At 42.2% G+C, this 72,089-nt stretch overlaps 1 pseudogene; it reads left to right on the forward strand.

The window, feature by feature from the left end:
- Positions 1-6,695: 6,695 nt before the first annotated feature.
- Positions 6,696-28,561, forward strand: LOC112543754 (uncharacterized; annotated as a pseudogene).
- The last annotated feature ends 43,528 nt before the right edge of the window (positions 28,562-72,089 follow it).

Genomic DNA, 72,089 nt, shown 5'->3' on the forward strand with positions numbered 1-72,089 from the left:
TTTCTCTTAGTGAAAAAAACTTACCAAGAGGAGACACAGTAATAAGTAATAAGAATTCAAAAATAAATCTTGAATAGGAAAAAATATATATTGTGGGGTGTATCTGTCCAGTTAGAGAGCTACAGTAGATGGAAATTTTGGCCTCATTCTGTCCAAAATTTACTAACTTTCTGAAAGTTAAGAAGAATTTATTTCCTTTCAATAATATGTTTTAAAATCTGCACATCCTCTTGTATTCCCAGCACACAGCTCATGAGCACAGAACTGCAGAAAATTCATGTTATGGCAAAAATAATGTTCTGTGTGAATTTTGATGATGATGAGAGGTGTCAGGTTGACAATCATAGAGACTGAAGCTCTCTGATTATTGACATAACATGTACAGCTCAGTGAGTGGCAGCACAAGATCCCCTTAGACTCTACTAACATGCCTCCACCTTGAAGGCAGCTCTTTCTAAAGTTGAGCGCATAGGTCACTCTGCTTGCCCAGGACTCCCAAGATCTCTCTATTGAGATTGCCAACATAATGCCACCACAGCTCTGTTTCTCATGACACAGACACCTGTGTTAGGCTTCAAGCAATACTTGTGATTTCTAGAAATTTCTCTATTACAAGAATTTATACAGTGGTCATATAACATATAGGCACACTTTGCATCATTCATATCACAAGCGGCTACATTCATTCTATTCTCTCCTAGGTAGACCACTGTTTAAGAGGCTCTTACAGGACATCTACTAGTTTACTAAGATGTTCGGAAGGTGGGTGGAGGTCTATAAAATGGGTAACAGACTAAGGACTGTAAGGCTTTTGCCACAAACCAGATATAAAATGAAAACGAAGATCACACAGGTGGTATACTTATTATTCTTATGTGCTTTTGGAAAATTTACCCAAGTGATTTAGCAGCTTCAGTCACATTTTCAAAATGTAGCAGGAAACATGGCATCTGTGTCCCATTAAGTTTCAGTAAAATCACCACTCAAGCTTCACCAACAAGCTGCAGCCAGAGCCACACTGTCTACAGAGCAAACTCTACTGCCATAAGTCTGTGAACCAGGGATGAAAGGCTCATTCCCAGAGGCAGTGTGGACATACACCAACTGTCTTAATCTCTTGTGAACATTACAAGTGAAGTCAAAATGCTACAAATGAGCTTACATTATTATAAAAGGTGGGTGGTAATGATCATTAAAATGCCAAACTTTTTATTATATAGTATTAACATCTAGAGGCCTCAACCTGGTTGGGGCCCCACTGTGCTGGGCATTTTACAAACACAGTAAAATACAATCCCTGCCCTAAGAACTTACAATTTAAGAAAAAAAAATTCCCCAGGCAGAAGATTTGGGTAACATTTGTTCAGAATACAAGGTTATATTGCTAACACATTCAATATAGCCAAAGCAATATTTTCTCTCCAATGGCCAAAGTTTAAACTTTGATGCAGTGACTTTTCTGATCTGATCAGTAATCCTCTTTTTCATTCAGATTTTGGTATTTCAGGATGCAGAAACATTTCTGAACTCAACACTGTTTGCCATTAAGCAAACTTTGTATTAGCAGCAAAAGCTGCCCCATCTCTCTGAGTTGGAGAGGTCCTCTAGGTAGCCAAGCCAGGGTGATCTCATGCACAGAAAGGACAAGTGTGAATTCAAGATGAATTCTCATGTTCTATGTGTTACTGAATCCTTCTTTGTGGATGTTCAGCTTGGCAGAAAGTAGGAAAGAAGCAGATCTGTCATTGTGGGAATCATGCAATCTTCCTTCTCATTGATATGATTGCACATAAAGGCCAAACTAGGCTCACCCAGTCGTTGGAACTATTTTTCTCAAGACTGGCTCCTTTGGCTGTTCTTTTGTAGGGTAAAAGGAATATTCCTCCATTCTAACCTCTCTGTGTTTTTTGGCAGTGGGCTTTTGTTTGGGCTCTAGATTCAGCTCTGACACAAAATTACATGCTGGTATGTTAACTACACATTAGTGCATCATATTACTGAATGCATTGAATAACTTGTTGCTAATATAGGATGAAATTTGCTGTGTGTAGAGGCCCTGCACAGGGGCCCCTGCCAAATAAAACCCCTTAACCTGGGGATTAAATGCAGGGGAGGGGGGAGGATTAAGACACTTAGGGCTTGTGCAAGGTTGGATGAATTTTACTACTATTGCAGAAAGCCATTCAACATTTGCTCAAAGTAAAGGATCCTATTCTAAGTTTAAGACAGACAATATTTTAAACTACCCAAGAAGTGGTAATATTTCTTTTCCCTGGCTATACACTGAAAACCCAGTTTTCAAAGAAGAAAATGCACTCTATCAAAATTCCAAATCACAGAAAATTGTCTTTGTCTATTATCCCATTGATTTCTTGAGCAAGAAAGATTGACATGAGTGTACTGAAGGAGATTTTTCAATCTTCTACCAGTTTGCTTACATGATTACAAAATATTTCCAATTCTTATGTCAATTTGGTTAAAAACGGTTTGCTGTTCAAGTCATTTTAATAGAAACATATTTTAAAAACACTCTTTTAATTAAAAAAATATTCTCCAGATATAACATAACAATTGTGCTATACAAGACTATCTATCCAATGTTATTGTAGTCATTTGGCCCCAGAAGAGTAAAGAAGGTAGCTGAGGTACAAGCTTTCTGAAGAAGAGCTTTGTCAAAAACTTGTTTCTCTCACCAATAGAATTTGATCCAAAAAAAGTTATTACCTCACCCACTTTATATTACTAATTTTTAATTTTTCATGTTAACATTGTTGATAATGAATGTGTATCCTAAACAGCCCAACTCCAAAAAACCCTGCAAAGTTGTAGTAAAAGAGGAACTAGCTGTTCAAACCCATTTCTCAAGGACTAGGCTGCACGTACTACATGAGTCAGGGAATTTGCTAATTGCCTAAGTAAGGTATACTGGTGGTTGTTACTGAGTGGAATAAAGTTGAAGTATGCTAACCAATAACGCTGCAACACGAAACTAAGCTTACAAATCAAGACATGCCAAGTTAGATAAGAAAGTTAAAGAAAGTATAAAAAGGATGCTTAGCCAACGCCTGGGGTCAGCTTTGCTTTGAGCACTGAGCTCCTTGGCCAAACATTGTTTGCAACCAATAAAATTGAGTTGGACCCAGCCTAAAAGTGTGACTCTCTTCTGTGGGCAAATTAGACTAGCCTCCAGGGGACGAACCTTGCAATTTATGCAACAAATTTGGCGACCACGAAGGGACTTCCCTTGGACTACTCCGGAGTCGGACGACAAGACCGTCGTAGGTGACCGTGAAGTGCGCACCGGACTGTTTGAGTCCGTCACGGCACTGAAAGCGTGAGTCGGGACATCCGGAAAGTTAAAGGAGTCTCTATTGAACAAGTCAACTAGGCTGTGAGGTCCGAAGAGAAGGCGCTGGGGCGTAGACGGAGTGAGTATACCTATTCCCTGTGTTTTTGGTAGTGTTAGTCCTTCGAGGACTGTCCTTAGAGGACTCTTGCATTCAGACTAGGTCTGAACATTGAAGAAACACGGTATTGTCCTTCAAGGACTCTTGCGTTCAGAAACACGGTATTGTGGAGTCGGGTCGCACCCAAATGGTAGAAACCTCTGTAAGCCCCATAGGGAACACCATGAATCCGTGGACTGTGTGGGGAAATTATGGGGAATTAGAACAACCCCAGGGATTGCTTTTGTTTTTAGTAGGAGTACTTCTGTTTTTGATATTAATGATTTGTTGGAAACCTAAATTGTGAAACCAAAAGTTTATGTGAGGAATGACTGTCGCTGACCAGGTCTGAGACTTAAGCTGACTCCAGCCACCCCAAGAATCCTGCAAGGGGATACCCGATGACCAGGATATCTTGATTGCCAGGGGGGTCAGCCGAACCTTGTGACCCAGCGAGTCTCCAAGCCCCCTGTTTGTCTATATGGGTATGTCTACACTACAAAGTTAGTTCGAACTAACAGACGTTAGTTCGAACTAACTTTAATAGGCGCTACACTAGCGCTCCGCTAGTTCGAATTTGAATCGAACTAGCGGAGCGCTTAGTTCGAACTAGGTAAACCTCATTTTACGAGGATTAAGCCTAGTTTGAACTAGCTAGTTCGAATTAAGGGGTGTGTAGCCCCTTAATTCGAACTAGTGGGAGGCTAGCCCTCCCCAGGTTTCCCTGGTGGCCACTCTGGCCAACACCAGGGAAACTCTATGCCTCCCTCCCGGCCCCGGACCCCTTAAAGGGGCACGGGCTGGCTACGGTGCCCGTGCCAGGTGCAAGCCTGCCAGCACCCAGCCAGCAGACCCTGCACCTGGCACGGCACAGAGCCACCCACCCGATGTCCCCCAGCCCACCCCCTCTTCCTGGGACCAGGCTGGCGGCTCCCGGGAGCTTGCCCTGGACCGCAAGAGGCAGGCACCTTCCTGGGCTAGTGCGGACATCGTGGACCTTGTCCACGATCTCCGCACTAGGCACAGGAAAGTGGCCGTCTAGGGCAGGAGAGCTGCCAGCCTGGCCACCCAGGAGCAGGTGTGCATGAAAATCAAAGGGGTCCACTGAGACCCCCGACCCTGAGCCCTGAGCTTACAATGGCCGTCCTGGGTCAGACCAAAGGTCCATCTAGCCCAGTAGCCTGTCTGCCAACAGTGGCCAACCCTAGGGACCCTGGAGGGGATGGACCGAAGACAGTGACCAAGCCATTTGTCTCGTGCCATCCCTCTCCAGCCTTCCACAAACTTTGGGCAGGGACAGCACTCCTACCCCCTGGCTAAGACTACTCCATGGACCCAACCTCCATGACTTGATCTCACTTCCCTTTAAACTCTGTTCTAGTTCCAGCCTTCACAGCCTCCTGCAGCAAGGAGTTCCACAGGTTAACTATTTGCTTTGTCAAGGACAACTTTCTCTTACTAGTTTGAAGCCTGCTACCCATTCCTTTCCTTTGGTGTCCTCTAGTCCTTCTTTATGGGAACTCATGAAGAACTTTTCTGAATGCACCCTCTCCACCCAACCCCTGCTTTTAGAGACCTCTATCCTGTCCCCCCTCAGTCTCCTCTTTTCTAAGCTGAACAGTCCCAGTCTCTGTAGCCTTTCTTCATCTGGGACCTGTTCCCAACCCCTGATCATTTTAGTTGCCCTCCCCTCTCCCAGCCTCTCTCTTCCCCTCTCCCACCTCCTTTTCCCAGTCTCCCCCAGTTTTGTTCAATAAAAACAGAGTCAATGTTGGAAGAAACGTTATCTTTATTTTGTACATCAATAATAAGGGGGGCTAGGGAAGGGTAAGTGGAAGGAGGTGAGGGAGGAATGGGGTACGAGCCCCCGATGGGGAGGACTGGGCTGGCTCTGTGGGCTTCTGGGGGTGGAAGCTCTCCTGCAGCCCCCCAATTGCCCCCTCTCCGCAGATGGCAGCCTGCGGCAAGTGCAGCCGGGCTGATGGCCGAGTGGTGTGATGTGCCCAGTGTGGGTACTCCGGGCACTCCAAGCCAGAACTTCTTTGCAAGCGGGGCACCCCTTAGAACTGTGTGTCCGGGGTGGGGGTCGGGACCCTTTAAGCGCAGCCCGCGGCTAGCCTGAGACAGCATCTCCATGCTCTAAGTCCTCCTCTGATGCCCTGCCGGCACTGCTTCCGGCCATCCTTAAGCCCTGTTCAGAGTCCACTCAATGTGGACTTGCTAGTTCTAATTAGCAAAACGCTAATTCGAACTAATTTTTAGTTCTAGACATGTTAGTTCGAATTAGCTTAGTTCGAATTAACTAATTCGAACTAAGTTAGTTCGAACTAGTGCTGTAGTGTAGACGTACCCTATTTGTTGCTGTCTAATAGACCTGTCTTAAGTGTCACAGTTCCACAAGGGCACACCGGTGTCTCTAGTGAGGCAGCCATGCGCTGGACCCTCTGAGTTCAGACGCTAAAAGCTGGCGTGGTGTCATTCCATTGACACACGGAGCCATGGTAAAAGCTTGTTGCGTGTGTGTGTGTGTGCGTAATAAATACATAGATATGGGTTCGGGAAGTTCCCGGATAGAAAACTCCACAACCCCATTGGGATGCATGTTACGGAATTTTAGTAAATTTAAAGTGACTATAGAGTAAAAATGGCAAAAGATGATTTAATTAAATTTTGTCAACACGAATGGCCAACTTTTCTATTTTAGAGTAGAATGGCCAGACACCGGGTCTTTTGATAAGAAATTAGTATCCTTAATATATGAAGTTGTGACTCGGGATAGACACTAGGATCAGTTCCCATATATTGATTATTGGTTATTCCACGCCCAGGATCGACCAAAATAGCTGCTGAAGTGTAGAATGGGAATGTGTAAAGTAATGGCTGCAAAAGCAAGAACGCTGGGAGGCAAAAGTAACTCGGGCCCCAAAGTTTTAAATGACTCAAGGCAGACAGAGGAGAGCCCCAGTAATAAGGCAGCATGAGGGGGGAGGAAATAATAATGACAACTTGTTAGTACTAACTCCACAATCCTCTCCCGCGCATTTCCCTCCTCTGTATGATCAGCAAGATGCAGAAAAAAAAAACCCCTCAGTTAAGAAAAGTAGAAAGCATGTGATAGTGGAAGGAATTGAGGGAAGAAGAAGCAGGCTACCCATATGTAGACCCCTCCTCACGAAGATTGGAAATAATACGCTGGAGCATGCCTTTGTTGTTTCATCTGCATGCCCAGTTGCCTTACTAGGGCGAGATATGCTAACTAAGCTGCAGGCTGAAATTTTCTTCCGTGGTGATCAGATTGTAGTGCAGCTGCCAGTGAAACAGAGCTCAAATTACCAGATAGCCCTCTGTGCAGCTGAGACGCTGTTAGAGGCAAAAGGGACTGAGGTCTTAGAAGGCATCAATCCATGTATATGGGCAGATGAGACCCCTGCCCGAGCAAAGTTTGTGACTCCAGTAAGAATTCCTCTCATTGAAGGAGAAGGCCCTGTGCGTGTAAAGCAATATCCCCTGAAGAAAGCCAGCCGGATAGGCTTAAAGCCATTAATCGAACAATTCAAAAGATATGGCTGATTAGTAGAAGGCTCCTCTCCTTTCAACACCCCTATCTTAGGGGTGCCCAAACCAGACGGCATCTCATATCGACTCATGCAGGACTTAAGGGCAGTAAATAAGAAAGTTCTTGTAGATCACCCTATGGTCCCTAACCCGCATACAATCTTGACACAAGTTCCAGCAGAGGCAAGGGTGTTCACAGTGTTAGATTTGAAAGATGCTTTCTTTTCAATACCCTTACATAAAGATAGTTGGAAGTTATTTGCTTTTGAATGGGAAGATCCGGACACCCATCACAAAACCCAGCTACTATGGACTGTTTTGCCCCATATCTTTGGGACGACATTACAAAAGGACTTAGAGGATTGGAAAAAACAACACCCTGAGGTAGCTCTGCTCCAGTATGTTGATGATTTGTTGATTGCCAGTCCTGATATGCAAAAGGGAGAAAGGGCAACGGAGTCTCTGTTGAATGCCCTAGGAAAGAAGGGATATAAAGTTTCACAAAAGAAAGCCCAAATATGTCAGCCAAAGGTCACTTTCTTAGACTATGAGATTGAAAAGGGAGTACGGGATTTAAGCAGAGATCGAATCCAAGCAATACAGGACATGCCTATCCCAACCACTCCAAAATAACTATGAGCTTTCCTAGGCTTAACTGGATTCTGTAGAATGTGGATTCCTGACTATGGGGGTAAAGCCAAACCTTTGTATGAATCTCTCACTAAGGCTGTGTCCAGACTCAGGGTTTTTTTCGAAAAAAGTAGCCTTTTTTCGAAAAAACTTCACCTGCGTCTAGACTGCAGCCGCGTTCTTTCGAAATTAAATTGAAAAAATGCGGCTTTTCTTTCGACGGTGGTAAACCTAATTCCACGAGGAAGAACGCCTTCTTTCGAAAGTGCTCTTTTGAAAGAAGGCGTTCTTGAAAGCAAACAGGCTTTTTAGAAAGAGAGCATCCAGACTCACTGGGTGCTTTCTTTCGAAAAAGCGGCTTGCTTTTTCGAAATTCCGCGTGCAGTCTAGATGCTCTCTTTCGAAAGAGGCTCTTTCAAAAGTATCTTTCGAAAGAGCCTCTTTCGAAAGAGGCTTGCAGTCTAGACATAGCCTAAGGAAGGTCGCACAAATTGGAAATGGACTAAAGAACATCAACATGCTTTCAAATTACTAAAAACTGCTTTAATGCAGCCCCCGGCCTTGATGATCCCCAATGGGCATAAGCCCTATAGACTCTATGTGCATGAGAATAAAGGTATAGCTTCAGGGGTCCTTACCCAGCCAGTAGGACTCACTTGGAAACCGGTAGGCTACTATTCAAAAGTATTAGACCCGGTGGCAAAGGGGTGGCAAAGGGGTGGCAGGCGTGCCTAAGAGCTGTTGCAGCTACTGCTACCATTGTAGAAGAAGCCCAAAAGATCGTAATGGGAACTGATATGGAAATACATACCCCGCACGGGGTACCCCAAATTCTTGGAGGAGAAGGGGGGAAGTTTTTGAACCCATCCAGACAGTCTAGGTATGAAATTTTCCTATTGTCTAATCCCGGGCTTACTTTCAAACACACCACTGCTCTAAACCCAGCCACCTTGTTGCCCGAACCGGGACCACCATGTCATGATTGTTTGGAAGTGCTATCTCAAACCGTGCTGATTCGGCCAGATCTGAAGGACGATCCACTTGAAAATCCAGAGGAAGAATTTTTTGTAGACGGCTCCAGCAGTATGATAAAGGGAACTAGGCACACGGGCTGCGCAGTGGTAACCTTAACAGAGACAGTGTGGAAAGAAAAGCTTCCTGCAAGTTGGTCAGTACAAGCAGCAGAACTAACAGCCCTTACCCGTGCCCTAGAAATGGGAAGAGACAAAAGGGTGAACATCTTCACTGACTCTCGCTATGCCTTCGCCACCGTGCATGCCCACGGATTACTATGGAAGGAGCGTGGTTTCATTACAGCTGCAGGGCAGAAAATAGCAAACGGACCACAAATTGTAAAGCTGTTGGAAGCTCTCAGACTGCCTAGAGAAGTAGCGGTGGTCCATGTGAAGGCACACGGAAGAGCTGCTGATGAACGCCAGAAGAAGGGAAATGCAAAGGCAGATGCAGCCGCCAAAGAAGCAGCACTAATGGGAGGTGATGTAGGATTTCAGGGCTCCGCACACAAAGTTACGTTCTCCCTTGAAGACTGCATAGTACATTACTCCCCCATAGACGATGCTGTAGCAAAGGAGAACAACACAGTAAAGAATAAGAATGGCTGGTGGATAGCGCCGGGAGGAAAAGTTATGGTACCGCGACCCTTGCTGATAGAAGTGCTCCTACATCTACATGCCTCCACCCACATAGGGGGCATGGCAATGGGAGACTTGCTAGTGCGGCAGGTGGTAGCACCAGGATTGTACCTAGATGCACAGCGAATAGCGGCGCAGTGTCCAACCTGTCAGAAGGTAAACCCTAAGCCACCACGACCCCCCGCTCCCATGGGAGGAAGACAATGGGCTTATTACCCTGGCCAAGCATGGCAGATTGACTTTGCTGAACTTCCGAAGTCCGGACGATACCAATATTTACTGGTGTTAGTGGATCAGCTAACAGGATGGGGGAGGCATATCCCACCAGGACAGCTACAGCATCGACAGTAGCACGTATCCTACTGCAGGACCTGATACCACGATTTTTGCTGCCAGAGTCAATTGAGTCAGATCAAGGTAGTCATTTTGTAGGGAAGGTAGTGCAGGAAGTAGCCAAAGCTTTAGACATTAAGTGGAAACTCCATACACCATGGAGACCACAGAGTTCAGGTCAGGTGGAGCGCATGAATAGAACCTTAAAAACAATGTTAACCAAGATCTGTATTGAAACACATTTAAAATGGCCACAGGTGCTCCCACTGGCTTTAACTCGCATCCGTAGTATGCTACGTAGAGGGATAAAATTGTCCCCCTTTGAATTATGTTTGGAATGCCTCCCAGAGTCTTGCCAGCAGGGTGGAGAGAACAAATAACTGTTGATTTAGGGAAAACTGAACTCAGGGAACATGTTATTGCCTTGCAGTCTGTTTTGTCATCTCTCCACAGGTTTGCCGTACCATTCCAAAGCTTGCCATTGAACACTCCAATTCATGCCTTCCAGCCAGGGGATCAAGTGCTAGTCCAGAAATGGAAAAAGGATCCACTAACGGAAAAGTGGGAGGGACCTTACTAAGTACTGCTAACAACCCATACGGCGGTGAAACTAGCAGGTAGAGATAAGTGGTCTCATTGTTCGCGAATCAAGAAATATTTGTCAAAGAAGCAAGACAACAACTCCCAGGAAGTGGTCACTCCGGAGGCTGGCCACTCCTCAGAACAAGAAGCTGACCATTGGATCAGCACACTGGGGGAAGGGTTAAAGCTGACAATTAGTAAAAAGAAACATGAACCTTAAATAAGCCCTAATATACCGGGCCGCCGCCCTCATTCAAACCCTAGACTGCACCTCAGGACAAGAGTCCGAAAACAGTGTCTTGTTCCTAGCTGAAAATATAGCAAAGTATTTTAATCTGTCCCATTGCTGGGTATGTGTGCAGGCTAGGGATCAGGGCCATCTCGGGCCATGGATACCCCAACCATTAAATTTGACCACCATGATAGATCTAGCATACAGAGTACATCTAAGTAATACTAGCTGGAAAGATGACCAGCTAGCCCGCGAAACTCCGTCATGGAAAGTTCAAACCCAGATAGGCGAATGGTGCTTCACAAGAAATAAATCATCCAGTGCCACACATTTTGTAGGAAACAGCACTTGCAAGAATTACTTTTAGATAGAGGGGCCTGGCATAATTATCATACTCCAAACCGCAGGTACTGTCTCCTGTACAGAGATTTCTTCTCTTTCTTCAACTATGGGAGATCTGGGTCTCCCATACATTGCACTCCTCTGCCCATGCCAGGGAACCCAAACCACCCCTACTACTGTGTTGCCTTAAACAATACCGGCAGAAAAACCTGTTTTCTAAATGGCACCCAAACAACGGGGGCAGAACTACCCTTCTGCCCCTTCTACGGGTTTTACAGTAAATTTGCAGATGGTAGTAGAAGCGGTCCATGGCCCGCAATAACAGGCCACTACTGGGTGTGTGGGACATATGCATATACTCAGTTGCCTGCAAATTGGACAGGTGTATGTTATCTTGCTATTCTCCGACCTCCCTTTAGTTTACTCCCCAAGAAAGCTCACCTCTTGCATCGCATGTATAAGCGAATCAAGAGGTCTCTTACCGCCTCTGATCTATCCCCTACCCAACGATGGGGGAAAAACGAATGGCCGGCAGAAAGAATTATAAAATATTATGGACCCGCCATTTGGGAACCCAACGTAGTCGGACAGGAACCCACTTACTTAACCAACAGGATAATCCGACTCCAGGCGGTGGTAGAGATATTTGCAAATCGCACGGCTGAGGGTTTAGAGTTAGTAGCTGACCAGAACCGAATGGGTCTCGATTATCTATTAGCAGCTGAGGGGGGGCTGTGTCAAAAATTTAATTGGACCGATTGTTGCTTACAGATAGATGATAATGGCAAGGTAATTAAAGAATTAGCAACAGATATTCGGCATGTGGCCCATGTGCCAGTCCAAACCTGGAAGGGCTGGAATTGGGCTGGAAGCTGGCTAACTTCCTGGTTACCAAATTTTAGAGGAGTTAAAGAAGTTTTTTTTAGTGGTTTGCTTTGTTATAATAATATTATGCTTATTGCCTTGTATAATACCCTGTATAACCGCTCTTGTACGCCGAACTGTACTATCTGTTGTAAATCGCGAAATGATTGTACACTATCAACGATTGGCGAGAGAAGAAACAGACAGAGTATAGTTGAAAGAAAGCATCGTGAGGGGGGATTTGTAGTAAAAGAGGAACTAGCTGTTCAAACCCATTTCTCAAGGACTAGGCTGCACGTACTACATGAGTCAGGGAATTTGCTAATTGCCTAAGTAAGCTATACTGGTGGTTGTTACTGAGTGGAATAAAGTTGAAGTATGCTAACCAATAACGCTGCAACATGAAGCTAAGCTAACAAATCAAGACATGCCAAGTTAGATAAGAAAGTTAAAGAAAGTATAAAAAGGATGCTTAGCCAACGCCCGGGGTCAGCTTTGCTTTGAGCACTGAGCTCCTTGGCCGAACATTGTTTGCAACCAATAAAACTGAGTTGGACCCAGCCTAAAAGTGTGACTCTCTTCTGTGGGCAAATAAGACTAGCCTCCAGGAGACGAACCTTGCAATTTATGCAACAAAGTGATGGTCAATTTAATATGTAATCAGTATATAGCATTAATCCTTCCACTAATCTGGAGCTCCCATCACTCTATTTCTGAGAAAGCATTTCAGCCATCATAAGTACTCATTCCTATTGGATATTGCCTACAAGTTTTCCTGTGATTGAGAAGGTCTCCTTTTTTAAGTGGACATGTTCGTTAGATACCAGCCTAAAACCACCAATGCATTTTGCATAAGCTACTGAATAGCATCTTATAAAACAACTTCAAATGACTATTGAATGGATTTAAACCTAATGTAAAGGTCCATGTCTAATTATGAAAACTAAGTTACCCACTACCCTGAAGTTTACCCTTCACCATACCAAATAAAACTCTGTAATTAAAAAGGTTTAGCTTCAGGAGCACTGGTGAGAGTAAGATTGTGATATACTTCACACATAATAATGTGATTTTTTAAATTCAGAAGCTGAGTAAGCAACAGTCTTTAGGAATTTGCTGAAAGTAAAAAGAGTCTAGGAAGAAATATGCTGTCTGTCTGAAATCACACTTACAAGTAAAAACTGCTTTTTACTTTAATAAAACTCCACTGTATTCTCAAAATGTGACACAGACAAAAGGCCCAAGCCTTATATACTGGGCACCATTAAAATCAGTATTTAGCAAGTCACCACACTGTACTAATTGAGAGATTATAGTGTTTTCCTAAAATTTTGAAATGAAAATAATTGTGATAACTGTTGATAAATGTTGACCTTTTTAATAGTGACTGATGAACACGTAGGTAGACTGTTAATGTTCATTCATAAATGGGACTCATATTCCTTTGTCAGGCATTCTAGTTAAAGATATATAGTGGGTGTCAGTTAAGCCTTTCTCCCTCTTTGCACATCATGCGTATATGTAAAATGGTGTAAAGGAGTTTAGTCACTATAACTTACATGATAAGGAGCTAGAAGAAGGCATAAGTTAAAAAAAACCTACTTTAATTTAGAGTGTAAAGGGATGTGTAACTTCTCACGCACATTGACAAATGGCTAAGAGTTTCATAATCCAAGGGAGTCTAAATTTTGTAACATAAACATTGTAGGAACTTTGAAAAGCTCATCTTAGGTATTACCATGAGTCCAAAGACATCTGAATGAGCAGTCATAGTGGTCACCATTACAAAGTCAATAGTTACCCACAGTTGTCATGGTTATATTTGATCCTCTTAATTTATTGAATGGAATACTGACTGGTATTTTTTTTTATTGGTAATGTTGATAGACACATCTGTTACTACCTCATAATAACCTTATTGCACTATAATCCCCATAAGTCTATGTGACAGCTACAGTCTATTGATCAGTGTAAGAATTTTTTGTTATTATTATTCCCTGGTCTTCTATGGTATGTCTACACTACAAAGTTAATTCGAACTAACAGACGTTAGTTCGAATTAACTTTGATAGGCGCTACACTAGCGCTCCGCTAGTTTGAACTTAATTCGAACTAGCGGAGCGCTTAGTTCGGACTAGGTAAACCTCATTCTACGAGGACTAAGCCTAGTTCGAATTTACTAGTTCAAATTAAGGGGTGTGTACGGGCTGGCTACGATGACCGTGCCAGGTGCAAGCCTGCCGGCACCAAGCTAGCAGACCCTGCACCTGGCACGGCTTGAGCCAGCCACCCAATGCCCCCCAGCCCTACCCCTCTTCCCGGGACCAGGCTCGTGGCTCCCGGGAGCTTGCCCGGGACCGCAAGAGGCGGGCACCCGCCTGGGCTAGTGCGGACATCGTGGACCTCATCCACGACCTCCGCACTAGGCACAGGAAAGTGGCCGGCTAGGGCAGGAGAGCTGCTAGCCTGGCCACCCAGGAGCAGATGTGCATCAAAATTAAGGTGGTCCACTGAGACCCCCGACCCTGAGCCCTGAGCTTACAATGGCCGTACTGGGTCAGACGAAAGTCCATCTAGCCCAGTAGCCTGTCTGCCGACAGCGGCCAACCCTAGGGACCCTGGAGGGGATGGACCGAAGACAGTGACCAAGCCATTTGTCTCGTGCCATCCCTCTCCAGCCTTCCACAAACTTTGGGCAGGGACAGCACTCCTACCCCCTGGCTAATACCACTCAATGGAGCCAACCTCCATAACTTTATCTCACTTCTCTTTAAACTCTGTTCTAGATCTAGCCTTCACAGCCTCCTGCAGCAAGGAGTTCCACAAGTTGACTCTTTGCTTTGTGAAGAAGAACTTTCTGTTACTAGTTTGAAGCCTGCTACCCATTCCTTTCCTTTGGTGTCCTCTAGTCCTTCTATTATGGGAACTAATGAAGAACTTTTCTTGATGCACCCTCTCCAGCCCACTCATGCTTTTATAGACCTCTATCCTATCCCCCCTCAGTCTCCTCTTTTCTAAACTGAAATGTCCCAGTCTCTTTAGCCTCTCTTCATATGGGATCTGTTCCAAACCTCTGATCATTTTAGTTGCCCTCCCCTCTCCCACTCTCTCTCTTCCCCTCTCCCACCTCCTTTTCCCAGTCTCCCCCAGTTTTGTTCAATAAAGAGACATTCTATTTTTGACCACACGTTTTCTTTATTTTGCACATCAGGAAGGGGGGCTAGGGAAGGGTAAGTGGAAGGAGGTGAGGGAGGAATGGGGTACGAGCCCCCGATGGGGAGGACTGGGCTGGCTCTGTGGGCTTCTGGGGGTGGAAGCTCTCCTGCAGCCCCCCAATTGCCCCCTCTCCCCAGATGGCAGCCTGCGGCAAGTGCAGCTGGTCTGATGGCCGAGTGGTGTGATGTGCCCAGTGTGGGCACTCAGAGCACTCCAAGCCAGGACTGCTTTGCAAGCGGGGCACCCTTGAGAACTGTCTGTCCGGGGTGGGGGTCAGATCCCTTTAAGCACAGCCCTCAGCTAGCCTGAGGCAGCAGCTCCAAGCTCTAAGTCCTCATCTAATGCCCTGCCGGCACTGCTTCTGGCCATCCTTAACCCTGGTTCAGGGTCCACTTAATGTGGACATGCTAGTTCAAATTAGTAAAACGCTAATTCGAACTAGTATTTTAGTCTGGATGCATTAGTTCGAATTAGCTTAGTTCGAATTAACTAATTCGAACTAAGTTAGTTCGAATTAGCGCTGTACTGTAGACATACCCCTAGAGATTACACACAAATTAGATTTCTCAGAAGTTTGTGTCTCTTTTGGGGTTAAGTTTCATTACCCACCAGGCACCATCTTGTCGCATTACTAATATCTCTTTCTGAGGCGATTTACTATGGTTAGGTTTAATGTAAGATTTTAAATAATAAATACCTTCTAATTGTTAAACCCATAATTAAAACAGGAAGGAAACTGGTTTGTAAACCTCTTACAATGGTTTTCAATTCAGCCAGTGTCACTAATTATGCCAATTTACAAACGCTGGCCATTACTAACAGTAATCACAGAAGAAAAAAAAACTGTATCCCAAAAAATTCTTTCCAAATCAATTTCACATTTTATATTTAGCAAGATGCTCTTCTTACCCTGTGAACTTTCCAAAGGATATGCTTAACATACTAAATGTTGCTTTCTTTTAAGTTACATTTTAAGATTACTTTAACATAGTTCTTTGTGGTTGAATTTATCATATGTTCTGGCACCATTTATCACTAACTATGGAATGACGAAGAAATGGCTCACCTAAAAAGAAATAACTACTGAATTAAAAAGCTGTTAAATGTGTTGGAGTGCAGACTACTGTTAACAATATGTAGGAAGGGTGTTTGGCTGGAATAAATTACTTTCACAGTAATAATTTGAAGAGTGCACCTTTTGAGAAACATGTTAAAAATTCACATCTTGGTTTTCTGACTAAATTCATATTTGTCACTAATAACGTTTTTAAATTAGCTACTCTGTGAAGGTGAGAAAATACTTGGACACAAATAGTGAGGTTTAAAACAAAAATTTTCTCCATTTAATTACTGAGAAATGGCAAGTTTAATAATATACATGCAAAGCACAACAGATTCCAATTAAGATATATTTTACTTGCTCACCCTTAATCTTTTTGTAAATGCTTTTACAATATTTCAATGTACTCTGCCATACCAACATGTAAATAATAAATAGCTTTCCCTATATTTCATTCTAGTTCGTGTATAACCTCCTTGCAAATAACAAATGGCCAGCCATCTAACAAGTTAAGATGCATTTTCATTGTATTGATTTCAATAGGCTGTGTAGTTAATAGAAAGGATCTAATATGTAGTTGATATGACTATATCTACAGACAAAGCATATCAATTTCAGACTTGAAAGCACAATTGTTTTTATTTAAAAAATGCTATTGAAATTTGACAACCTACAGGGCAGGGCGTACACTCTCAGTTTATAGCTTGTATAACATTTCCAAAGTCATATGTAACCTGCTGGTGTTCTCTAAGGCAGTGAGGATATTTTAACCATTAAGAACAGGGAGCAAGTTCTGATGCTTTCACTTATCTTTTGACAGAGTGGTTAGAAATTAAGATTGTTTGACTTATTGCACATTTGGAAATCATTCAGTTCAACAGGACGCATTTTTATGTCTGGTATTCTAGAGAAGAAAAAGACAAGTCATTTCAGTCTTGGATTGTTTTCAGAATGTTCACTGGCACAAAACACAAAAACAACCAGATCACATGTATCCATCTGCCCACGTAATGCATTGTTAGTGGGTTGGTGGACACTTCCAATTGGTTAAGAGAGAGTTGACAATTTCTCTACTGCAAATAATCCTGGAAGAGATCAGAGAAGGAAACCATGAAATGGTTATGTTACTTAGTAGCATAATACCATCAACTAATATGCCTAATTAGGATATTTAATTAAGCAACAATAACCCATAGGCTTAATAAACTAGTGCTGGTCAAAATCAGCACAATAGTGGTAAACAAAGCTTCTAGTGAGATCTCTCTCTTTTTAATGAACGAAGACTGACATAAAAAAGAATCTTTTCTTCAGTTTTGTAAGTCACTGCAACATTTTGTATAAATGTGATTTAAATTAACTATGGAAAATGTTAATAGAAATAATCTGAATGACTTGTTGAACTATTTTAGAAATAAAGTGTGTGTGGGGGGGAGATCCAGTTTCACAACATATTCACAAGAGTTTTAAAGAACTTCATGATGGTCTCAGAGAAGTATTACTCACTAAAATAATAGTATCAGGGAAATGAAAGACTCCAAGAAGTTTTGGGAATATTTTGCCCAGACATACTAAAGAGCAAATTTAATTACAATGTGTATTTTGCCTTTTTAAACAGAAGTTGCAGTTTATTCCCTGTACATTTTTTCTGTGGGATTTTTTATTTTAGTAGACCTGGTGATAATATTTAGATGAAAAAATATTTCTGCAAATTTATAATGTAGGCTGTGTCTACATTATGAACTGGGGTCAGGATTGTCTTGGTCATTGTGATGGGGCGGACAGGCCCCGCACTAACGAGCAGGAGATAGCCCAGGCCCAGCTGGCAGAGAAGGCCCCCCCCCTCCGACCCTGCTGGGCATGCTCCCAACAGCGGCCGGGTATAAAGACCGGAGGAGCCCAGCAGGCAGGGAGGCCCCAGGGAGAAGGAGGAGACCAGGCTGGACTGGACCGCTTGCAGTCGCTGGGCCCAGAGTCGTCGCCCGCGCTGAACCGGGACACGGAGAGAGCAACCGCCGGCCCAGAGTGGCAGGAGCGCGCCCTCAACCCCGACAGGTACTGCCTGAGAGGCGAAGGGGCCCGGGGGGAACCAGGGCGAGGTAGGAAGCAGCCCAGGGCAAGGGATACAAAGTTTGGCTCGGCCTGTATCGGCCGGATCCCCCGCTGAGCCGGCAGGAGCCATAGACCCTGCCTAAAGGGCCCTGGGCTGGGACCCGGTGGAGAGGGAGGGCCCGGGTCCCCCTACCACCCGTTTTCCCCTTCCCTGGACAAACAAACCCCGGGCCAGGGGAGGCTTCTCAGAGCGACTAGGCCTTTGCTACCGTATATGCCCTGATAGAAGGGCTGGGACTCTTGTGTTGAGACTTTGCTACCGTATATGCCCTGATAGAAGGGCCGGGACTTTTGTGGTGAGACTTTTGCTACCGTACATACCCTAACAGAGGGGCCGGGACCTTGGCCTAGGGACTCTGGAGTACTGTATAGGCCCGGTCGGAGGGGGCCGAGCCCCGGGACGGGGGCACACCCCTTGACAGTCATGTACAATGACTCTAGCTTTCATTGAACTAGTATGAGTATAATCTGCAGTGGAGCAGTAATTTGGCTTAAATATGCTAAGTATGTACCCAGCAATATAAGGAGGGTTTGTACTCAGAATTAAGGATGTTATTTGTATTGAATAAACAATTAGTTGATAAGGGAAGGTGCTCTGTCCCAGCACGTGCTGGTCTAGGAGCTACCCCTCCTGAGGCTCTTCAGTTTAAATGTAGTGCAAGCCTGGTGTGCAGGCAACCTGGTTCGTACTACTTTTAAACCGCAGAGCCTCACCAGTGGAAGTCCCGGAGAACTGCGAGCCAGGACCACTGTGGCTCTGCATTTTAAATGTAGTAAAAGCCAGACACCTTTTACTACATTTAAAATGCAGAGCTGAAGAGGGGGTAACTCACAGCCCTGGCACACTACTCACTTACATCCATATTCAGGATGGCTAAGCTGTGCCTCTTCTGCCACAACCCTGTGGCTTCACTGCTATTTATCCTAGAGTTAGGTCAATACAAGCTAGTGCAAGTATATGCTCATGAGCAGAGAAATCACAGTCTTAGCTCACAGCGTAGACCAGTGTTTCTCAAAGTGGACTGCAGAAGCACTTTGGGAAAGCCACTAATGGAGCCGTGCTGCTTTGTTTACCTAAAGGGGGCCATGTTGCTTCCCACAGCAACCCTTGGCTGGAAATGGTGAACCAAAGCCAATGGGAGCCGTGAGATTGCATGGCTGTGGACCCTTTAGGTAAACAAAGCTTTGGAAGCCTTCTAACGGCTTTGCCAAATTGGGCCCAGGGCCCACTTTTGTGAATCACTGGCATAAACAACATATGAAAGATTTATAACAGTTCTCTAATTAGCTAGTTTCTCTTACTCAAAGTGGCCTTGGCTTTGTAATGGTTAATATTTCATCCATTTAATATCACTAATTATTTTCCCTCTACAGCTTTGATGGGTTAGTTATAGCCTGAAATAAAAAAAAACCCACTGTGGTAAGAACAACTGCACAGCAGGGTTAAGTGCCTTCTTGTCTTCAGTACCAATAATTACCTTTAAACAAAAACAAAAGCAAAACTAAAAAAAAAAGCTGTTTTCAGATTTGACAGTTAATTTACTAATGACTATGTGGACCCAATTTATAATAGAGTCGTATTGACCAGAAATAATCCTGCATTCATACTCATCTGAATTATTTTATTGTTCAAGTCTTCTATTAAATAAATTGGATAGGATTAATTTTGTGAGATGAGATTGTCAGAGGCTGCTGCATAAACTAGATGCATGTCAGCACTAAATTTAATTATTGATCACAATACAATAGTGCTGAGTGTTCCAATCCCCAAACAGCTTCCAGTAACTATCAGCAGATTCCAAATTTAGAGACTGGAGGGGAAAAAATTGATTGCAGATGTCTACATTTTAAATAAATAAATAATTCATCGGAACAAAATAAAAAATTAATTTTGAAGTACAAATCAGATCATTTGTTGGATAGGATGATATACCAAATAATCACAAGATGACTGTGATTTCCTCTAAGTAACAAGTTAAGATGAAGTGATTGCATGTTCTTGTAATTAGAGGGATTCCTTTGACTCCCTAATTCTTTCATACAAGTTAAATATGGAAATGGGAGAAGAGGCCCAGTGCTGTATCTTATTGGGTACCTATTTGTCTGTAGCCTCTGCAAATCCGCGATGCTGTTCTGTTGGCAAGGCCAGCAACTTAAGCACAGCAGCACCAAGGTTGGGTGAGCAGAAGGAATACTTTTTTCCTACAATACACTCAGCCGAGAGTGCTAAGTGCTTTTTACTCATGCTTTTATTAATGTTTGAGTCTGTATGTGTGTGTTCCTCCTCTCTATATGTTTTTAGCTGGTTATGTCCCTCTGAGGTCTCATATATTTTAAAGTTCTCATGTTTTAAATTTTTATATATATTTATATTTTTTTTTGTTTGTTCTTGTAAGCCGCCTTGAATATTCTAAATAGAAAGGAGGGGCAAACATATTTAAATAAATAAATAAAGTACAGTGTATAAAACCTACTCTACTTTTACCATTCTTTTATGGGGCTTATGGGCCATTATGGATATGTCAGCACTACAGGATAATGTCAAATTACGATACGCAACTTCAGCTACGTTATTTGTGTAGCTGAAGTTGAAGTTTCTTATCTTGACTTTTGGCACTAGCCACATTGCAGGAAGTTGAAGGGAGAACAGTATCCCTTTGATTTTTCTTATTCCTTGTGGAAGCAGGACTACCGGCATTGACCAGAGTGCCCTTCTCAGTTCAAATTAGCGTGTCTTCATTAGACACGCTAATTTGAACCTTGGAAGATCAACAATGGCACCTGTTAGGGCTAATCTGAGGGGAAAGTTTGATAAAAGTTACCAAAATTAAAAGAGGTAGATTTTGTGGCCCACAAAATACCAGTAACCTTGCACTAAAACTGCTGAGAGCTGAGGGTGGAGGAGTAGGATCCTTGAAATAAGGGGAAAAGAAAAAAAATAATCATAGTGGTGACCATAATATAATAACATTTAACATTCCTATGGTGGGAAGAACACCTCAGCAGTCCAACACTCTGGCATTTAATTTCAAAAAGGGGAATTATGCAAAAATGAGGAGGTTAGTTAAACAGAAATTAAAAGATACAGTGACTAGAGTAAAATCCCTACAAGCTGCATGGAAACTTTTTAAAGACACCATAATAGAGGCCCAACTTAAATATATACCCCAAATTAAAAAACTTAGTAAGAGACCTAAAAGAGCCACCCTGGATTAACAACCACATAAAGAAGCAATGAGAGATATAAAAAAGGCATCTTTTAAAAAGTGGAAGTCCAATCCTAGTGAGGTAAATAGAAAGGAACATAAACATACCAAATTAAGTGTAAAAATGTAATAAGTAAAGCCAAAAAAGATTTTGAGGAACAGCTAGCCCAAAACTCAAAGGCTACGTCTACACTGGCCCCTTTTCCGGAAGGGGCATGTAAATTTCATGAGTTGTCGTAGGGAAATCCGCGGGGGATTTAAATATCCCCCGCGGCATTTAAATAAGAATGTCCGCCGCTTTTTTCCGGCTTTTAAAAAAGTAGGAATAAGAGCCTCCGGAAAAGGGCGCTTTTTCCGGAGGATCGGGGCCAGTCTAGACGCTCTTTTCCGGCTTTTTTAAAAGCCGGAAAAAAAACGGCGGACATTCTTATTTAAATGCCGCGGGGGATATTTAAATCCCTCGCGGATTTCCCTACGACGACTCATGAAATTTACATGCCCCTTCCGGAAAAGGGGCCAGTGTAGACGTAGCCAAAAAGTAATAGCAAAACGTTTTTAAGTACATTAGAAGCAGGAAGCCTACTAAAAAAATCAGTGGGGCCCCTGGATTATCGAGATACAAAAGGAGCAATCAAGGATGATACAGTAATTAAGGAGAGACTAAATGATTTCTTTGCTTCAGTCTTCATGGCTGATTCCCAAACCTGCACCATCCTTTGTGGGTGATGAATCTAATGATACTTCAGTCCAGGATAGTTCCTCAGAGGAGGTTTTGGAACAAATAGGAAAAACGTAACAGTAACAAATCACCAGGACTGGATGGCATTCACCCAAGGGTTCTGAAAGAACTCAAATGTGAAATTGTGGAACTCTTAATTGTGGTGTGTAACCTATCCTTTAAATCAGCTTCTGTACCCAAGGACTTGAAGACAGCTAACATAATGCCAATATTTAAAATGGGCTCTAGAGGCGACCCCAGCAATTACAGACCAGTAAGTCTAACGTCAGTACTGGGCAAATTAATTGAAACAATAGTAAAGAATAAAATTGTCAGACACGTAGAAGAACATAATTTGTTGCGCAAAAGTCAACATGGTTTCTGTAAAGGGAAATCATGTCTTACTAATCTGTTAGAGTTCTTTGAAGGGGTTAACAAACATGTGGACAAGGGGGATCCAGTAGATATAGTTTATTTAGATTTCCAGAAAGCCTTTGACAAAGTCCCTCACCAAAGGCTCTTATGTAAATTAGGTTGTCATGGGATAAGGGGAAGATCCTTTCATGGATTGAGAATTGGTTAAAAGACAGGAAACAAAGGGTAGGAATAAATGGTAAATTTTCAGAATGGAGAGGGGTAACTAGTGGTGTTCCCCAAGGGTCAATCCTAGGACCAATCCTATTCAACTTATTCATAAATGATCTAGAGAAAGGGGTAAGCAGTGAGGTGGCAAAGTTTGTGGACGATACTAAACTGTGCAAGATAGTCAAGACCAAAGCAGACCGTGAAGAACTTCAAAAAGATCTCACCAAACTGAGTGACTGGACAACAAAATGGCAAATGAAATTTAATGTGGATAAGTGTAAAGTAATGCACATTGGAAAAAATAATCCCAACTATACATACAATATGATGGGGGCTAATTTAACAACAACTAATCCGGAAAGAGATCTTGGAGTTATTGTGGATAGTTCTCTGAAATGTCCATGCAGTGTGCAGCGGCAGTCAAAAAAGCAAACAGGATGCTAGGAATTACTAAAAAGTAGATAGTCTTTGATTTATTTTCTATCGTATTGCCCCTATATAAAACTATAGTACGCCCACATCTTGAATACTGAGTACAGTCAACCTGTGGAACTCCATTCCAGAGGAGGCTGTAAAGGCTATAACTATAACAGAGTTTTAAAAAGAGCTAGATAAATTCATGGAGGTTAGGTCCATAAAAGGCTATTAGCCAGGGGGTAAGGAATGGTGCCCCTAGCCTGTTTGTCAAAGGTTGGAGAGGGATGGCAGGAGACAAATTGCTTGATCATTGTCTTCGGTCCACCCCTCTGGAGTACCTGGCACTGGCCACTGTCAGCAGACAGGATACTGGGCTAGATGGACCTTTGGTCTGACCCAGTATGGCAATTCTTATGTTCTTATGATTTGAGTGTGCTGTACCTTTGCAGGCAGAGAAAATTCTGTAGGGACTCTGTGCAAGGAGCTAGAGGCAGAGTCAATCCAGGAATCAAAACATATGACTAATCCCTCCATAACACGGAAACCAAAGAACTACAGTAGACTTCCGATAATCTGGAACCTATGGGACCTATGTGGTGCCGGATTATAAAATATGCCGGAGTATCAGGAGGAACTATAAATTGGTTATGTATATACTGTATATAAAGTGTTCTTAACCCTTTTTATTGTACATACTGTATACAGTATACTGTAATGTTTTAGATTTTTTTAACCCTTTTTTACCCTTTTCGCTCAGTTCAGTTGCTGCCGCTGTTACCTTGTGACTCATTTTTTGCCGAAGCTCACTCACTAGGCTCTTGCCATTTTGATGCCGGACTATCAGGAGTGCCGGACTATTGGAGTTTTACTGTACATTGTTACTGAATTAATGGATCCACCCTTCCAAAGCAAGAATGGCATTCTTACAGTGGCTGTAAGATGCTTACAGTAGCAAAAAAAAGAGAAGAAGCCGAATCCTTCGGGTAAAACACATTTTCAGATTCAGATCATGTTCTCTAGCTGTTAGAGACAGCTTAACTGAACAGTCAAAAATGGTCAGTATAGATAATTGTAGCTCTTCAGTTTAGAAAATTAAAACAAGACAACTTGTGACACTCAAACAGTTTTTGCCATTTGAGAATTTATTTCTAGGTTTTGTGGTCATTCAAAATATGAGAAATTTGTACAGGCAGCAATGAAATATGATGGGTTTCTCTTATTTCAAATCTAGAGAAATATAGAATCTTAGACTAGGGGTCTAATCAGCTGAATAACGAGGGAGAAAAAGAGAGAGAAGATTGAATACTTTTTTGTTTGCTTGTTTTAACAAAGCACCAGTCCTTGTAATGTAATCCAACTAAATACAAATTATTTTAAAATAATGTCTACCAGATTTATTCCATCTACATTTCATCTTTAGAAATCCATACACTTTATTAATTTTGATATAAACAGTGTTAAGTAAGCCATCATTATGTTAATGAATTTTAACATGCATCCTTACAACATTTCAATTTCCTTTAACCTTTTAAACAACACTTTTCTGTATAATTATTTGTCTCTATGTAGTTCATAGTGAAATTCTGAATCCTTCCCTATGAAGAATTATTATAAAAGTACTTCAGAATTGCTAGCCTACACTTGAGAGAAAACTCCAAGCTAATTTCAAAGACAAACTGACTCATCTAAAGCATGAGCACTCATTTCAAGATTTAGCAAGTTTAAATTTTACTTACTAACACGCAAATCAATGTTGTACTTACTCTGAGCTTCATCCAACACCCCCTGAAGTAAAGAGCAGGGTTGCCATTAATTTTTATAGGGGTTCAGGATCAGGTCTGATCAAATGTTACACTCCCAAACAGAGATAGTTTTAAATTGAAGCATTTTATTAAAACTTTTGCATTATGGAAAACAAACACAAAACACAGATAACTTGCCAAAAGCCCCACTTATGGAGTCTCACGGGAGCAGTAAAATCTTCTGATGAGTCTAAAAATGTGTTTGGCACACTCGTTGGCTTTAACGAGGTCCGTGACTGTCTTTGAATCAGACTCCCCTGACACCAGCCATTCAGTCGCTTTCAGCAGAACAATGCTCTAATGTACATACTCTAATTTATGTATGCTACACTAACTCATGTAATGATTTCCTTCAAAAATTCTCTAATTAAAAACTTTTTAAATGTATAACCTGAAGCTAATTCTGAATTTAAAAGCAATATTGTACAGATAGTTTCATAAGATGACACTATGACTTGGAAAGAAATTTGGGTTCTCACTCACCCTCTTCTTTAGGATACAGAAGCTTGAATTCAATGCAGACAACATATATTCAGCTTTGGGATCCAATCACAGAAAACATTTAATTGTTTTCTCCAGCTGCAACAAGCTGTGCATATCTTTTTAGAAAATGGAAATTGAGTACCAAAAGATGAAGGCTGGAGAGTTTGAGCAATCTGTTCTATAAGTTTACAGGTTAGGGAAATATACATTGTTATAAAATAAATGATTTTAGTTACAGGTAAAATAGTTATTTATTTTGAAATTTTCCTCACTAAGTTTCATAATGAAATCAAATTAAACCCCTCTTTACACCACTATTCCTCCCCCACACTCATTCTTGCAAAAACTTAAGCTCTCGCTCTGCTATGAAATCAATTGCATGCTTACAGCTAGACACGTCATTGTAGAATAGGGGCCAAAGTCCCTTAAAATCTATAACTCCTGTACAATTCTGATTCAATACAGTTTAGAAGGGTCCGCTCCTCCATATGAAAAACAACTTTTAAATGCCAACAGGTCCACTACAGATGAAATGATAATTCACTGATAAGGTCCTATTTAAACTTGTGATATTGAGGGTTCCACAGTATTGGGCTTCTACCACAATTTGATGGTGGAAGCCCCACTACATATTGCTGGAGCACGGACCCCCTCCACTCTCAGCCTAGGGCAACTGATGCTCAACTTATCCAAATGTATTCATCTTAGGCTGAGTCCAGTCCAGGAAAATCTCACCTCCATGCATCAAACATTCAGGAACATATGAGCAACTGAAAGCTGAGGTTTAGAATAGAACTATTAAGCAAGTATAGCAGCAGTTACCACTATCATGTCATTTATGGTACATAGCTCCACTCTGATGAAGTAGGTTTCACCCATGAAAGTTCATGATGTATTGTATTTGTTCATTTCTAAGGTGCCACAGAACTGCTTGTTTATTTCCCCAATTCTATGGAAATAGTCTTTGAATTCCTACTTCTTACTTTTGCTATCATTTTAAAATTCATTTGAATGTAATCTGTAATTTCTAAAATTTAAACCAAAAATGAAATTAGGCAATGCATTATGTATGTATTAGGGATTGTGAGATTTATGAAAGAGCCATGCTTGTTTAAGTCAAACAAACAAAACACACAGACATAGAACCTCTCAAGAACTTCTCTATGGTGGAAAGTCTTCTGAATCTGGTGGGAGCTGTTATGCTAGTCTTAGCTCTTATCCAGTTTCCCTGAGGTTGCATGGAGTCTTGGAATGAAGTAAAACCCTACTACTGCTGTTAGACTGCTGGCCTTAAATTTACATACAATCTAGAAGTTAGGTTGAAAGCTGAGTGCTCAGCTGCCACACCATTCCCAGAATGTTAATACATTATTTACATATATACCCCACTATATGTAAATTTAGTCAGAGAATTCTTGATGCTTTTACTTTCCATGAGACCACTATCATTACCTCCTTATTTTTGGACTGCTCTGCCAAAGTGAGAAATGGAACTTTCCCCTCTTTGAAGAGAATCAAGTCTTTGGTGTTGTGAGGAAATGAAGGCTGGGTTTCTCTTGTCAGCCACAAACCAGTAAAAGGAAAGAGTGGACATTTCTCAGGAACCCTGGAACAATTTGTATAGTGGGGGCTCTAGGAGCCATTGAATCAAATGGTAAACCCTGTAATGAAGCCATTTCAAGCCAGTGGGTGCTGCTATCTCCCAAGCTCCCCTAGTTCTGCATCTATGCTTGGACTGAGGTGTTACAATGAAGACTTTAGCCTCCTATGTCAATGTTGAAGAAGATAAGCTTATAAATTACAGTTCAAGTATAAAATGTACAGCAATTAGTTTTAACAGGACAATGGTCTGTTGATAAGTATCAGCCACCTCTCACAGAAGAGCATTTTATTATTCACATTAACAGTTCCTGAGATTTTGAGTATAATCACTTCGGGTATGTCTACACTTGCTCCCTAGTCCGAACTAGGAATGCAAATGTAGCATACCGAAGTTGCTAATGAAGCGCAGGATTGAAATATCCTGTGATTGATTAGCATATTCGCGTCCAGTCACCATTTTAAAAATCCACTACTCCAAATTAACTCGCCACGTGTAGATGCGGTATTCCGAAAGAAACTCCTCCCCTCCAATAAACTGTTACTCCTCATTTCACAAGGAGTAACAGTTAATCCAACAGAAGGGGTTTCTTTCGGAATACCGCATCTACACGCGGCGAGTTAATTCGGAGTAATGGATTTTTAAAATGGCGACCGGACACAAATCTGATAATCAAGCATGGGACATTTAAATCCTGAGCTTCATTAGCAACTTTGGTATGCTACATTTGCATCCCTAGTTCGGACTAGGGAGCAAGTGTAGACATACCCTTAGATACATAATGTAAGGATTGGTCCTGAGCTGATATACATGATAAATCAGGCTGTACAGGCACTTTTATGACATTTATTCTAACACTTTGCAAAATAATATTAGTTCTGACATCCAATTAAGTCCTAAATTGGAAATTTAAGAAAACAACAACCATGAATTTGTGATAATTTCTTAGCGAATCCTTTCCCACCGTGGGCATCTGTGATGGTGGTAATTTTAGTAAGAAATGACCTGTACCATTGTAGAATGTCAGGTTTTCAAATCCTGCTACCTGATTATGAAGCAGCAGTGATTGATGTATTTCAGATGAAGATTTACTCATAACTAAATGTAAATTCAGGTGTAAATTTACTCATAACAATATAAATTTGTTCATGTTAGAAGAACTGTTTCTTTTTGAACAGATTCAGCTCTGAGTTTAAAGTAGGTGAGTTTGAAAGAAAATATCACTGAAAATCATGCAAAAATCCTATTTTTAACTTTCTTAGAAAATGAAAAACAGCCATCTCCTGGAAATTTCACAGAAAGTAAAAAAAAGTGCAGCCATGAAAAATAAAAAATTCAGATATTTCCACATGAAATTTAATGACACATACATTTTGAATTCTATACAACTACTTTGAGGCCAGCATTGACTTATTTTTCCAAATAAATGATCATCAAGCAACAAAGAATGTGACCGTGGTAACTATCACCTTCACTAGATAAGGGGGCCACAAATGAATGGCTTTGCAGGAGGGCCCAAGATTGGGCCAACCAGGTTATTTCATTTTCTCTTCCTCTTATTTTTCTCTTCAGCTATGAACAAACTGAAAACTCCTACACAGAGGAAAAAGATGAAATCTACCCAGGGAGAGTCATGGAGAGCAGCTTAGAGTTAAATAATGGAACAGCTTTGTGGTTACCATTCAGGCAGCTCTCCAAGTCGGGGCTATCAGGCAATGAGGTAGAATAATGAAGCTACTCCTTCAGATAAGAGATCTGCTTTATAAATATGATCTTTTGTACAGCAGCTGTAGCAGAACTGTACACTTGAAAATAAGCTTGTCATCTCTCTGAGAGTAGGTGAAGTGGCTCTAGTTTGTGTATGCTTATGAGTTTCTGGGAACATGGATAATTTTATAGAAATAAAAACAGAACAAAGTAAATCTTCAAGAGGAAAAGCTTATTAATATGTAACAATCAAGGACTGAATGCATACATATGTGGTCACCAGTTAACCAAATGTGTGTGGCTTGACTAACAACTCATAAACTCTGGCTCCAAAAGAACAGATTTTTACCACTTGAGCTAAAGGAGACCCTCCCTTCTTAGTCAGCAGTCTGGTGTTACACCCTCTTTTTAAACAAGCCACAAGAGTAGGAGAGCATTACCTAATAAAATACTACAAACACATCTGGCACTCCATCCAGCTCAAAAACTGTTACATTATAAACTCACAAATACTGGACATGTGCTACGTACAGATGTTTGCTGTATGCCAGCATGCCAAACTAACATGAAATTTGCAGTCACAGTGAACTTTTATGTACAATTACTCTATTAGAGAAAGTAAATTCCCCAGAGAAAGCATAAGTAAAGTTTTTCATCAAAGATTTTAGGATAGAGCAATGGTTAATAGAGCATTATTTAAAAGTTTATGAAAACCAAAGATATAGGTTTAAATTTTTTTGCTCATTTTACAGAGTAGTCCCACATTTTTCCTTCTCTCACATTTTTGATTGCTTTTCTTATAATAAAACTGTAGCTTTGTTATTATTAATAATAAATAGCATGCATTTCATTAATATATGTAGTGCCTTTTATCGCAAAAGACTGTAAATAGTATTACACACTTTATAGCAGTTTATATCCACATAATGGAAAAGAGAAGACCTATTATATTAAAAGTTGGGAGGAAGAGTGTTGCCATGGATTGGAGACATGGATTTTATTCCTGGCTCTATCGCTGACTGGCTGAGTGACACTGGACAAGTCTCATAACATCTCTGTCTACACTTGGCTGTTATCTTTTTTTATCCTGCTTGTTAAGATTGTAAGATCTTCAGGACAGAGACCAACCATTTACATGTATTTGTGCAGACCTAGCAAAAAGAAACTTTAGTTTTAGTTGGGTCACTCTATGATGCTGTAACACTAATAAATAAAAGCGTGCAACTCTATTTGAAGGGAAGCTTTTGTTTTCTACAGTCATTTGTTTTAAATTGCGGCCAGGAGCCTTGAGTCATTTTGTAAAAATACAAATTTTAGAACCAAATACAATAAACAAAATTTAGTCTATCTTGGACAATGGAGGATTGAGCCGTACACCTTATTCTCCAGTGTGTAGCAAATGCCATCTGTAGTCAACATACCTAAGGGAATGTTTTCAACGGCTTTCAATGGCAGATGAAACCCAAATTTCCCTTTGCATCTTTGAGCATCTCGTCCACTCGTGTTTGAGAACACAGAAAGATGTATCTAGAAAAGCTGCGTCCAGGCAAAGACAAAAAAAGAAGAATCTAATAAAATTGAAATTTTCTATTCTCCCCATTTCAGCACTTTCTAACATTTTATCATTTATTTTATTACGTTTTAAAATAAATTAACACAAAAGGTAAAACATAGAAAAAATAACAGTCACTGAATAACTATGAGATCAACACACAATTTCTCAGAAATTGAGAAAAAATTCAAATGATCTTGCAGAATGACCAGTGTAGAGCAAGTGCTGTCCTTCAGAAAAAAATCACCTTACCAAACAAACCTGAATGAATTCTACATTTGTGTTATTTTACTCTTGCTCCAAGTTGCTGGTAGCTACCCCGAGAAAGCAGCAAGAGGAAGAAGATTCTTGGCTACATCTCTTCCTCCAGGCCTTTTCTTTTTTCCCCCCTTCTCTTTTTCTATCCAAGAGGCATTCCTCCATAGAGGACTCAACTACGTGGCCACTCTTATGTTCTCACCTTCTTTTCTTCTCTCCTCTTTCCTTCCAGTCATCCTGCGGTGTCACCCTTCTTCATTTGCAATATTCATTGCAGAGAGTAAACAAAGCAAAGCAGAGGGGGAGAACTAGCAGGAAACAGGGTGCAGACTTAAACAGGAGAAGACAGTGAGGAGAAAAAAGCTAAATAACAAGTAAAACAACCAAGAACAATTGAAAGGAATTTTTAAAAGGGAGAAATGAAAGAAGAGAGGATGACAAAACGCCAGAAAGAGGACAGAGGATAGGAACAAAAAGAAGACACAGAACTATAACTGGGGACAGAATACAGGGCAACAAAAAGAAATTAGGAAAGAACAGGTTGCTCAGCAACAGAGAGTAAGGGCAGTGAAAGAACCAGGACTGGGACAAAAACCATAAAAGAGGTAGAAGACAGAAATACCATTTTTTCACACTCGACTCTTTATCTCCCAGATGGTCAGTCTAAATAGGAAAAGGTGGTGATGAAAGAGAAAGGAGGGAGTGTGTTAATGCAATATAGAGGGAAAGAAGAATTGAACACATTTCTTTATCCTACCCATGCACACCTTCCTTACTGCCTACAAAAATGTTTTCCCTCTTCTCACAGGTCTCAGTATAAGAAAGAATACGAGGCAGTGGATGGATCTCCTCCTAATGCTGATGCTTTTTAAGAATCAATGGAGAATGCAAATTTGTAGTGATATTAAACAGGTTTTTCTATGTATGCCGAAACCTCCCGCATGTGTTTGCTTTGAAAAAATAACTAAGATTTTAAGGAACACTTCATGTTAAATTTGCATAAAAAAAGGAGATACAACATTTTTTCTCTCCTGTTAGCTCAAGGAATGGTAACATAACAGAACACATTTCCTACTCAGCAAACCATCCCCAAAGTGGAAAATGTTAAGCATATTGACCAAGGATACTCTTGATCACTATTCCGTCTAATATCAAGTTGTCTGAGAATAGAACAGAAGAACTACAGGATGATTTGTTTACTAAGAGTCTGTTCCTTCCTGCCTCCATGGTGCAGGACTGGATTCAGCATCAGCAGCTATTATTGAAGGTACACTCTGTATGTTCTCTCATTTACATGTAACTTCATTTTTTTTTAAATTCTCCTTGACATAGTTTTATAATCCACAATTCATTTTATGCCAGATACTGTGTTCCCTAGACTCTTTTTTACATTCAGTTTCTCCATCCTTAGTGCATTCCATTTTTTGAGTTTTCCTTTTATAGTTATGTGGAAAATACTCAGATGAAAAAGGCACTTTCAAAGCAATGATTTCTAGACTTTACATAATGTTCCAAAAAGGTTCCACATGATGCTGGCAGATGTTGATGCAAACAACATTTTAGCCAAGCCAGTGATTGACAGATACACCACTATTTTCTACAATCTGGACTGACTGTAACACAGTAAATGCTAATCTTTCTCCATTCAGTTGTTTCTTCACATTATTCATTTTTCTCTCCTGTGTAGAAATGACCTGTTTGTTGCACTCCTAATTCTATGCCCTTCTGCCAAAGGAGACCAGAATGAAATGAATACACCTGGACAGCTACTCTGTGATGAATTAAGGGAATGACAGTCATAGTAGAAATAACCTCCAATAAATGAATGAATCGGATGTTGAGGAATACATTTCTAATCTAGATTAATTGAACTATGCCTAGAGATTGTGTATTTTTATGTGGGTCACTAATTTGCATGCAATATAAAAGACTCACAATATAATCTTCCACTGTAGTCTGTTTCAAATTGGACACTACATTCAATGTGCAATTAGGACCTGTAAACATTTCTTTTTCATTTAATTGGATGCTAGCTTTTGAAGATTCGAAGGAGTGATTTGTGGGTAACTTAGATGTCATAGAATCATAGGCCTAGAAGGGACCTTGAGAGATCATTTAATCGAGTACCTACGCTCATGTTAGGACTAAGCATCATCTAAGCCAGGAGTATGGCACCTATTTTGGGTTGGGGGCTGCTGACTCACTGAAAAATGAGTTGGGGGTCGCACACAAGTGAGAAGCAACCAAACTCTCACTAATATGGCCCTCGGGAAAGGAGCCCTGAGCCTCAGAGGCTGGATCCAGGAAAGCTGGGGAGCATATCCAACCCCCAGCCTCACTTCTGAGCTACACCATCCCTGACAAGTATTTGTATAACCTGATTTTAAAATCCACAACCTTGGGGTATTAGAAGGACAGTAGGCCTCCTGGAATTTTCTTTCGGTTACTGTTTACTACATGGAAGGAAGAAAATAATAAAAGCTAATTCTCTAGATATGTAACTGGGAGAGCCAGACTTTCCTGTGGTACTCCAATCTGACAACAAATAATGGCTGTCTCTCAAGAATGACTGTTCTCATGACAGCTCAGAGTATCTACATTTTTCATTTTTTAGCTGGACTGCACCTCGTGTGGTTTGACAAGAACCCTGAATTTTTCAGGCTCCTGTTCAGTGAAGCTATGCCTGAAGGAAAATGATTTAGAGAAACAGAATCAAATTGAGCTCAGGTACAATAAGGCACTACTCACGTTGAAGAAAGAAGATGCCATTCCTATTTATATAATCATAGAATCATAGAATACTAGAACTGGAAGGAACCTCGAGAGGTCATCAAGTCCCCTGCCCTCACCGCAGGACCAAGCATAGTCTAGATCATCCCTGATAAATGTCCATCCAACTTGCTCTTATATATCTCCAGTGATGGAGATTCCACAATCTCCCTTGGCAATTTATTCCAGTATTCAACCATCCTGATAGTTATGAAGTTTTTCTTGATGTCCAACCTAAATCTCCCTGGCTGCAATTTAAGACGATTGCTTCTCGTCCTGTCATCAGAGGCCAAGGAGAACAATTTTTCTCACTCCTCCTTGTAACATCATTTTAGATACCTGAAAACTGCTATAATGTCTCCTCTGTGTCTTCTCTTTTCTAAACTAAACAAGCCCAGTTCTTTCAGTCTTCCCTCACAGGTCAAGTTTTCTAGACCTTTAATCATTCCTGTTGCTCTTCTCTGGACCCTCTCCAATTTCTCCACATCTAAAAGCAGAGATTAATCTGGCAGAAAATGTATATAGCTGAGAAGGTCAACAATGACAGACTGTCCACTAGCATTTTAACCTTTAGGATGAATTCATACATGGATAGTCTAGCTATTACAGCCATAGAGTGTTTCTGAAACAAAGCGGAGAAAAATATTCATAGTGACAAATGAGCTGGCGAAAAAGAAAGAAGAAAATAAATAATTCCTTTTCAGAAACTGTTAAGTTTTCTGGGAATGGGGGCTGATTATTAAAAGGTATTTGATGTCCAAAGATGACGATAAGGCACCTAATGGAATTTTCCAAAGCATATAGGCACTAGAGATGGCCTGCTTTGATCTGGGTAGGGCGAAGATACTTGGGGCTCACAATCCCAGAATAAGAAAAACTGAATTGTGCCTGACACTTCAATAACTGTGGTTCTCTAAAGTACAGTACTGTAGACGTACATGTGCCTCACATGTGAAAGACCACATATGTTTCAATAGCAGTGGTCAATGATGTGATGCATGTGCCCAGGACCTCCTTATGCTCTTGGGCATACAGGGTTCAGCCACCACAACTCTCCCTCTGTTCCTGCACAATTCAATGTCTATAGTAGGTGGCCCTACAGAAAATGGTATTTATTGACTGCTTTGTGGGAGCTGGGGCCTGCTGTTGCCAGGGGCTCCCAACTTACTTTTGAGGATCTAAAAGGCTTCATTTACAGGGAGCAGGAAGAGGGGCTGGTTGGGGGTAGTGAAGGGAACTGTCTGGCACAGCCATAAGCAAGAATTTCTAAAGCCCATTTGTTGGGGTCTCCAGATCCAGTTCCCCAAAGTAGGGATAGGCTCCAGATCACTTCTGGTGTGACTCTGGACATTTCTGTCAAATCTGCTGCCTCACAGCTGGCAGATGATGGGTGCCTCCTAATGGTTCTTCCTTTATGGATATTCCAGGAGTAAGAAAGAGTCCTCTGGTTTTGCTAGGGTTGATATTTGGAGGGTGGCTTGCTCAAAGGGGAGTTCTTCCTTTGTGCCCTGTACTTCACATGGAACCAAGAGACCATGGCTTTTGACCTCATGGCTGTATCAGATGTCTCCGTGATTACTGCAACAATGTGTTTGCAACCATCTGCCCCTGCTTAATTATTTCTTTTATGTCATCCCAGCTTCAGAATTCTTACGGGGTGGAGAACAGGGTGTGGGGGAGGGAAGGTGACTCCCTCATGTAAAGCAATGATACCTGGCAAACATGCCCAGTTGTTTACCATCCCCAGCTGCAAACAGGCTGATGAACACGTGTTTTAGCTAAACAGGTCAAACTTCTTTGTGTCCCTCTCCTTAGGAACAACTTTTATGAGGTTAATTTCCTTCTAGCACTGCAGATATGAATTTAGGTCAGCATACAACTTACAAAACTTCTGAAAGCAGGTGTTGACACCAGATACATTTTCTCCATGTATTTGGGGTGGAAGGAAGAATGACCAGTATCTGCCATAACCCTGAGGCCAGTTCTAGATTCCCTTCATTAATAGGATGAACAATACAGCCCAGTGTTGTCTTGCTCAGATTGTCAAAAGGGTTTCTGAGACTCTGTTACTGTGAACAGAGTTGCTGTGTCCAGGGTCTCTAGAAACTAGAACAGAGAAAGTGCCAGTATTACCACTTCATCCAGAGATAAGAAGCATTCCTTAGGAGGAGATTGATGTTGCTGTTGTCGTTCTGTTATTGCCACATCCTGTGGGCCCACTTCCAGTTATGGGTGTGGGTGGCCTAGCCAGTGAAGCTATAGGAGAGTATGATCTCCCTTTTCAAGGCCCATGGGAGGATAGTTCCCAATAAAGCTGATATGACCAAGATGTAAGACACATGGCTACATTGGTATTAGGCTTGTTGAGATTGACTGGCCCTGTGCCACTTCATCATCACTTGGCCTGGCACTTAAAACAGATCTCCCCCATATCCTGTTTGGAGTCCTTCTTCCATATCAGAAGAGCAGGTAATTTTGTCAAGAAGGAATATGTTGGTGATGGCAAAAATGAATCTGTCTCCTCTTTGAAGGATGACTCTGAGGACTAGTATGGAACCAGGGCCTTCTCAGTACCAAGAATGTCTTTGAAAGAGACACAAATACCTCTGCAACGTATCAGAAGTTTGTGCTTCACTCCATCAAATATCAGTACCAGAATCAATGCCAAGTCTCCAACTCTGCCTTATAGTTATGAGCAAGGTCTTGTGCTCTTCCACCATGACTTTCCTTGGAGCCATGAGGAGTTGAGGCTAGTGTTGAGGCAGCTAGTGTAGGAGCCAAAGTTATTGGCATTGGAGTTTTTATGCCAAAGTGGATGTGCTGGTACTGTTGATACAGAGGCATTAGTACAAGGACTGTTAAAATTATACATTTTTGTCACTTGTATCACCTGTTGACATCTTCTTCAACTTCTCCCCACTGCCCAACCCTGGAGTGTAATGACTGCTGACTGTTACTAGTTTAGGAGCCTCACTCTGATCATAACTTTCACTTCCAGACACAATGGACCACAAGGGGTAGGATAAGCATCTTTGTTGAATGGAAATAAGAGAAAATTGCATGAAAAATAAAGGACTATGCTTTATTTTAAAGAGCATTTGAGGGAAACCGACAAACAGAATGCATTATTTCCCTTAACGCAGCATGCATTATTTTTCCCAAGTATATATTTCTACTGCCCTCAAATATTCAATTAAATTATCATAAACTTCAATGTAATGTTTTAAATGGACAAGAATGTTCCCATAACATAAAGGATGTGTGGTCTCCCTAAAGGCCAAATAAAAAAAGAGATGGTCCCTTAAATTAAGGGATGGGTGGTCACCCTACCCAGGGACAACTAGACATAGCTGGAGCCACATGTAATTGGATTTAAGGATTCTGATGCCTCACAAAAAACACCTCCCTGGAAAGTGGCATTTTTTAAAGCAGAAGCAGCATTGGCGGTAGCTCTTCTTGGTGGGGATTAAAAAGCAACAAGATGGATAGGGCATGAACCCTAGGAGTTGAGTCTGGATATCCCATAAGCCATGATAGTTGGCAGGAGAGTCATTGATCCATTTCTTCTTCTCCTCCTTCCCCTCTATTTTTAAGGTTGTGTCACTTTGATGTTGTGAAGACCAGGACTTTAACAGGGTTCAAAAAAGAACTAGAGAAATTCATGAAGGTTAGGTCCATCAATAGTTACTAGCCAGAACAGGTAGGAATGGTGTCCCTAGCCTCTGTTTGTCAGGGGCTGGAAATGGATGACAAGAGAGGGATCGCTTGATGATTACCTATTTTTGTTCATTCTCTCTGGTGCACCTGGCATTGGCCACTGTTGGCAGACAGGATACTAAGCTACATTAACCTTTGGTCTGACCCAGTATGGCCATTCTTATATTCTTATAAAATTGTGAAGATAATTTTTTTCCCACCAAATAGACTGATGAAGTTTAAGGTCTCCTAAGAAGATAGTGATCAGACACTTGTTCAGCTCCGTATGACTGCTATGGATGGTAGGGAGAAACTGATAGCAAAAATAAGAGCATGAAATGGCATAGGATGCACGCAGCATCCTAGGCACAGCTAATAAAAAAAATCTGATCATGCACATAGTAAGGCACATGCACAGTGGGAACCACACTGACACATACTCAAAGAAGAAATTTATGTTTTGTCTTTTCCAGTTGCCCTAAACCCCATTATCTTGTATCTTATTTGTTTTGTTTTATCCTGTTTTGGTTGGTTGGTAATTTTTCCTGATGAATTTTAATACTATAAACATCAGTTTTCCCATGGCAACAGTAAAAGGGATCAACATAATTTGAAATGTTTAAATTATAATCAAGTGTGGAAACAAGGGTTTTGGAGTTTGGATCTGCTAGATAGGCACAATAAGCGTGTATTGAGCACAGGTGAGAAGATATGTACATTTTCAGTCCAAGGGTACGTCTAGACCACATCCCTCTTTTGACAGAGGGATGTAAATTAGACACTTTAAAATTGCAAATGAAGCCAGGATTTGAATTTCCCATGCTTAATTTGCATATTTGCATCATGGCACTCTTTCGAAAGTGAAACTGTGTCTAGACTACGGTTTCACTTTCGAAATAGCACTTTTTCAAAATGGCACCATGACGCTAATATGCAAATGAAGTTCAGGAAATTCAAATCCTGGCATCATTTGCAATTTCAAACTGTCTAATTTACATTCCTCTGTCAAAAGAGGATGTGGTCTAGACACACCCAAAGAATAGTTTTCAAGTACAATTCCCTTATTAGAAGAGTAGATGAGGATAGTCTTGGTGCAATCAACTGTGAGCTGCAAAGGATATAAACATTTTTAGTGAAATCTGGAGGTATATGCTGCAAGATCTATGGGTGTGTTTTGTTTCTGCCTTAGTTTTCTGTACTCTTCTGTCTAGGCAGCTGGATAATCAAGACACCACTAAGGGAAAGAATCTTGCATTGTTGTCGTAGTCATCCCCCCACACATAAATCCTGCCTCCAAAAATAAATGTATACAATCTTCTCAATTGTATCTAATGAATTTGAATTATTTTTAATATTTTAAGTCTATGTTTTTATGGTGCTGTGCTGAGTCATAGATAGATCTAGGTATTGCCTAATATAAATATTGCCTGAAAAGGATGCCAAACTTACATTAAGGCAGAAAGACAGCTTTTATAAGAAGGAGTCTTCTATTTGCTCAATTTACAGCAGTCATTCCAATGTAAATTAGTTGTGTAAATACTTCTGAAAATCCCACTAGACACCTATTTGCATCTTTGGTTGCTACATACCTTTGAAATTGTGACTCTCAGGAACTAAATATCCTCAGTGAAACAGTAAGTTTCCTTATCTAACCAACTTCTCATATGTTGTGATTCAAGGAGGCTAATTTACCTTGGCATCACTTGTCTGGATCAGTGAGACAAGGAACAAAATGTTATTTCCAGATTTAAGTTTACCCCAATTGTTAAAACACAATTTAGAGCCACGTATATTTCAAGCACAAGGAAACACAAGGGAACACAACTGGAAAATTATGTTATATGATTTACCTGGACCAAATCTGAACTGCAAACAGTAATTGGGGAATCATCACCAATCCCACAAAATTTATATCCAGATTAAAATTTCCTCAAAGTTGGGATGTTCAGATCTAGAATTCAGAATTCACGTCTGAAGGTAACCCACTAAAAACTTAATCCAAAATTTGAGCTGAATCCAGAAAACAAACTTCATGTCCTTTTGCTATTCACTTTTATCAGTGATGAAAAAATACGTTCTTCGTGGATTTACATTACAGATAAATACAGGAAGTACCTATGACTTGACAACATAGCTTGATCTTATAACCTAGCCAGACTAAGGTAACACATTAGCATCAAAATGTTTGGATGGTTACCTAAAACACTGAGGCCCGGTACGATCTTCTGATTAAAAGCAAAGACTATGAATCAGATATGCAATCTATTCCCAAACCCTACTAATATGCTGTGTGACTTTGGAAAAGTCTCTAAGGACCCTACCTAATTTTCCTCAAAGTGAATGGAAAGGCTATCACTGACTTTGATAGAAGCTTAATTGGCTGCTGCTGGTTTTGGTTCTTTAATTGACTCACCTGAAAAATTACCTGTCTTCTGGATTGGGGTTGTGAAATTAAATTAATGTTTAGAAGCTACTTGGAGATGCAAATGAATTGCAAAGTATTCATATTTAAAAAAATCTGAAATGGACTGTAAAAATCTTATGAAATTGACTCATCTATCATTAAAATCCAACTCGGTGTAGAATGCTATTCAAAGATTTCAAAATTTGTTAAATAATAGTTGTCAAGATAGACTTTTCTCATAATACAGCAAGCAGCTAAAAGGAAAAAAGTTAACACATATTGTACATTTTTTCTATTTATACAGCAGTAAATTGTATGGCTGTACTGTAAAATACCCTGGCATTGTCATACTGAAGAACTTCAGATTTAACCTGACCTACTCAGAATGGATATCTTCACTACAGTATGTTATGAGACCTTTGTGATACTTCTTTGATAATTCTTTGCAAACCTCCATTAGAAACATGGAAAAGCCACTTCAAGAGTGCACACTTACAGCTTACTGTTTACCTATACACTCATAAGATCAAAACCCCTGGTCTTACTGTTTTTGTTAACAAGGAGCACTAAAAGTCTTCCCACATACTGAGTTTTGGTTTCCATTTTACAATCTGAGATGACAGACGGCACAAAAATGATGAGAAAACTGTGGGGAGGCTTCCAGAAGATTGATTCTCTCATCAGCTGATTCTTTTCTAGTTAGTCTTTTATTGACTACAAAGGTATAGCCAATGCAGAAAAGGAAAACCAGGCTGCCCTGTTTAATCCTGAGGGCATTGGCAAAAGGTGATCACTTTTTGAGAAAACAGAGGCCTACAAGGAAATCAGCACACTGTATGAGCCGTTAAGCTGATTTAAACACACAAGGGATGCCTGGGGTTGAGCTCAAGATCTCTGAGGTGTGAGATGAGAATGAAACCATTCCACAGACTAATATTACTGAGCTTTAGTAGCAGGTGGTATAGTTGATCAGTCAGGAACCTGTCATTTGGAGAATAGGCCAGTATATCTGAGAGACATGAAAAATCCCTCATTTTTTCCCCTTTCCGACCAAGAATAAAAATATTGCAATTGTGAACTTTGACAATTATCAGCTACAAGTTTTGCCCAAGTTAGACACATGAAAGTAAAGGACACAACTGAAATGTATTTAGAGAACACAAAATGAAAGACTGTAAAAATGTATGAAATATAAAAATCAAGCTGTATCCTATATTACAGATACTTTTACAGCTAGTATTACAATAACTCTATTTGTGATTCAGACGTCTGCTTGCTTTAAGTCAATTCAACACATCAGCCTAATCAAGAAACAAAGGAAATTCACATCTGAATAGGCAATATCCCAGTGGAGAAACAAAGAGATGTATTTTATTTTAAATTCTGAAGTATATAATCTGGCATTCACATTACAGCACATGTGCATATTGGAGGCTCCTCGCTAGCTTCTTCAGAGACTGCATTTAAGATAAAAGGTGCTAAACCCCAGAAATCACTCCCCACTTGCAACCCCCTTAATTCTATAATTCCCCACATTCTCCACTCTGCAGCAAAATTGCCACTATTTAACTGAGGGGAGAGAGTGACTGCATGCTGCTAGCCTAAATGACAGCAACACACCTAAAATGCTATAGTGAAGTTTCTCTCACAGTGGTCCGCGATGCCTGTTAACTGGCTGCACCCGTTTCTTTATTTACTGACTTCACGGCCCCGGAGCCTCGCAGTTCCTATTGGCTCTGTTTCAAAGTTTGCAGGCAAGGGGAATCACGAGAAGTAGCCCACGCCGCCACTTCCTGCAGCTCCCCTTGTCCGCAAATAATGAAACAAAGCCAAAATAGGAACCGCGAGGCTGTGTGGCTGCGGCACCAGTAAATAAACAAACCAGTGTGGCCAGTTAACAGGTTTCTCAAAGTGGTTTCATGGACCATTTTGAGAAACACCATTATAGTGTTTTCTGTTTATTTTACTTTGTTATATACCCTAACCATTTTTTAGTTAGTTCACTTTTCTCTTTCCCGCATATTATTATTTTCAGTTTAACTAAACTTCAGTGTAGACTTCTAGTAAGTTGCACTTTGAATTTGACTGGAAAACAAGAGAGACAGAAAACAGAAGAAATCACTAATGCTCTCCAGCCAGCTTTAATTTCTCACACATCCACCCCAATTTTTAATGAGGCCATAATCTGACTCTCTCATACATGGTTATCTGTACTTATACTTTTAATGTGCCTTAGTTGGACTGTTACAACTAGTTTTGAAAGCCTTTAAGTTCAGATTGTCCAATGTTCTGTTTTTCCAGGCAGATACCTGCCCTTTTCCTCTGTACTGATATAGTTTTGACTATATCTGTTTAGTAGATTAAAAATTCCTTGGGTCAAAAACTGTGCATTCCTTCATCTTCTTCTGTATAGTGCTAAGCGCATTGTCTGTGCTTGAAAAATACTCAGTACATTTCAAATAATTAATAGCAACAAAAGGCACACTGAAACCAATCATATAACACTTCTATTAGACAAGCAAATGCAACAAATAAAAAATAGAAAGTTAAAAAAAGCAATCACCCTGCAAGGGAGAACGTATCTGCATTCTTGAGCCTACACTAAGCCCTTGTCTACACTAGGGAGTTATTTTGAAATAACCCTCCTTATTTCAAAACAACAAGTGGAGTATCCATATTACCAAGCCTGTTCTTTCGAAATAACGGCCTGGTTATTTCTCAAACCTGTATTCCAGCTTTCTTTGGGAATAATGTTTATTTTGAAATTGTTATTTTGAAATAGCATTAGTGTGGATGATCTGGGGCAGCTAATTCAAAATAATTGACCTCCAGAGGGCTCTCACAGCTGCACTATGACTGCACTGGCCACACCCGCCAGCTTCACTGCTCCTTTTCTCCTATAGAGCTTAAAACTCCAGGCTTCAGGAGAAGGTCTTGTGTCACATGGCAAGCTTTGCCAGCCCCATGCCACACAGCAGGATCCAAGGAGCCATGACAGTCCCAAATGCTCCCTCAGAGCCTCCCATGTCTGCTACCTCTCCTGCTGCTCCTCAGCTACCACTGGCCAGGGATGCAGGAGAGGTCCAGCCTGGATTGGTGTGGAGATCATGGACCTCATTAAGGTCTGAGGGGGAAGAGATGACCAACCTCCAGGATCCCTACACCAGGAAAGGGAATGGTCTATGGCCAGATCATCACCAAGCTGGCTAATAAAGACCACAATAAGACCATCGACCAGGTCCGTAGGAAGGTCAAGGAGCTCCAACAGGCCTACCATGAGGCCAGGGAGCAGAGTGGATGCTCCAGAGAGGCACCATACATGTGCTGCTACTTTGAGCAGCTGGATGCCATCCTGGTAGGGGGGCTGGTCAACTCCCCTCAATCGTTGTGAAATCTAGCCAGGACACAAGAGTGGGGCTGTAGATGAGGAGAAGGAGGAGCAGGAGTCCAGCCAGGCAATCATGCCCACCAACCAGGAGCAGCTCCTCACCGTGTAGTCAGTACCCCCCTCCCAGGATGTCTTCCAGTCTTCAGACAATCTTAGGGAAGGCAGTTCAGGTGAGTTCTATAACTTTCCCTATACACATGTGGGAGTGGGCAGTGGGCTGTTAGGGGCTGTGCTCTCCTTGCTTGGTCTACTCAGCCTGGAGGCTGTACAACAGCCTGTGAACATGGTGCACATGGCTCCCTAGTCTGGAATACTCAACCCCACGATGCTATCACACAGGAACCCCTCCGTCCTTCTCACAAGGTTCCTGGAGAGGCCTGCCTCTGTGGTGGGACACCTACCCACAGCAAGCCAACGCTAAGGAGGCTGGGGTCATGAAAACACACAGCAGTACCACATATGGTGCAGGGTCATGCCCACACTCAGGAAGCATCAAGCACAGTGATGCGGAGGAGACTGATCTTGTACATGGGAACATGCTGGGGGGAGGAAAAGGAAGGAACCCCAGTAGCACTCTTTCTGGCAAGTGGCCTCCGCCACTCACACACACCTTCCCCCAGTGCCACCCCCCACCTGCTCCAGTGGGCAAGGATAGAAGTTCTCTCTCTGTGGGCTGCCACCAGAGCCAGAGCCAAAACCAGATCCAGTGTATGTGGGACAAAGTAGGAAACTGAGCCACCCCATTCTCCTTTCCCACTTGCAGGCTTCTGACCCGGCTGGCACTTTCCCATGCCTGCTTGTCCCTTGGCCATGGGTATACTAATGCCCCTGGGGATGTCTGTGCCCCTGATGGGAATTGCCCACTGTCTAGTCAACAGATGGCCTTGTTTCAAAGCACATCACCATTGTCTGAACTGAGACCTTCAATGTCAGCTCAGAGATTAGGGCTCGACTTCATACACAGTGTCTCCTGGGATGACTGCCCTCTATGCCCCTTCTTCAGTTTGGGAAGCCCATGGCATCAAAGCCATCCACAATGGTGTCCATGTTCCCCAGAGTGACGACTTGCTGTAGCAGCATATGGTTGATGGCCTTTGCTACTTGTATGAGCATGGCCCCAACTGTAGATTTCCCCATGCCAAACTGATTCTTGGTGGAGCGGTACCTGTCCAGCATGGTGAGCTTCCACAGATCGATGATGATGTGCTTCTGCAGGGGAATGGCAGGTGTCAGTCAGGTGTCCTGTTGCCAGAGGGAAAGAGTGAGCCACTCGCAGAGCTCCAGGAAGGCGGCCTTCCACATGTGGAAGTTCTGGAGCCACTATTGGTTGTCCCATAGCTGCAGAATGATGTGGTCCCACTAGTCCAAACTTGTCTCTGGCCAGAAGTGGCATTCCACAGTGTGAAGGGGACTGAGGGGAATGCACAGCACTAGAAGCACCCAGACCTGGGTGATGAGGGCCTGCAGTCTGGGCTGGTCCTCATCCTGCTGGAGCAACTTGTGGGCAATCTGGAAGTACTGTGCCATGAGGCACAGCACGAGGCCCATGAACCTGGCACTGCTGTGCAGCAGCTGAGAATGCTGTGGCATTTGCAAGGGCAACCAGAGCACACTGCGTCCATTTGGTGTCCTGAGGCACGGCAGGCAGTGGATAAGTGGCATGTGAGATGTGGCTGTAAAGAGGAGTCCCTGAAAGCACGTGTCACAGCCTGCCTGACCAACCAGCCACAGGAAGTGTTCTCCCTCCTGGTGCCCTCCCCAGAGTACTTCCGGGGGCTCTAAGTCCAAAGCAGGCTCCAATCAGTGTGGACATACTATTTCAGAATAATTTTGACTGATTTCAATGATTCCCTATAGCGGGGATGCGCTATTTTGAATTTGTTAAATCCAGACTTATTATTTCGATTTTACTTATTTTGAAATAATTTCCTAGTGGAGACATGCCCTAAATGTTGAAACTGTATTGCTGAGCCACAGGCTATATTAAAATGCTTTTCAGACAGGAATTTGTAGTGCAACATATTGCTGGAAATGAATATGGAGATCAGAGAAAGATGCTGATGAGGAATTCAATGCAGGCACAATGTCATCAGCTACGTCTACACTGGCCCCATAAAACGGAATAGTCATGCAAAGCAGGTAAGTCAGAATAGGGAAATCCGCGGGGGATTTAAATATCCCCCGCGGATTTAAATAAACATGTCCGCTGCTTTTTTTCCGGCTTGGGGAAAAGCCGGAAAAAAGCGTCTAGACTGGCGCGATCCTCCGGAATAAAGCCCTTTTCCGGAGGATCTCTTATTCCTACTTTCACATAGGACTTTCAAGTAGGACTTTCAAGTAGGAATAAGGGATACTCCGGAAAAGGGCTTTATTCCGGAGGATCGCGCCAGTCTAGACGCTTTTTTCCGGCTTTTCCCCAAGCCGGAAAAAAAGCGGCGGACATGTTTATTTAAATCCACGGGGGATATTTAAATCCCCCGCGGATTTCCCTATTCTGACTTACCTGCTTTCCATGACTATTCCGTTTTATGGGGCCAGTGTAGACGTAGCCATCTAGTTTTAGATGTGTATATTGCTAAATGTATCACCTACACATAAGGTGTTAAGAGAATGGCTCAGTTTTTGAATTTTAGACTATCATGCTTGTCCATCCATCACAAATAAAGGTGTCTGGGGTAGGAAAGGTATATCAGGTCAGCTTTGGGTACTATTTACTCCAAGACTGCTTCCTAGTAATAGACACTAACAAGTTATTTAGACTTACAATCTTCTATTCCAAAGTGATTATTTTTGAGGAAACTCATTGATTTTTGCCACCATCTACCAACCCCCCTAGGAAACATTACCCACAGTGCTCTCCTCTCTCATCCCACAGGAGTTGTTTACAAAGTGAAGTTGATCATTTTTGTTGGGTGCAGAAACAAACAAAAAGGCAAATAAGCAAATTAAACAGGATCTTTCAGTTTGCTGTAACTACCCTTCAATCCAACAGTTAAGTGACAACTCCTTTTTCTATAAATATTTCTTGTTAAATTCCTAACACCAGAAGCCTTCTTAAACTATCCTAGAATAATATACAGCTAGTACTTGGCCACATTCTTTGTTCTCATTTTATAAGCAGTAACACACTTGCTCAAAATGGTTTCATATGTTTCCATGATAAAATGACGCTCAAATTCCAACATTTCAGATTGCCATGATCATTATGGTAGGTCACCTGTGCTTAATATTTGGCATTTTGCAAATATATTTGAATATATTTGTCACATTAGTAACTATGATATCCAGTAAACTCATTGATAGAGAATCTAATTGCACAATGTTTCATTTCATCTTGACATTAGGAGGAGCTCAGATAAAAACACTTGGTGCCTACTCGCTGGTTTCCACGTGTTGTTTGTAAATCTTCATATTAGCTTGTGATTTTTCTTTTTCCTCCAGAGAAGGACAGAAGCCCCATTTACAACAAGATTAAACAAACTACTAGTAGTAAGTGGACAATAGGGAACAATTTTGCATTGTCTGGGCAAGAGCCCTGTTGCATCTCCTTGTCCTGTATCCATCTTCCATCTCTTGGTGTCTGAGATTAGCTGTAAATACCTGCCAGTTTGGTCCCCGGCCATACAATAACTGACACAATGCCTGCCACAACCATGTTTGTAGCTAGTAAAGTTCCTCAGATCAATGTGAACAGGGATTATTTGCTGAGAATAATGCTATAAACCAAGCCAGTTCAAAAGTTAGGGAACATTGATATTAGCATATTTTTGCCATCCTTGGTTTTGGGAAAAAAATAGTCCCCGGTCACTTTGCCCACGGGAAAACATGACTGACCTGTTTAAAAGCCAGCTGTTAGCATGAGTTGGCTTAATCATAAAAGTTGACATCACAGACATATGTAAGATGATAAAATGTCCCTTTATTCACAGATGTCTCAAGCGCCTAACATATTTTAATATTACCTGAAAAACTTTTAAGCAATAATGATATCAAATAATGACCATTTGCTTATGATACAACGTAAAACTACAAACAGATGTAGGAAACCAATATGATACACTGTATTCGTTGGGGAGAAATTCCTACCTTCACTTCAGTGGAGTGTTCTCTAACGGAATAAGTGTTTTTCCACAATTGATGCTACATTAGATGAGATATGCTTGACAGTGAACTTCTGAACTGAATTCATTGATCCTAATAAAAAGATAGGTGGCCTGATCCTCCTTTGCCTTGCAGTCACCCCCAACTATTCAAAAAGGGTGTAAACTTCTGCTACGTCAGGTAGGAAGGTAGCTGGCATACGTGAGCAATTGTTATTCTTCTTAAGGATTTGTTAGCGGGCCACTGGTCAGTGTGTTATGCATTCCTCTGTATGCCCAGTCCATGGAGAAAATAAGTCTGTTATAGCTCCCAGCTGCAGATCCTGGGGCACTAGCTCCATTTATAAACAATGATGCTTTCAGCTCTGGAGTTCCCCATTTAGTTGTTGATGTGTTACCCAAGATGGAAGCCATCACTTTGGCATACCTGAAGAGGATCAAATTAATACATTTTAAACCCATACTATGGAAAGGGAAAAGGAGATCCCCAGTATTCCAGAAGGGAACGCCCAAATCATTTACTTTCCAGTGACACTTCTCTTCTTACTCCCTCCCTATAACCTAGGGTTGTGGGTTAATTTACAGCAGAACCCTGGTGATAAATTCCACTACTGGAGATAGACATGCAACATGTGCATACCTTTCTTATGGCAGACTTTGGCTGTTTGCACATAAACCCAGTTTGCTAAAGGAAAAAGTTGTAAACTTGACTCCATTTCCACTGCCAAGTTGCATGTTGGACTTCCCAATCCCCTGTCCCCCAAGGCATAATGCCCTTTTTAAAGGATCAAGGAAAACCTTCCCCTGTTCATTTCTCAGAACAAAAGTGTCAGAACTAAATTCTCTTTCCCTTCCTTATTCCTAGTATATGCTTTATACTACCCCTTCATGGCAATGACAACCAACATTAAAAGAGAAGAAAAAGGAGCAATAGCAGCAAGCAGGCTGGAGAATTTAACAATGATATAAAGATTGTTAAAACAGACAACATAAAGAGCATTTTTTCCAGACACTATAACAATTATTTCAACAAGCTGTAAATGTTAAACTTCAGCTCATGAGACTTTTAAAAAGTAGTGGATTCTAAAAATCCAACAAATTGAAAAGTGCAGACAAAATTTTGCTCCTGCTTCCACCATGATTATAGCCTTGAAAGTAGATTAGTATTTCATCTTTGTTCCTTGACAAAGACTGTAGGTTGACAGAAAATGTGCCATAAATTCAAGTCCTAGAATAATCTGTAATTTTTTTTCATCCTTTAAAATGATCTACATTTTGATTGGTCACTGATGACACCTCCTTGTCATACTGCAAGCTGCTGAGGCTGTGAAAGTGTAGCCAGCCAATCAAATTATAGAACAATGAGAAGGTCAAAGTAACATTGCATATTGCTGTCCTTCTGAAAATACATTGCACAAGGCATTAAAGATGGAAATTTAACCCCTTGCTGGTATTCTGTAATCCTGATTTTTACTACCTGAGTAAAATAGAGCAGGAGGATTTCCCACTAAGCCAAAGCAAGCAAAGAAGGATAAAACTCTCAGTAAAGGGAGCTTATAATTAAGGGTATCACTTGCCCCCTCATTCTGCCTTTTGTGGCAAAAAAGTTGCTAGTGAGGAGAACATGGCAGAGTCTTTTGTTATCCAAAGAAATGAACCATAGTTTTCATCCCACTAGGGGTTTCCACAGTAAATGGAGCTTTTCTTTATTTCAGCCTTATTTTAGCAGTTCTCAGACTGGCAAGCTGTTCTGGCATCAAGTTATCATCTACTGGAGCTACACTAAGGAAAAGAGAAAGCTCTTTCTTCTCTCCAGAGAAAAATAATTAATTTTAAAGAAAAGAAGATGCAAAAAGAAAAGTACTGTTCATTACACAATCACACACACAGTTTAAATATATGATATATACACATGCACATCTATCCAATGTATACTTTATGCATATGTATTTTACTTTTGAAGACAAAAAAATTGCTATAATTTTAAAATTAACTACCAAGAAATGTAACATTTGTTTTATTTCTGGCCTGTACCTTACCCTGACAATATTGTATATATGTTTTGAATGATGAAACACATCTGTATTATGCTGGGTGCACTGACGCTACATGGGCTGTGAGACCGAAGAACTGTATCTTAAGGACCCTAAGATTTACAAGGAAAGTAAAGAAGGAGGAATCCCTTGATTTTCTGGCATCCTATGCCACACATCTAGACAAGATTATGTTTTCATTCTGTGAATTTTTACAATTATAACTCCATCCCCATATTGAAAGAAAAGTACTTTGCACTCAAGTTCTATTTACCTGCTAGAAATGTTCTTTTAGTTACACAAAATATAATGCGGTTGTAACACTTCAAGCTAATGAGCATTATATACCATATTAAATAATTCCAGGAAGAAGGGACCTACCAGTGAAAGAGTAACAAAATGAGAACAAAATGGTCACTGCCAGCAGACGGGATACTGGGCTGGATGGACAGTGGTCTGATGCAGTATGGCTGTTTTTATGTTTTTAAAATGAGTGACAAAATGAAATAAGAAGGAAATGAGAAGTTTGAAATGCCACCTCAGGAGAAATTTTCTACATCAGCACTCTCTAAACCTGGTCCTTTCTGTTTTTCCATTGACAAGCTAGGCAAAAAAAAAAAAAAAAATCAGTTTTCACTCAAGAACATATCAGGCAGAGCCCCCAAGAGGAACTGGAGAAAGCATTTGAACAGCTACAATAGGACACCTCTCTCATTAAAATTAATAGAACTTATACACCAAGCGACAATATAATCCTCTCAACTCCTGCAATCTACACCAAAATGGGGCTTACCAAAGGATTTTTAGGTCCTAGGTATTTGAACCAACTTGTGCGCTCTACTTCCATCATGATTCCTACGTCAAGAAAAAGGATTCTAATTACTCCAATTTTCAAAATTCTACTCTACTTATCTATCTATATATATATATCTATAGATAGATATATATATATAGATATATTTTAGAAATGTGCATTTGTCCATTTTTTCAAGAACTCCTCCTAAACGTTAAGAGCTAGGATCACTAAACTTGGCATGTAGCTTTCTCTTACCCTAACTTAAAACAAGGTAAAGATTGGTTGTGCCAGAAAAATGAGAGGTGCCAGGAACTGGACTATTTTCCATAAGAAGGAAAGGGAGGGGGCACAGAGAGGAGGGACACGATACTGAGAGTGGATGCTGAGGACAGAGTAGAGGAGAGCTATACTGCAGAGTGACACCGGTAGGGTAGCTGAGACTGGGACGCGTCATCTTTCCAGTCACTGAACCAGGTAAGTAGTCCCTCTGCAACCCTTCCCTTACCCCCCAGCCCTTAGCCACAGAATTGGGCAGAGAGTGGGAAAAAAGGCCCCACCAGCCTGGGGGAGGGGAGAAAAGGCTCGCCAGATGGAACCTGCCACACTCCTTCATTCCTCACCCCCCAACCTTCACTCATGCACCCTTCTTCACATACTTATCCCACCAAGTCCCTCCTCAACCCCTCACCCTAACTCCTGAACCCTACATTCCCTCAGACTCCTGCCTTGCTCCCTCTATACCTCCAAGGCCCTGCTCTGACTCCTACACCCCCCATACCTCCAGCCCTGAGCCCCAAAAGACCCAGCAATGCTGGGTAAGTCTTCTAGTCCAAATATATCATAAACCTTGCTGAAGAAAACAAAATATTACTCCTGTTTCATTATCATGAATCATGAAACAGGTCAAAAAAGTCAATTTTATGCATAGTTTTAAAAAGTTATGACAAACCCAATGTGGACTGGGTTCACTAAAGTACAGAGACATTTGTGGACAGTAATTATTGGTGTGGTTAACTACTGGATACATAGCCAGATGTGTGATACCACTGCTCAAACTGCAGAAAGGGCCAGATGCTAGGTACTTTGCTAATGAGGAATTGAGAAAAAAAGATTAATTAGAAACAGGGTTACTGACTTTCCCAATTTCCCAATGCAAATGGCATCCAGTTCATCCAATCCATCCATCCAATCAGAAAAGCTGACAACCCTAAATTTATAAATAAACACAACAGAAAGAAACAATATATTTGTGCTTGCTGTCCTAATTTTGTTCCTTACTTATACATTCTCCCCTGATTTCATGTAAGCAGAACACAAGCTTGTTAAGTTTTCTTGCTTGGAAGGTAACTGGGACTGAGTGCATAAATCCTACACCTGCAAGGAAGGGGTTAAGGAGCTGTTGGTAGCCCCATCACACCAGTATCTGCAAGTCATGACAGGAAAAGAGGAGAAGTTTAAAAGACACAAGCTCCACTCAGTAGCGGGCAGCCCTGGGAAGGCAACAGACTGATGAGGTTCCCAGGAAGAAGCCCAGTGGCTAGCACAGCCTCTGCCTGCTGAAAACAGGAAAAGACCCACTGAACTTTGGAGTGATTTGTTGCCCACTCACAGACCCCATGAAAAAAGGGGCCAAATATGCTGGCTACAATTCCCATCAGGATTCCCTCACCACCACCACCTCTTTTTTCCCCTCACCAGCACTCCTTTGTTTAGTCTCTTCTGCCAACCTGAGATTGTTTGTTTCACTGAAAGGGGGGGAAAGACTTGAAAGGTCTCAGTCAGAGGGCTGAGAGCCAGCCATTGCTAGAATGGTCTTGAACACTTCCTTTAGAAAGACTAGACTTGCGCTAGTGTACTTTGCACATAGCATCCAAAGGGAGTTCTTTGATGGAGACAGATCCTTGATAGTAATCAATAAGAAAGAACGTGAGTCAAAACCCACTGAAGTCAATGGGAGTTCTTCATTGACTTCAGTGGGCTTTGGATCAGGCCCCACGGACGGCATTTAGAGATTCTCTCAAATGTAGCTACTGTATGATAAGTGAGGGAAGAGTGATGGAAGATATTTGCTTGTTTCATTAAGTACCCTCAGTCCCTGATTTCAAGAGCAAACTGGCTGCCCCTGATACACTAGAATTCTTGGAGAGAACTGGAAAATACAGGTTGTCCCTTAATTGTGTTTCAGGTTTTCTTCTCAACTATTCAGAACTGGCATCCACATACTTTGCTGATAGGTGCAAAATAGGTAAATGAGAAATACAGCAATCTGCCTGATCTGGCTAAATTATAGAGTTAGATGTTATGACAAAAAAGCCAATTAAACCAATTAGGCCATGGCAATTTTAGCAACTTTGTGGGGTCTTCAAGAGAAATATATTGACAAATTAAATTGATGCTACTCAATTAAAATTTACTTTTTAATCAAAATTTAGGTAAGTTCCTAGTACTGTAAAAAGTAGCACACATGAATAGCCAACTAGTTTATCATGCATAAAAACAACCATCACCCTACACTGCCCAAAGTCAGGGAAGCTTTATGCATACTTGTGTCAGATTCTTCAATCTTCAAAGGAGGTCATTCATATAAATTCAGTAAAGACAGTAATGTGTGAATCTGATACTACCCTGACCCCATTCCACCTTCAAAAGCAACTCTAAAAGCTTAAACAGTAAAATTCAAACAAAAAGGCACTTCCATTGCTGCCAAACAGATAGATAGCCTATGTCTGAATTCAATTTACAAAAGAGAAACCTCACTGTACATTAGCTGCTTTAATAGATTCAAGTTTATTGTCAGAATATACATCTACCTGCAGCAAACTACACAATTAGAACTGAAGCAAAAAATGCAGAGAAAGTGTCCAATAAGCAAAAGAGACGATATAAAAGTTAATTAACCCATTTCAATAACAATTATCTTTAATAGAAAACCATCTTATCCTTCAAAAATTGCCACAATGGAACCAGCGGTAACACTCATATTTCCACTTTTCCAAAAGTTTAAAATTGTGTTGAACCTGTTCATGCACAATATATTGTAGAAACCTGTCAGGAGCTCTGATATAGTCACCCCAAGGTCTAATCCTATTATTTTGGATGAAAAACTACAAGCATGAATACAAGACCAGCCCTACCCAAGAAACATCAAGAAAAACATAAAGTACCGTAGGTGTCTGGCCTTAAGTGTTGCTAGAACAGTAACAAGCTGCAAGCAATCTATGAATCTAGAAATGGCAGTAAATAGGATTGCTTTCAGTTTATGAGCTGGTAAGCCTGTTTCATAGAGTAGTTCATGGTGACTGACAGTTAAAACATTGGGTCATCCACGAGTGCTTGTGCTACATGCCAAGTGGCACAACGCCATGAAGACTGATGGCACTAAGAGAAAAATCTCACAACAAATGCTCATCTGATGTAGCCACCTAGAGGGAAAAGGAATAAAAAGTGGAGAAATAGTTCAAAGTTGCAACCATGTCTGGAAAGAAACATCTGAGACTATGAAAACAAAAGTAAATACCATGTTTTTAAAATGATCAGAGATTGCCAGAACTTCTGACACTATAGCAATAATTGTATGCTGAAACTAAACCCCGCTCTCTTCAGAGAGATGTAAAAAACAATCTTCCTTCAAACTTTTTCTTCTTTAACTTTTTTTTAATTCCTTTCTCTGTTTCTATTCTTCAGAACTGGCAGCAAGTTAATTTTGAGAGAGAGAGAGAGAGAGAGAGATAGACAGAGAGGCCTTTTTTTTGAAGCTGTCTCTCAGATCTATTTCAGGCCCTAGTAAGAGCTTTGTTCAGCCACTGATAGTGCTGTGATGCCCTTCTCTCTTCGGTTTCTTTTTTTTTTTTTTTAGTGTGTAGCCACTCTCACCAAGGAAGTTTCAGTTATGGCATTACACAACAGCCTCCTTAAGAACGAAAATGAGAGCCTGGGAACATTCAAGAGAATTTTTTTTTCAGTTGGCCATAAGGCAGAATGAAAGAGGTGCATGGTGGTGAAACAATGAGAAAGGCCCCCTTTAGACAGAGAGATGAAAACACTGAAGTATTACAACTAAACTAATCAGAGGAATTCATGATAATGTCTCAGGAAAACAGAGAGGAGCAGGAACTTTGAATTATTATGAATGGGCTAGAACAATGGGTTTAAGACAAGGCCAAAGAATTATGGCTTATTACAGTTACATTCTTTCAGGATTAAGTCTGTAGTAAGTCTGTGGAAGGTTTAGCAAAAAATAATGAGTGGGATTGCGGAGATACTAGAAGAGGTCTATATAAGAACTAAGTATTACAATTATCACGATAGCTTATCCTCCCAGCTCCTGGAGAAGGGTGATGCTGAGTTATTTTTTCACTTAGCTCTAGGTAATGTCCCTGCAGTTTGGCAAACTGCTTTTTAAAAATTCACTTAAAGCAAATATTTATGTAAAGGGTGAACAGGATCTGCTTCCATTTTATTCTTTTCCCTAAAGCTTTGGGATTAGAGAAGACACCTAAGTACTGATCTTTTAATCTATTAGGGCAGGAATATTTTGATAGGGTGATGATATTTAACCAGGGGCAAAAGGCCAATATCAGGCTTATGAAATACTCAAGTCCCACTTCAGTCCTCAAAATGGAGTTTAAGGGGGACCTTGTGCTGGTCCTCTGCACAAGGGGGAATTTAATTGACACAATCCAGGCATATTTAGTCTTTCATTCAAACTCTTGCCACATTCATTTTAGAAACTGAATCTAGGAGAGGGTGTGTGTGTGTGTGTGTGTGTGTGTGTGTGTGTGTGTGTGTGTGTGTGTGTGTGTGTGTGTGTGTGTGTGTGTGTGTGTGTGTGTGAATCTAGGAGAGGGTGTGTGTGTGTGTGTGTGTGTGTGTGTGTGTGTGTGTGTGTGTCCCCAGAATGAAAGCATAGAAATCTTAGAAAGTTCAACTAAATTATAGAGGGCTGGAAAGGTGAAATGGCATATTCTGCTAAATCCACAATGACAAGAAAAGAATCTTGAGCGGAGATGAGATGAAAAGAATCATTTTCCTCACTAGAGTGCAGTAAGCCTTCAATGATTTTTAAGGAACATTTTTGAGCTTTGCCTATGTTCTAATGTACATTTCCAAGCAAAATCAGCATCAAAAGTCCTTAGCACTCCAAATCTTCCGTGCACTTCTGTCCCAGATAGAAGAGGACAGTTGATGTAGTCTCTCCTTGCCTCTTCTTCAATTCACCCTACTTCTCTCCTTGCTCTCTCTCTTGCTCTGTCCAGGCACCTTGCACATGAAACAAAAACAGAAAAAAAATCCACATAACCTACATAATCCCTTAGCTTCCTCAAAAAAAAAAAAGAAAAGAACTCAGAGGTAAGAATCAAACCCAAACAATACTTGAACAATTCCCTGCCATTCTGTTCAGCTGTGGGCTTTGGGTTGACCGCAAAGAGGGGAGATTAGTATTCAGAAGTTATTTGTCATTGGGTAACACAAGGCAAATTTCTACCTATTGTTATCAAACAGGCCAACTCTTCCACCTTTACCCTGAGAGATGCGGTTTCTATGTAAAATGAAGCTTCGCTTATTATCTTGGGGGTAGAACCCTCAATGTCAGGATTTGTTTTTAGTTGACTAAAAAGCAAATGCTGCCATTTGACAGTTGTATCTCAAGATTATGAGTGAGGAATTACTTAGGAATTCTCGTCAGCCCCGGATGGCCAGACTCTGGGAAGCAGGCAAGGGAACCACACTTTAACACCCTCAGGCTTTGGATAGTGAAGAACATTAAGAGAAGCAGAGGCAAGGCTGGGAGAGCTGAACTATGCCCAGGGATTTACATGAGAAGGAAGGGGGGCTATATTGATGGTGGCTTTTGATCAGATGGGGTGAGTCCTAGGATGGTGAAATGAGGGCATTGGGGACAGAGGGTATGTCTACACTACCCCGCTAGTTCGAACTAGGAGGGTAATGTAGGCATACCGCACTTGTAAATGAAGCCCGGGATTTGAATTTCCCGGGCTTCATTTGCATAAGCGGGGTTCCACCATTTTTAAAACCCTGCTCATTCGAACCCTCTGCCGCGCGGCTACACGGGGCATGAACTAGGTAGTTCGAACTAGGCTTCCTAGTTCAAACTACCATTACTCCTCATGGAATGAGGAGTAACGGTAGTTCGAACTAGGAAGCCTAGTTCAAACTACCTAGTTCGTGCCCCATGTAGCCGCACACACAGGGTTAGAACGAGCAGAGTTTTAAAAATGGCGGCTCCCCGCTTATGCAAATGAAGCCCGGGAAATTCAAATCCCGGGCTTCATTTGCAAGTGCGGTATGCCTACATTACCCCGCTAGTTCGAACTAGCAGGGTAGTGTAGACATACCCAGAGGGACTTACATGGGGTGGTAAAGATAGGGTTTGGGGGACTGAACTGGATGGCAATTGTCTAGATAACTGGGCCCTAACCATAGGCAGGTGGTGGGTTCATTGCTGAGACAACTGGCTCACCAGGGACTACAATAGCTTCTGCTGTACCATCTCATGCATGGCCCCAATCCTCTAGCAGGATCAACACTTCTGAGGGCACGGGGCAATTAGATTTGGTGAGTCTCCCCTATGTGGAGCCAAAATGAAGGGTTCAGAGTGTGAGGTGGTTGTGAGTTGAGGCAGGGGAGTGGGTACAGGAGGGGGAAAGGGCTCCAACTGGCAGTGCAGTCTCTGGGGTGGGACTGCAGATGAGACATTTAGGGTGCAGAAGAAAACTCCCAAGCTTGGGCCAAGGTATTTGAGAGAGAGAGTGAGGGTTTGGGAGAGGGCTTAGTACAGCAAGTTGTTACCTACCAGCCCTGTGCTTTTGGGAGCCAGAGAGTGGCATTCATGGAAAACCATCCTCCCCCGCTTCCCCTAAGCCTTTGCTAGAATCAGACAAAGCAATGAAAAGGCCAGGGAAGACACACCTAAACTAATTAAGGAAACACCCCAGCCTCATCTGCACTGAAGATAGAACTCATTAGCATACAGAATGGAGATCAGCTCTTCCAAGGCAGGAACCACAGTGAACTATGGGATACTCAAAGCAGAGAAGCACTGCCTGATGGGAAATCTCTACTCTAGATGCTAATGAACCCAAGCCTGCTCACACCCAAATTAGTCATTATCAGACCAATTCTAGTAATGAGCCTATTGACATCTAAAAAGTTGCATTGTGAGCTCATTCAAGGAACATCACCCATAACCAGGGCTGATCAGTCTCTATTGTCTCTCCTCTTTCTCTTGGAAATATTGTCCTATCCCTATAAAAACTCCTATCTTGCCCCAAGAAAAACTGTTCTGATACCTGGCTTTAAACTGCATCAGTTCCATTGAGGCTTCCTCATCTCCTGTCTGAGCATGCTAGGGGCTCTGCTCTGCTCCTGTCCTCTGGACCCCCAGCTACCATCATCATCTGGGAACCCCGATCAGTGCAAGCTCCATGGTGTGGTGAGGTCTCTCTCTCTCTCCCATCAACTACCTCTCTAAGCATAGCCTCCTGACCCTGCCCTATGTAAACTATTATATGGTTAGCTAGCCCTAACATTTGTAATCAGTTCCAATTTAGATTTAATATTGTAACTATTTGATATCTATTCACTAATCAAAATAACTTTCATTATTAAGCTAGTTACTTCTCTCTCTTTCTTTCTCTTTTGCTCACTCTTCCTTAAGGGGTGTTGTTTTGGCTTCCCCATTCGCTCTGCAACAACGCTTCTTGTACCCAAGCTAAAGATTCCAGTAGTGCCCAAAGTCCTGTGGTTTACCAGTGAATGATTGTGATGTGAAAGTAGGGCTAAGGAAGTGCTGAACCTGGGGGTGTCTGAGGATGGCAGCTTAAAGTGCTGTTTAATCCAGCCCACTGAGTCCAAAGGCACACGAGGGTGCAGTGTGGCATTGCTGTGAAACCCAGCCAGCTGAGTCTAGGGACATATGAGGGGGTCAGCTTGTGAATGCTGATTACCCAGTCCTCTCAGACGTGCTCTGTTAGTGGGTGTGAGTGTCTGTGTATGTTGCTAAGGTGGGAAGAACCCCATCCTGAGGAACCTAGTTCCTGCAGGAAAGCTCCAGTGGGAGGGGGAATTGACAGCAAGGAGAATTCAGCTCCATATGAGAGCACAAGCAAGCACAAACAGCACACTGATAGAATTGTTAACCTCCCCCCAGTCTCATAAGAGTAACGCTAATAAATGAGCATACCCCAGAGTATTGGGAAAATCTAGTAAAGTGGGAATAAGGATTCATGGTCTAGGAGGGAATTAGGGTGCGGGAAGGGGCTCAGGGCAGGAGGTAAGGGTGCAGGGTCTGGGCAGGCATTAGGATGCAGGAAGCTGGGGAAGGAGTGTGGAGTGTGGGCAGGAGTTGGAATGTAGGAGGGATGTCAGAGCTGGGGCGGGGGGTTGGGTGTGGCATCTGGGTGGGAGTTGGGGTCTGGGAAGGTGCTCAGGGCTGAGGCAGGTGGTCTGAGGGGGCAGGATGCTTACCTAGGGCTGTTTCCCATTGGTGTCACAGGTCTGGGTGATGGAAGATAAGGAAGGGGGCAGGTGTATCTGCCTGCTGCCTTGATCTCACCTACAGGCGCTACCCACCGAGGCGCCGAATGGCCATGATTCCTGGCCAATGGAAGCTGTAGGGATGGAGCCTGCAGGCAAGGGAAATGTGTGGATGGAGCTCACAGTACTTTCAGCTTCAGCCCAGCATGGACAGGGAAAGGAACAGCAGCACCCAGAGCAGTGTCACCTCCTACCAGGCAGGTGTTTTAGTGGCTACAGCCCCAGCGTAAAGGAGTCCCGCAAAAAAGAGCTGTACTTTTGGCAGCCTAGATATCTTTCTGTGGAATCCCCTCCCCCTTAGCCTGAGGGCCTGGGCTGCAGCCCCTAAAGCTCTTTTCTTAATCCAGCCCTGTCCTGTGGTCTGTACTCCCTTCAAAAAACCAAGTCCAACTTTGGGATTGCTGACAATCAAACAGGCAGACCAGTTAATGGGCTGGGGGGAAGAGTGTCTATCTCACAAAAATAATTCCTTTTATTTGTACATGGACTTGAATACATACATACGGAGTGACACACAAAAAGTTTTGTTAGATTTCTGTTAGTAATCAAATGGTCATTCGCTAACCCTGTACTCACATGGAGAAGTGTCTTCTGGTCACAATAGCTGTTAGGGATGCTGCCCAGATAACAGAAGCAGGGATTTCTCCTGTGTTGTATGGCATCAGCTAGAGAAACAAGTATTTCAGGAAAGCCACAGCTTGAAAAGCCAGCAGCTTTTCATATACACCCTGAGAATCAACTGTTAAAACCTCAGCAAATCATGTGCTTCTGAATCTCTTGGCATTTGACCAAAAGCAGCAGGCTTCTAAACTAGCAACAATGAGAATAAAGTAAACTTTTCTCCAGTTTGGGCACCAATGTCAAAAATCTGGGCAGTCCTCTAGGAGAAGGCAGATAATTTCAGTGGCATATGTCTCAGCTAATTCTGATCTCTCAGACACCAGCTACAGTTATGGGGCAATATCTGTAAAAATCTAACCTCTCAAGGACACATGCATAGGGAAACAGATGGCTTGCAACAGACTGTTTAATCCCAAATCAAATAACAGAATCAGCACTTCAGGATGACTGCTTATATAGACATTTTTGTCAGGCAGTGTGGCCATTTTATGCTATAGGACACCCCTCCAAAAATGTATGAGGTGTGTTGGTTAATAAAAAGGTAAGAGACTAATATTTTTAAAAGGTAATTTGGCAAACATTACATACAAGTCTACTAAACTTGGGAGCAAGTCAGGATGTGGATCAAAACATCACATTTAAAATTAATATAGTAATATGTAAAAAATATAGCTTAACCCATAGCTCTTGTTGTGAGGTACATTTAAACAGCTGTTTCAAGCTTCCGGTTTAGTTCCCATCCACCTACCTTCTCCCCTTTTCGTAGTTTTTTTTTCCATTTGTGAAATGGGTCATTTTTGTAATTATAAAAGGGGGCTCCAAAGGATACTAAGCTAGCAAAAAATACTATATTTAAAAGTGTTTTCAAAACATGACGTGGCATTGGGTATATGAGGAGATGGGGTAAAGTACATGGCAAAGCAGAAAATGGCTAAAGGTCTAAAAGACTAACATGGTCTTGTTCATCATGTTTAAGAAGGATCAATTCAAACTGGAACAGGTACAAAGAAGGGCCACTAGGATGATCCGAGGAATGGAAAACCTGTCTTATGAAAGGAGACTCAAGGAGCTTGGCTTGTTTACCTTAACCAAAAGAAGGCTGAGGGGGGACATGATTGCACTCTTTAAATATATTAGAGGGATAAATACCAGGGAGGGAGAGGAATTATTTAAGCTTAATACCAATGTGGATACAAGAACAAATGGATATAAGGTGGCTAGTAGGAAGTTTAGACTTGAGATTAGACGAAGGTTTCTAACCATTAGAGGAGTGAGGTTCTGGAACGGCCTTCCAAGGGAAGTAGTGGGGACAAAAGATCTATCTGGCTTCAAGATTAAATTAGATGGGTTTATGAAGGAGATGGTTTGATGAGATAACATGATCTTGGTAACTAATTGACCATTCATTATCAGAGGTAAATACGTCAATGGAGGGATGATAGGAGTTACTATAGAGAACTTTCTGGGTGTCTGGCTGGTGAGTCTTGCCCACATGCTCAGGGTTTAGCTGATCGCCATATTTGGGGAAGGAATTTTCTTCCAGGGTAGATTGGCAGAGGCCCTGGAGGCTTTTCGCCTTCCTCTGTAGCATTGGGTACAGATCACAGCTGGAGGATTCTCTGCATCTTGGGGTCTTCAAAGTATTTGAAGGCTTCAATATCTGAGATATAGGTGAGAGGATTATTCTCGGAGGGGGTGGGTGAGATTCTGTGGCCTGCACTGTGCAGGGTTTCAGACTAGATGATCATAATGGTCCCTTCTGACCTTAAAGTCTATCATGACAAAAACAGCTTCCATTCATTTTCTGACTACTAAGTGAAGATAAAAGATAAAAACAACCAAATAGCAAATTGGCTATTGTATGAACCTGTTGTATGAACCTGTCCCATTATTAATATTTCACATTTTAATATTCACGTATTTGGTATTTTTCACTGATGAAAGCAACACCAACCTGATTTTGAGATCCTGAATGTCCACCAACTAAGCCAATGGGTCTCTGAAAATCAGGCCACATAAGTAGAAGCCCAAATATAGATTTACATGAGGTTTCTAACTTTTAGCCCTATTTTTGATCACTTTAGCCATTGTCTTCAACTTCTCTTACTTTTAATGTTACCATGATTAGAATCTGTCACGGTCTTAAATAAAATCAGATAGATACCTTATAATAGATCAAAGGTACTGAATCTGTTAGATGCCAGGAGATCACTGGGAAGCTCTAAACACTCTCAATTCTCATTAAACAGAGGCCTTGGGACCCCCCAGCACCTTTCAGGATCAGGAAGTTAGTTAGTTCAAGTCATGAGAATTCCATGAGGTGGTTTTGCCAAGATAATTTGAAGTGGAACAAGGAGTTCTTCACCAGCTCCAGTCAACAGTGCTTTTTGGTTTAGCGGCCTTCAAATATGTATTGACAAACAGAGACAACAGAGCAGCAAATGGTTTTTAGCATGGTGAGGAAAAGAGAGATAATCTTTGAATGAATCAGTAAAATTAAATCCTAACAGAATCCTTAGTCCATCAGTGTGCGAGTTAAATATAAATAACACTGACAAATAAACAATATATAATATTTGCTTGAAGAGCCTGCGGTTTGTACCTCCCACCCTTCTGTACTATTGAAATCATGTCCTTATCTCAAGTACTTTTCACATATCAGAGAAGTGGCAAATTTCACAAAGCTTGCACTAATGTTATGCATTTCTATTCCAAGTGAAATGCTCTTCAGTAAGTAAACATGAGTATTCAATAATGCTGTTTCTGGAGACAATGGAAAAGCTCCCTGTTTCAAAATATATTGATAAATAAATCATTTTGAAAGCATAGGATAATACTGCTGAACACTGAAGGACCGAATCACTCAAGGCTGAGAATAGTAATGATGTGATTTTAAGTACCCTGGTTTTTTCGGGTTTTTTCATTTCCTCATTGTGTTTGACAATACACAACAAGATGTTTGTATTATCACATTTTATAATTCCGTAGGTACTTGACTAGATCGTTTGAGAATAATCACATTTCTGTTAAAGGACTGGGAGCATAATGAACACAGCCAAGTAAGTTGGATTTTGAATGTTTTCCATATTTCTTTTTTCACTCCTGTATTGCATGGCTCTTCAGGCCCTGGAATGGGTTGAAACAACTGTGTTCTTACACTTTCATTTTATTGTGTGCATATGCAAAGTAATGATCATTCAGACATCAATGGAGCACAAAGGCTGCTATAAGAATCAAGACCCTATTATCATAGGTACTGGATTAACACAGGCCCTGATCCTGCAACAGCAGATGCATACACTTCATTTTACATGCTGTGAGTAGAAATACACAAATAACTGGCTTTTATGTATTTAAAAAGTAAGTGTTGCAAGATGAACAAATGTTAAAATGAAAAATGTTGCATTTGAGGTAATTTTTTTTTTACCTTTTTAAAAATTAAACTGACGTAAAATTCAAAATAGAAAGTTATTTCAATTGAAACATTTTATTTAAAAAATGTCTAAACTCAACGTTTAGATTCTTTTTCTAATTGAAGGGGAGTTGCCAAAACATTGACAAATTCAGCATAAATTAATAAACTGCTACAGTTGACCGAAATCTGCATTTTTCAGTGGGAAAAAAACTCTGTCTGAAAAATTTCAGTTGTGAACTAGTTTAATAAAAATCAAAAGGCCTACCCACATTCATAGAAAACTTAAGCACACACAAGTTTTTGAAGGTTTGGGACCATAAAGAATACATGGCTGTAACCTCTGATAGTTTACTAAAGATATAAAATAGATGAAGGTTGGGAAAGTACAATAAAACAAATGAGCAAAATAATCAGGATAAGAAGAACACAGCATTCTTTTTAACTAATTGTTTTCCCTAGCCTGTACAATATATATATTTGTAAATAGACTCCATTACATGTCTATAAATCCATCTGCTGCTGATGTTCTATTTTAAAAATACTAAATTCCCTTCCCATATCAAAATATTTTCCCACCATCCAGGATCTTTTCATACAGGTTTACTAAAAGCCAAGGGGATACAGGGACCAAAAAAGGTTGGGAACCCCTGATCTAGACCATCCCTGAATAGATGTCTATGGGTATGTCTACAGGGTTTTCAAAAAAAAAAATCACAAAAACTTCACCTATGTCCACACTGTAATCATGTTTTTTCAAAAGAACACAGGGGTTTGTCCGACATTGGTAAACCTCATTGTACAAGGAAGAACACCTTTTCCGAATGAGCTCTTTTGGAAAAAGGCATGTGTGGATGTGGAAGAGGCAGTTCTTTTGAATACAGAGGCCTCCAGAAAAAAGCACAGGTGCCCTGGCGGACACTCTCTCCACACTAATCACAGCTCTATAGTTCCTGTCTCCAGCCACCTATTAAAGTTGCACGCACCTGGGGCAAGCCTTGTGGCAGGAAGCTTGCCTCAGAGCAGGACCCTGACCACATGGCTCTGACTGCCTCATGTCTGCTGACAGATGGCAAAGCCACAAGTCCCCCAAGACCTTCCTGGCCCACACAAGGAGCAGCACCAGGGGTCACAGGATCCACCCAGGAGCACCAAATGCCTGGTACCTTCCTGGACCAGGCCAGAGATCCTGTCCCTTCTGGAACTGTGGGGGGAGGAGGAGGAGGCCCTGAAGGATCTCAACTCCAAGCACCACAACACAAGATTAGAAAGGCAAAGGCACAGAATGAGCTCAAACTAGCTATGGGAATAAAGGGAAACAAGAAGACGTTTTATAAATACATTAGAAGCAAGAGGAAGACCAAGGAGAGGGTAGGCCCACTGGTCAGTGAAGAGGAAGAAACAGTAACAGGAAACTTGGAAATGGCAGAGCTGCTCAATGACTTCTTTGTTTCGTTCTTTACTGAGAAGTCTGTAGAAATGCCTAACATAGTGAATGCTAGTGGAAAGGTGGTAATTTTAGAAGGTAAAATAAAAAAAGAACAAGTTAAAAATCACCTAGAAAAGTTAGATGCCTGCAAGTCACCAGGGCCTGATGAAATGCATCCTAGAATACTCAAGTAGCTGATAGAGGAGGTATCTGAGCCTCTAGCTATAATCTCTGGAAAATCATGGGAGACAGGAAAGACTCCAGAGGACTGGAAAAGGGCAAATATAGTGCCCATCTATGAAAAAGGAAATAAGAACAACCCAGGAAACTACAGACCAGTTAGTTTGACTTCTGTGCCAGGGAAGATAATGAAGCAAGTAATTAAGGAAATCATCTGTAAACACTTGGAAAGTGGCAAGATGATAGGGAACCGCCAGCATGGATTTGTAAAGAACAAATCATGTCAAACCAATCTGATAGCTTTCTTTAATAGGATAACGAATCTTGTGGATAAGGGAGAAGCGGTGGATGTGGTATACCTAGACTTTAGTAGGGCTTTTGATACGGTCTCGCATGATCTCCTTATCAATAAACTAGGTAAATACAACTTAGATGGGGCTACTATAAGGTGCGTGCATAACTAGCTAGATAACTATACTCAGAGAGTAGTTATTAATGGTTCACAATCCTGCTGGAAAGGCATAACAAGTGGGGTTCCGCAGGGGTCTGTTTTGGGACCGGCTCTCTTCAATATCTTTGTCAACAATTTAGATATTGGTATAGAAAGTACGCTTATTAAGTTTGCAGATGATACCAAGCTGGGAGGGATTGCGACTAATCTGGAGGATAGGGTCATAATTCAAAATGACCTGGACAAATTGGAGAAATGGTCTGAGATAAATAGGATGAAGTTTAATAAAGACAAATGCAAAATGCTCCACTTAGGAAGGAATAATCAGTTTCACACATACAGAATGGGAAGCGACGGTCTGGGAAGGAGTACGGCAGAAAGGGATCTAGGGGTTATAGTGGACCACAGGTTAAATATGAGTCAGCAGTGTGATGCTGTTGCAAAGAAAGCAAAAATAATTCTGGGATGTATTAACAGGTGTGTTGTGAGCAAGACACGAGAAGTCATTCTTCCGCTCTACTCTGCGCTGGTTAGGCATCAGTTGGAGTATTGTGTCCACTTCTGGGCACTGCATTTCAAGAAAGATGTGGAAAAATTGGAGAGGGTCCAGAGAAGAGCAACGAGAATGATTAAAGGTCTAGAGAACATGACCTATGAGGGAAGGCTGAAGGAATTAGGTTTGTTTAGTTTAGAAAAGAGAAGATTGAGGGAGGACATGATAGCAGTTTTCAGATATCTAAAAGGGTGTCATAAGGAGGAGGGAGAAAACTTGTTTATATTGGCCTCTGACGATAGAATAAGAAGCAATGAGCTTAAACTGCAGCAAGGGAGGTTTAGATTGGACATTAGGAAAAAGTTCCTAACTGTCAGGGTGGTCAAACACTGGAATAAATTGCCCAGGGAGTCTGTGGAATCCCCATCTCTGGAGATATTTAAGAGTAGGTTAGATAAATGTCTATCATGGATGGTCTAGACAGTATTTGGTCCTGCCATGAGGGCAGGGGACTGGACTCGATGACCTCTCGAGGTCCCTTCCAGTCCTAGTATTCTATGATTCTAAGATTCTATAACATGGACATTTATTGGTGCATGGCCGAAGGTATGGCCCAGAGGGGACATCACCCCCACACTCTCGACGAAATCTGGAGCAGGGTCAATGAGCTCCGGCAAGAGTACGCCCGGGGCAAGGAGTGCAGCTCTCGCTCCAGGGCAGGACCACGCTCCTGCCCATACTACCAAGAGCTCCACCGGATATTGGGTGGTGAGCAAGCCCTTCCCCACACATACTGGTGGACTCAGGCTTGAAGACACCTGTGGTCACCCAGCCAGAGCTCCTGCAGGAACAGGAGGAGGAGGACAACAGACATCAGCTGAAGGAGGATGACAACAGCGGCAGCATCAGCAGCCTCAAGCTGGAGCTGGTACCCCAGGCCTTGGACTTCTCCCAGGCATCATCTGATGCCATGGAGGGATCATCAAGTGAATGCTGTCAGGCTGTCACACACAGGGTGTGGGAGGTGGGAGCCCAGGGGACAGGACGCAATCGTCGCTTGACATGCTTGGCCTGGATAGAGTGCAGCTGGCCGTGCATGTGCAAGCATGTGCAGCAGCCCTGGAGCGCACATGGGCTGCTGCTCACAGTCTGGGAGGACGCCCTCCCCCCACCAGCCACTGCAGGAAGCAGGCTGATCACAAGGTTGCACGCACAGCCCCACACGGACCGACGAGTGTTGCACATAGCACACAGCCATGCCTGCACACACAAGGCATCATCTGCTCCTGCAGACAGTGGTGCAGGTTGGGGGGTGGGAGCAGGGAGGGCCAGGCTGCTCCAGGCCCCTCTCCCACACATGGAACACGGGATGGTGATGTCCTGAGAGCAAGGTCATGTGGCCTCACAGGGGCCCCAAGGTGCCCAGGGGACTATCCTGCCCACTTCCCCCCATTCCTCCCCATGGACAAGGAGGCCAGGGTAGTGTCAGGACAGTGTCCCCTGTTCCAAGGTAAATTGCTCGCTGCTCACAGAGAAGGGCATGCCCTCAAGGACAGTGTCTGCATGGATGACTGACCCTCTCTCCCTCTTGGCACCAGCTGTCACCCAGGCATACCAGCCCAGGCAGCTGACCAAAGCCAGGGGAGCCACAAGCGGTGGAGGATCCACTAGGACCTCATGCGAGAGCACGTAGCCGTCCTACGTAACATGCAGCAGACCCTGGCCCAAAAGGTCCACAATGACACCAAGTGGAGCAATCACATGTGGGACCAGCTTATGTGGCAGGGAGAAAATGTGTGCCATCATCCGGGAAGTGATGGCTTACCGAGATCCTGTCCCCGCTCCCCCCACTCCTGCTCCCCCTTGTCTTGCTCCCCCCACCCCTGACCCCGCTGCATCCCCCCTCCTGTCCACCCGCTTATTGGCTCCAAGCTTCACCCAACCCGGAGTTTGTCAAGGTCCCCAGACCCGAGGCGGCACTTGCAGGTTCTCTACATGCCACTCCCAGCCCTGATCCTCTTCCACCCGCCCAGCTCCAGGTTCTCAGCTGCCCTCCACCTCAGTTACTTTGATTATAAAAAACAATATACAAAGTTTTTGTTGAAACCAAAACTGGTGTCTTTATTAATTGCACAGGGAAGGGGGAAAGGAGGAGTTGTGGTGGGAAAGTTATTGGAGGGCAAGGCACAACCCCCAATTGGGGAGAGTTACTGGGGTCCTTCAGAGAACCTCTCCCTCAGGGCCTCCCAGATGCACACCCCTAACTGATGAGCCTGACAGATGGCAGCTGTCCATGGCTGTTCAAAGACCCTTCCCTCACATCCTCCCTCCCAAAGCCTTCCCTGTGGACTCCACTAGGTTGTGGAGCATGCAACAGGCAGAGACCTCCTCAAGGATGTTGCACTCCCCCATATCAAGGTGTGTCAGAAGGCACCTGAACCTGGCCTTGAGGCACCCAAAGGCACATTCCACCTGCATGCGGGCCCAGTTCAGGTGTGCATTGAATTGTTCCCTACTGGGGTCCAGGTGGCCAGTGTAGGGCTTCATGAGCCACTGCATGAGTGGGTAGGCCATGTCATCAATGATACAGAGTGGCATCTGGATGTCCCCCATGCAAAAGTCCCACTAAGGGAAGAATGTTCCAGCCCCCAGCTTGCAGTACAGGCTAGAGTTCCTAAATATGTGGGCTTCAGGTGCCCGGCCCGATCACCTTACAAAAATGTCTGAAAATTGTCCCTGGTGGTCGACCAGGGCCTGCAGCACCATAGAAAAGTAGCCCTTCCTATTAATATCCTGGGCTGCTCGATTCTGTGGTGTACAGATCGGGATGTAGGTCCCATCGATTGCTCCTCCGCAGTTCGGGAAGCCCAGGGCAGCAAATCCAGCCATGATTGGGTCCAGGTCTCTGAGGCAGATGACCCTGTGTAGCAGGACAGAATTGATGGCCCTCACCACCTGCAGAAGGAGACACAGAAACACACAAAACAGAGAATGAGAGGGGGTGCCTGAGCCCATGGGAGCAAACACCCCAGGATCCACCTCCAATGAGGGCACCCCTCAGCAGCAGGGCTATGTGAGGTTGGGACAGCACAACCACCTCTGGGGACAGCCTTTCCCTCCAACCCCTCTTCACCCCCACCCACTCCTTTCCTGAGGGTCCCCCTTTCCCACGACTCCCCCTCCCCACAGGGAGTGCACCCCTAGAGTACTTTACCTCCATAAAGAGGACCCTGATGGTGGACTTCCCCACGCTGAATAGGTGGCCCGACAACCGGCAGCTGTTGAAGGTGGCAAGCTTCCATACAGCAATTGTGACCTGCTTCTCGAGGGGGATGGCAGGCTGCAGGTGGGTGTCATCTCCAGAGGGCAGGAGTGAGCCAGGGACACAGCTCCAAGAAGGAGGCCTTCTGAATGAGGAGGTTGTTGAGCCTCTACTGGTCATCCCACCGCTCCATCACCAGGTGGAACTGGTGTCCAGTCTCCAGATTTGTCTCTCGACCATGGGGTGCAGGGGCAAGGGCCTTGCTCCCGCAACCAGGCTGAGGGTCTCACAGATGAGCTGAGAGTCGAGCTGGGGCAGGACTATCATGACAGTCTGCTAAACTGCTGCCTAACCTGCAGCATTACAATGTGGGGCCATCACCTGCCCGGGGCAGCTCCAGCTCCATAGCCAAAAGGAAAATAATGCTGTGGAATCCAACAAAGTTGAGCAAGCAGACCACCCATTGCAAAAGCTTTGCTGTCCCTCAAAGAGGTAGACAAGCCCACAGCACAACCTGAGAAATGGCTGTCCAGGAGGTTCCTTTAAGCACACGTCTCAGATAGCCTTAGGCAACAGCACCCGGAAGTAACTGCTGACCTAATTCTGAAGTGGTTCTAGGTGTAGTCACTTTTATGTGAGCAGGGCCAGATTAAGGGGGAAGCTAGCCGGGCAGCTGCCCAGGGCGCCAACCTATGGGGAGGTCTGATAGCAGCTGTACAGGGCCCTGCACACCCGGGGCTCCTTATAGCTGCAATTAGGTGCTGCGTGCCCGATTGCAGCTGTAAGGGGGTGCGCAGCGTGCCAGGGGATAGGGTCATGCATGCGCTGTGTGTCTAGGGGCGGAGCCGTGCATGCGTCACGTGCCCGCTGCCCGGGGCACAGGAATGGCTCGAGCCAGCCCTGTATGTGAGAGAGCATCCAATGAGTGTGGGTGCGCTTTTTCAAAAAATCAGATCACTTTTTTGATCCACTTTTGAAGTGTGGATGGTTTTGAAGAGATCTTCCGAAAAAGCTTCTTTCAAAAGAAGCTTGCAGTCTAGACGTACCCTATGTAACTTGCTCTTAAACATCTCCAGAGATGGAGATTCCACAACCTCCCGAGGCAATTTATTCCAGTGTTTAACCATCCTAACAGTTAGGAAGTTTTTCCTAATGTCCAACGTAAACTTCCCTTGCTGCAGTTTAAGGCCATTGCTTCTTGTTCTATCATCAGAGGCCAAGGAAAACAATTTGTCTCCATCCTCCTTTTGACGCCCTGTTAGATACTTGAAAACTGCTATCATGTCCCCTCTCAGGCTATGTCTACACTACAGGCTTCTTGCGCAAAAAGCTTTTTGCAGAAGACATCTTCTGCAAAAACTTCTTGCACAAGAGCGCATCCACACTGCAAAAGCGCATTGAAAAAGTGATGCGCTTTTGTGCAAGAGTGTGTCCAGGCTGCTCTCTTGAAAGGAAACTCTGATTGCTATGTACAGAATGGCCACCATGGCACCTGTGTTTTTTTAGCTTGCCTCTTTTTGCACAAAAAAACCCTGTTCCCCAAAAACTCCGTAGTGTAGACCTAGCCTCAGGCTTCTCCTTTCTAAACTAAACAAGCCCAATTCTTTCATTCTTCCTTCATAGGTCATGTTCTCTAGACCTTTAATCATTCTTGATGCTCTTTTCTGGACCCTCTCCAATTTCTCCACATCTTTCTTGAAATGTGGTGCCCAGAAGTGGACACAATTATCCAATTGAGGCCTAATCAGCACAGAGTAGAGCGGAAGAAGGACTTCTCATGTCTTGCTCACAACACTCCTGTTAATGCATCCCAGGATCATGTTTACTTTTTTTGCAACAGTGTCACACTGTTGACTCATATTTAGCTTGTGGTCCACTATGACCCCTAGATCCTTTTCTGCAGTTCTCCTTCCTAGACAGTCTCTTCATGTTCTCTGGTAAAGTGGTCCATAATCCCAGATTCCACTTCTAGGAAAGCTTAGACTCCTGTGCTCAAGAGTTTTACCCTTGGCCTTTTTAATTGTAGACTCCCTTTGAAATTATACAATTATATGTGAATGGATAAGCAGTCTCTGGAAGAGCCTGGTCCTAGTCATGAAGGGCCTTGTAGATTAAGGCCAGAGCTTTAAATTAAGTCTAGAAATAATCACAAGCACGGCTATGAACTGTTCTTTCCCAGACGATTTGTTCAGCTATCATGTTGCCACATGCAGCACTAAATAGAATAAGTTGCAGTGATCTATCCTAGAGCTGATTAACTCTTATATCTCAGTGCCAATACCTTCAGCTACAGGTTCCTGACTAATCAAAGATGGTAAAATGCACAAGATGTACAGTACTTTGTGTCCTGGGGTAGTGAGGCATCAAGCAAGATTCTCAGGTTTCATGCTACCCGGACAACAGATGGTCAGATGTCCTCTATCAAAAGAGAAGATTAGTCCTTTCCAACAAGTTTTTTTATTTTTCAGCTCTTCTCAATTTTTAATTTCTTCTTTGTCCCTGAATTGAAGGTCCAGATGCTTATCTTTTTCCTTATTCAGATAATCTAACTTTTTGATGGGATAACTTACTGACTATACCTGGTCACGTGTTTAACAAACAAATCCTTCTAATCAGTCACATAGTTTAGCCATTAATTCAGACAATGCAAGTCAGGCTCAGAAGCAACATTAAACAAAATCTGATTGTTCCATCACTGTTCAGTGTTCACGTCAAATTCAATGTAAACAGATCCTAGTAGCCATGTAGGCTATATTCAGCCAATCAAGGACCTAAGAAAAATGCTGTGGGTTTTTCCAGCATCACTCTTCCAGCTAAAGATCTGCAAATTTGACTGTACCAGCAAGCTGCAACCTCAGAAAATTCTCACATTCAAATAAAGTTGGTGCAGAAAGCTTTGACAAAGTTTTCAATACTGATTTTCTTTTATGTGTACAGATAAGACTTAAATCAAGGCTGATTTTTTTAGAAGATCCACGGTCTGTGTTGAATGTCTCCTAACTTTCTAACATTAAAGTCATATTTATGGGGGAAAGCTTGTGCAAAATCAACACAAGAATCTATTTACCAGAATAGCTAAGAGGCATCACAGGATCAGGCAAATCAATACCATGTGTCATCTGTAGTCACTCTTCATGCCACATCATATTTCTATCATTTAGGATCCCAGTGGTCCCAGGGGTTGTGTATATTAGTCATGGTGTATCAAATTTTCAGACCTGGATGTCTGAAGTTTGGCTTGCTAAATCAATATTTAGGCTCCAAAATGGAGTGGTCTGATTTTTAAGGGAGATAAACAAAAGCCAAGGAAAGCTTCAGGTGTGAAACTGGCAGAGATTACCTCTAAACTTGCATAAAGTTGGTAGAGGCAGATCTTATATACTGCTTCTTGTGCCAGAAAGGCCTTCTTAATAGCTGTGTAAGGAGAGGGAGAAGGCATGTTGGAGGAAGGACTTGGTTGCAGCAAAGTCTCACCACTTCTTCACTGCAAAAGATCTCCAAAGCACATTACATTAGTAGCATAAGTTAAAACTTCTCTCGTCAGCATTAACTTGCTCTGAGGATGGGGGCTGTGAATCAGGGAACTGCAACCAAGTATTTAACCCCCTACAAATACACACACACACACACACTTACTTGTCACTGTGCCCAAACTGTGAGACTCAAGCTATACTACAATAGTGCCCAAAGATCCTAAACAGAATTGGGCATGATTATACAAATAGTTAGAGATTTGGTACCTACACCAAATCTTTCAAAGTCTAACTTCAGATTGCATCACAGTTTCTCATCCCCACTCTCACCTTCATGTAGAGAAAAACTTCCCCAGACACCAGAATTAAACTGCCTTGTATAATTCCCAGCTATAAGAGACTTTTCAAGTGAACATTGCACTCCCACATTTGAGTTCTCTGGCCCAGGTTCTCAAGCAAACAAAATTCACTTTGGCAAATTTCACTTCATCAGCAACCAGACAACATTCAATATACTCAGTCACTTCGTATGCTTTTTAAATATTAGCATCTGATCCGCACATCTGCAAACACATGGTTTAAAACCACTGGGGCTAGGTCGTCAGCAGGCACTGCAATGGATTTGTGGCACACTGATTTGCAGCACCTATCTTCCCCACTACCACCACCTTTACATA

Source organism: Pelodiscus sinensis, chromosome 7 (assembly GCF_052426305.1).
Source record: "Pelodiscus sinensis isolate ZL-2025 chromosome 7, ASM5242630v1, whole genome shotgun sequence".
Taxonomy (NCBI): domain Eukaryota; kingdom Metazoa; phylum Chordata; order Testudines; family Trionychidae; genus Pelodiscus; species Pelodiscus sinensis.